Source organism: Mesocricetus auratus, unplaced genomic scaffold (genome assembly GCF_017639785.1).
Source record: "Mesocricetus auratus isolate SY011 unplaced genomic scaffold, BCM_Maur_2.0 Super-Scaffold_100023, whole genome shotgun sequence".
Classification (NCBI taxonomy): Eukaryota; Metazoa; Chordata; class Mammalia; order Rodentia; family Cricetidae; genus Mesocricetus; species Mesocricetus auratus.
Window position 1 is genome coordinate 31,747,423 of NW_024429204.1, and position 72,089 is coordinate 31,819,511.

The following is a 72,089-nucleotide window of genomic DNA, read 5'->3' on the forward strand; positions in this document are numbered from 1 at the left end:
GGTTCAGATGAGAGAATTTTTATTCAGTTTTCCTCAATTAACTAATTCATATGTAGAAATCACAACCATGACATGATCATGAAACCAAAATTTGGTTTTGCCAGTCAAATTCCAAAATAAGTACCTAGAAATTTTCATTTTCTTTTGCAAATATAATTCTGAAAACTATCTATTTGCTTGTGAATTCTTCTTCCAAAGTGTTAATGTACTTTTAAGTAAATAGCACAGAGTACACAAGGGAAAGTACAAGGTTTTGGATATACTCAACCCCAAGAGTTCCTTTGTCTTTAGGCAGTCCAACATTTTATCCTATGTCTTCTTATATCATCTATAGCCCATTGCTGGCCTTCTGTCACTTTAAGTAACTATTCATTTATACGTTCTTTTTAAAAAGAGATATGAAATTGATGCATCATGTGTCAACAGCTATCATAGAGATATTACCTCCTTCAAATCCATTATATAAGTCACAAAAGGCCTGCTGGAACCATCAGAGCATCAACAGTAGAAAGATGAAGGCAGCAAAATAAAGGGCTAGATTTGTGATGATAGTACACTATCAAATTCTTTAAGAAAAGAGGCATCAAAAATATTTTCATGGGCCACATATGGACATCATGTTCAGAAATACTTATTTTCCAGGGGTTCCCATGGAAGAAGTGTGACCCTGATCACAAAAGCTGGAAAAGGATTTTGCTTGTCTTCCAAAGAGAAACGAGTAACAACCAACCTGATTAAGAATGGCTTATCTTGCCAAGACTAAATTAGGGGCATGATACATGGGGTTTCTTTCTAAGGGGAGATTGCATCTAAAATACTTGCCATACATCGAGACTTGCCAAGATGTAGATCACAATTTCATTGCCAGCCAATGAAGAATTGTCAGGCCACTGAAGCACTACCCTGTTTTCCTCCATTAATGCTGGAGAGTTCTGGCCCCTTTTCTTGGTGAAACCAAGAACTACTAATTTAGTAATTTCAAACATTATGCAACTAATTACTTTAGGTTCCAGGAGACGTCATTTGAAATAGTACTCTCCAAATTTGATGAAGCTGTTAATTCTTTCAGAATTTCCAAAGAGAGTATGTTTCCTTGTCCAGAAACAATGGTTCACTTTCAGTTCATTGCTTGGCTTTGCTCTCCATCCTGCAGCCCATAATGTCAGGCCAAGTTTTCCTCAAGCTTTCTATCTATTCTTTCTCATTCTGCTTGCAATTGTTACAACTCACAAAACTATGTGAATACATTAAGCTGTCAGGGAATTCAACATAAATAAATGTAATTTTATGGGCATAATTAGCATATTCAAATCACCTGGGACGTTTTAGTCAAGGTTCTCTAGAGGAACAGAACCAATAGGACAAATGCCTGAGGGTTGGGAATCTAGTACTTTCACTAGCTACAGTGCTGATTACCTCAGCAGTTGCAATCAGGCACTGGAATTCTGGAAGATTCCTGGAAAGCTGCTCCTCCTCAGTCAAGAATAGAATATTAGAAATTCTGTTTCTTATATCAGTGTAGAAATCAGCATCAATAGGGAGGGGCAAGGGCAAACCAGCAAAAGGCAAAGCATCTTCCGTTGCAATGTCCCTTTTTATATGGGCGGCCACAAGAGAGTGTACCATATATGTGGTAGGTCATATCAAATAATTCAATCAAGATGATTCCTCAGTTAAGGCTACCACCTCATGTGGTTCTAATCTGTGGCAATTTAACACTACATCAGACTAACCTGTTTTCAGAGTCTGATCATCCGAACATGGTCATGTTGGAAAATAGGATACTGTCTACTGTAGTATCAGTCAATAATATGACCATTGTGTGGAAAAGTGAGTCACAATATTATATTAGAGTGGAAGATGCTAGTGTATTCACTATGCTAATGATAGTCTTCCCACCAAAAGTAGGCATCATTGTGGGTGAATATGTTTGAACTGAGTGACAACTTATTTTAGTGTAAGGCTAAGTATGGACATAAGTATTTTAATTTTAATTTCTATGTGTGTGTCTTGTTCTAATAATTACTACAATAATCAACAATGCTTCATTTGAAGATATAACACATAAAATTACTTATTTTAAATGTCTCTGACAAAATTTTAAAATTTGAGATTTCATTTTCAAATGGTGTCCCTCCTGCCATCCTGTTCAATGTTTTCTCAGGGAAAAAGTCCAGCAGTTTTATAAGTGCCATATTTCCTGGTTGGAGGCCTTATTTTAGAAAACAAGTGAAGTAACCATTCCAAAAGTTGAATTTATATTTGTAGTTTTTTGGTCAGGAAAAAAACAATGGAGCCTGATGCCCACAGTGCCTCTATTAAAGAGGTCCACAGTGGCTATCCTTGATGGCTCATCTGTGCCATGTGGCTCGTCTCCTGTGACTTGACAGGCATTTCATACTGTCCTATCCACAGACTAATATATCATTTGGTATATATTAGTTTGCCAACACATTTTGTATTTGATGAATTTATTTACAAATTCAGAGATTTGATGAGTTAAGATACTTACAACACATCCTTGTTTGATGGCTTACAACCTTATGAAATTATGCAAATAAACATGTCCCTTGAAGCTTAAAAATTAATCATATATTAATTGAGAAAATAATGTCTTCCCAGTGGGTTGCAGTGGAAATTAAGAAAACAGAGTCATATAAATCTTATGGCATATGACAGGCACATTAATGACTTCACGTTCAATAGAAAGGTGACTTTACCAGTCCCTTGGATTTTTAATACATTGTCTAATATTTTAAAGATAACTGGCAAAACAATGCTATATTTATAAAATAAACATATATGCCCTTTCCACTAAGAAATGTCAAGTCCAGACTGTCATGAAACTAAAAAAATACTTCAGTGCCTCTAGCATCACTTATTTATTTCATAGACAGAAGCCAGAGGTTTTTATAGACAACATACCCATGTAAATCAAGGTAAGAGATGTATGTGGAATTTATCATATCTACTCTTCTGTTTACTACAGTGCCAAGAAAAGCGATCTGGAAATTCATATTCACAGTGATTATCATAGTAAATTATCAAAATCAAGGCCCAAGGAGGAAGTGAGATCTTGAATTCAAAATAAATATTATTTGTCTTTAGTGTTCAACTAAGCCTAGCTTTGCCTGTCCCTTATTGTGTTATAGTCCTGCCTACTGCTATGATTCACTAAAAAAATACCCCACAACCTTCTGAGTTTAGAAAGATAGTTTACATATATGACCTCATTTGATTCTCAATAATACTGTGAGGTTCACTTTATTTTGATGATGGGAACTGAAAGCTGAGAACATAAAGGAATTATGGTAATGCATACCTCACTTTACTTTTTAGGAAATAATATTGGACAATTGGATGGATTGATTTTGAAGATGGGAATTGAACAGGTTCAAGAAACAGAATGCCGCTGAGCTCCAGGGAATCCCCTTTGCCCAGTTCCCATCCCTGAATCACACTCCATACCAATATTTGCTGGCACTAGTTTCATCAATAGATCCATTTGACAACAGTCAAAATTGTGGCAGAAATATATTCATTATTCAGAGAGTATTTACCACTGGCTGGTTATTATCCTTGGCATGTGTCATCTTTGTGACCCACAATTGAACTTGTGATATGAAAGTGTAATAATTTTATATTATAGAAATAAAATAAAGGATAACATATAAATACAATATAAAATATAAATAAAATAAATTTTAGAAATATATACATTATAAATTTGGTTGCAGAACGAGGATCTGCCTCAAACCTGTATAATAGTAAGTCAGTTACCTGATTTTGTGCTAAATTTCCTCTAAAGAAAAAATATTCGTTAACTCCCTACAAGCAAATATTTAGGGCAACTTTATAGATGTTCTTCAACAGAGGTGATTTATCAGATTTTTTTAAAGAGAAAGTCTTTATCAACAGTGCATCATAGTTAATATGTCAGTGATCCTCAAAGAACACTCCCTGTTTTCTAAAACAGATACTTCAGTTATCCACTGTTGTCAAAAGTATATTCTTTTGGTAGCTCGGAGAAAAGTCACTCTGAGCTTAGCCCTCTGATGAAGAGAGCAGTCTTACCCAGCATGTTCTTTCCACAGCAAAAGCTAGAGTCAATCCCTTGTTGAAGGAGGGATACTATAGCCTGGACTCTACATATAAGTCAGGGATATCTAAAGGGTCATTCTACTACAGATCTCCTCCAGGGCATCTGCCAAAGTCCCACATCATAGTCACATCACACTGTAACTCGTCTGACAAAATTGATTTTCTCACTTGGGGCATCATTCCAAAGAACAGTTCCTGACAAATTTCTTCCACAAAAAATCCTTAATTTTTTCTTCCCACAAAGGAATATCCTGATCCAGAGGAATTATGATTGAGAACATATCAGAGGTACAAAACTGAAAATTAGGTTTTTGCATTTTCTCTTGGTCTCCCTCTTGCTTCCTTTCTTCCTCTGTATTCCCCCTATAATTTATTCATAGATATTTCTCTTGATAGTTGGGAAAAAGCTAAGTTTTCACGACAGGCAAGTAGTAAAGTCCCAGGCTAAGAGGAAGCCAGTAGCTAATAGCTCAGAATCTCAGGAAAATGTACTACATATAGAACAGTGAGGCATAACCAAACCAGAGGAATGCCTGCTGCCAAGGAAAGGCTGAACAGAATAGAAAATCTCATATTAGGGCAGTTGTGGGAGCAACCAAGAAAGTTCAATAGAAGAAATTAATGAAAGGATGCATTGCATTTGTGAGCAGGAAAAATATGCCATACAGGATAGAATAAATATTGCAGGAAGTCCATGAGATTAGGTCAGCGACTTCTTTCTGGATAGAATTGCTATTTTCCTGGAAGTTTGTTGGCAATAAGGCTCTCCTACATTTCTTTCACAGCCCAGTTTTCATAATGCTGAGTCTTATTTGCAAGCCAGTACTGAAATCTAACCTGGCTACTTGTTCACCCATTATTATTAAAGATCTTTAGAGGTTGATCTTTGCAATGGACACACTATGTAAGGCCTGCCTGACACAAGATTTGTCTCACTAGTAACTGTTAATGCTCAAAGTGCACTCATTGTGTTGTAGGTTCTGTAATAAGGGCATTGTTTATTGTCACTTAGTTCTTGCAAGACACCCTTATCTCAGAAATAAGGTGAACATGATGTAGAGAAAAACATAAGAAGTAGCATTAAAATTAACAGCTGTACATAGGATGGAACCAGGCCCCCTTAATGTGGGTGTCAGTTAGGAGACCTGGGCAGTTTAATGGGCTTCTGGTAGTAGCACAGTATTAATCCCTAGTGTGAGAAAGGACATTGGGAGTCCATTCCCCATAGAGGGATATTCACTCAGCCAAGACACATGAGGAGGGCCTAGGCACTGACCCAAATGACGTGACAGACTTTGATGATCCCCCATGGAAGGCCTCACCCTTTCTAAGGAGCAGAGGAGGGATGGGATGGGGTCGGTGGGGGGCATGGAAGGATGGGAAAGAGAGAGAACTGGGATTGATACATAAAATGAGATTGTTTCTAATTTAAATTTAAAAAGGAAGAAAATAGCAGCAGTTAATAAGCTACAACATCTTTGCTGTTACACAGACTCTAATCTATAATGACTTGCTTAATTCTTATGGCTACCTATGACTCTTAGATCATGTATAATTGTCTTAGAGGTGAGCAAATTATGTTCCAAAATGTGAACAGGGTTTTACAAGTTCTCTGCATGGAAACTGATAAATAACATTAAAATTCATAAAATAGGATACAAAGTTGGGTCAGGTGGATCTGGAAAGACTCAATGCAGGCAAAGGAATATGATTAAGATTCATTGTGTGAAATTCTCTAAGAACGAACTTCAAAGAAAACAAACAGCAACAGCAATAAAAACCTCCAAGGCCCATATAGATTCTAAGAATCTTCCATGATTTGGGAAAACCTTTATTTTTACTTGTATGGGGATGTGTATTCCTATATGAATGCATGTGAATGCCTGAGAGGCCAGACCAGGACAGCAGATTTGTTGTAACTGCACTTACAGATCTATGTGTGTTACCTTATGTGAGTCCTAGGACCTGAACTCCTGTCCTCATGATTAAGAAGCAAGTGTTCCTGTGCTGGTGAGGCCTGTACAATCTATGGGGCCTCTGATAGTGGATCTGTATTTATCCCTAGTATCTGAAAGGATTTTGGGGGCCCATTCCACATAGAGGGATACTCTCTCAGCCTTGACACATGGGGGAGGGCCAAGGCACTGCTCCAAATAATATGACAGACATTGAAGATCCCCCATGGAAGGCCTCACACTCCCTGAAGAGCAAAAAAGGGATGGGCTAGGGAGTCAGTGGGGCCAAGGGAGGATGGAAGGGAAAGGAACTGGGATTGACATGTAAAACAAGCTTGTTTCTAATTTTAAAATAAGAAACAAGTGCTCTTAACTACTGAGTCATCTCACAAGCCCCATCTAACCAGTTTTGACCTGCCGGTTTCCATAGAAACATTATTGCACACACTCAATAATCCTTCACTTCCAGTTTTCACTCACATCAAACACAATGGCAAACGTATATTGATTGAGGGTGCTCTGGCAAATATGAGAGAAAAAAATTAAAAAGATCACCCCACATGCTCCTGAAATGGAGTGTTACTTGTGATTCAGAGTAATTTTTTCTTTAGAACTCACAAAGGTTGGTTTTCTTATTTTACTGACACCATTGATTAATGAATATGACTTGCTTTTAAACCTACTGAGGAGAAGCATTTAGTGAAGGAGTGGGGTAAACTCATAATTAAGCTTCAGGTAAATTGTCTTCCTCTGGTACAAAATGGCAGAGTTTTACTCCATTTTCAAAACAATGCATCCCCAGCAGCCTTCAAGAAGGTAAAATACCTCCCTCCAGGGATGCACCCCAACTCTCACCACCCACTGAACACTCTCTCACCAAGACCCACTCCACCATCCAAGCCCATATACCTCAACATCCTCTCTGTGGACAACCTTTCCCTACAACTCCAAGCATAGGTGCAAACTACACCAGTTGGAAAATCATGGCCTCTTAGCTGGACAGTCCCAAATTCAGACCCTAACTAAATCAAAGGGCACAACCTATGCTACTCCCTTTCCCATCCCAGCACCAGCAAGGCAGCTGGGTCCTGCCCCCACAGCTGGTTAAAATCCACTGCTGTGTTGATGTATTTATGATTTATTAAAACTTGCATGAGGGTACAAAAATCAAAGCTATCTATTTTAGAAAGTTAATGTCATTATGATGACTGCCTCTTGGGTTTATGCTTTGCAGCAGCTTTGTATGCTTGGGATAGAATTGCACAAATAGAAAAGAAAATTGAGTGATTCACAAAGGTGATACGGGGCCCAAAGGAAGCCTTCACAGATTTCTTAACAAAGACTGTCATCAACAGTAAATAGAATGATATCAGACATGGAAGCCACAAAAATAATAATTGAAACTATGGCTTTTGAAAATGCTAATTCCTGCCGGGCGGTGGTGGCGCACGCCTTTAATCCCAGCACTCGGGAGGCAGAGGCAGGCGGATCTCTGTGAGTTCCAGGCCGGGCTGTACCGATAGCCTCCAAAACAATACTGAGAAACCCTGTCTCGAAAAACCAAAAAAAAAAAAATGCTAATTCCCTGTGGGAAGCCTTACACTCTCTGAGGAGTAGATGAGGGTAGGTTGGGGGGAAGGCAGAAGGAGAGGGAAGAGAGGAGGAAGGGGAATTGATATGTAAAGCGAGAAAAGATTGTTTTAAAGTAAAAAAATGATAAAAATAAAGCCAAAATCGCAATCTTACCAAAAGCAATCTAGAGATTCAATGGAATCCACAACAAAATCTCAACACAATTCTTCACAGACCTGGAAAGAACAATAATCAGTTTCATATGGAAAAACAAGAAACTCAGGATAGCTAAAACAATTCTGTACAACAACAGAACTTCTGGAGGTATCCCCATCCCTGACTTCCAACTTTACTATAATGATATAGTAATACAAACAGTTTGATATTAGCATAAAAACAAGGGTATGGGGGGATGAAACATGAGGGATCAGAATGGTTGAGTTTCTGGCAGGAATGAGGGGATAGTACTAAAAAAAATATCTTGATAGAGGGGACCATTATGGGGTTACGGACAAACCTAACGCCAGGGAAACTCCCAAGAACCCACAAGGATGATCCCATCTACGATTACTAGCAATAGGGGAGAGGGTAACTGACCTTCCCCTGTAGTAAGATTGGTGATTACCGTAGTAGTCAACGGAGTTTTTCAACATATTGTGTATCTTTTCTTTATAACACACAATTCTTCTCTCCATATAAAAGATGAAAAGAATTGGAAAATTTGACTAGCCAATAAAAAGTAATTCAGCATGTAAAAACTAGTACTAGGGTAAAACATATCCATTTAACCTCCATACACCTTCGACTTCCTCCATGGATTTTCTTAATTTCCAACTTCCCTCTGAGAGATGAATGTAATGGAAAGAATACGAGGATTTTTTTGGGGGGGGGGTTTCTCTGTGTTGTTTTGGAGGCTGTCCTGGAATTTGCTCTGTAGACTAGGCTGGCCTCTAACTCACAGAGATCTGTGTGCCTCTGCCTCCCAAGGAGGAATTTTTTAATGTGACTTTCTTTTACTTCTTAAAAAGGAAGACTCAGGATGATACCTGTTGTCTATGGCTACAAAATTAGAGTGTGATTAAGGACAATTGATATGTGATTAAAACACATCTCAGAACATTATGCTTTCCTAAACTGACACAGCTTCTCAAGAGCACAATATCCAATAGGCTGTAGAATTAGGTATTTTTTAAGAAGTATGCAGTATAGACCTGTACACATGTTCCTGTCATATCTGACACTCAAACAGTGGGGCATTAATTTTGAACTCTCTGTTTATGAATAATACCACTATCCTTGAAGTAAATAGTAATTCATGTTAAGCTGTTCTCTTTCTCTTTTTCCTTTACCTATCACTAGTTTTTCAGTAGTGGTAATCTTTTGTAAAGCCTATATACAAAGCTGTTTTTTCTTGAGGGCAATTGGGCGTTTAATCACCTGCAATATTTCTCTGTGTCTGAGTAGAGCCTGTTGACTCTGCTACTCTACCTGATAGCTTTATTTAGTACTATATCATATTAACTGTAAAAGACAGTCAATAAGGCAGGTCAATATTTATCATGTAATTTATGAGATAGACATAGACTGAAAGCAGAAAATCTTTACGCTGGGAATTGGGTACTAGGTGCCTAAGAAAGATAGAGTTCTACTATGATGTATTTTTGAAATTCATCTATGCTACTATTTGAAACATTGCTAGAATATTTACCATGCCTGGCTATACAAGTCTACATCAATTTTGTCCTAAATATAAATATAGAATACTGTATATGGAAAATATTTATGGTCTTTAAAGATCCTTTTAAAAAATCTAAATCATTTTAAAATTTATTTTTAAGTTTTCTTAGTTTCAAAGTCTCCATTATTGTTGCTTTGCTCTACCAAATAAAATATAAAATGGAATATTATTTATTACCCTATTTTTAAATTGGGTTCATTCATCTATTTTTCCCAGGCAAAGCTTACAACAAATGCCAATTTCTAGTGTTGTTCATAATCTTGCTGTAGTTTGGATAAGTGTCACACCTTTAAATTAAAGTTAGAAACCCATGGAAACCTATATTAATGGTTATGACATTTGATTTTTATGACTTAAATATATGTTTGTGTTGACTACTTTGAAACTACATCATAGTCATTGATTTCACTTAAAAAAACTTCTGCTTCCTTTCCTTAATTTCCAAGGATGCTGAAATTTTTACATCCCATTTTGGTTGATATACCATTTGGCTGAAATGAAGAGTCTTGAAAATGTAATCTCTGTAATGGACCTGCCTTCCTTTTGTTATTCTTGTTTGTTTTCTGAAAACTGGGTCTTATGCTATAACCATAGCTATCCTGGACATATAGCTATAGTGTTCTCAAACTCATGATAATTCTCCTATCTCAGTTTGCAAATGCTGCTGCATTCACTTAAACTCTTGTGAGCACTTGTTTGCCCAGTAATAGTATTACCTTTTAATTACCACACCATTGTCTAGAACAGTGTTTTCAACCTTCCTAATGCTGTGAACCTTTAACAAAGTTCCATGTTGTGGTGACTCCAACCAAAAAAGTTATTTCTTTGCTACTTCATAGCTGTAATTTTGTTACCATTATGAACCACAATGGAAATATCTGATATGCAGGATATCTGATATGTGACCCCTGTGAAAGATCATTCAACACCTCAAAGAGGTCATAACCCACAGATTAGGAACCACTGATCTAGAATTATATATCCTATATGAAATCAGTATGTTATAGCTTATTTTCTGCTGCTTTAAAACATTCCATGACTTAAAGAAACTTGAGGAGGATTGAGTTTGCTTGGCTTACACTTTCATGTCATAATGTGTCATTGAGTGAAACCAGAACCAAAAGTCTCATGTAGTAACCTAACCAGAAAATATGGGGGTGAGGATATGGCTCACTGGTTGTTCTTTAGCTTGTTCCCAGGATGATGGTCACATAGTATTTTTATAAAGCTAAGGAAAAGCATCCCAGTGGTGGTGCACTGCCAACGGGGAGTACATAGTTTGAGGTCAAAATATTTGTTTCCCACTTCTCTCTTGCTGGAAATTTGAGGGGTTGTATGTATATAATCATAGAAAAAAACAGAAAGTTGAAATGATGAATACCTTTCTTTTTATATTGAAAATGTATTTGGAAGAAAACAATTATTGTTACTGAGGTTAGACTCCAATCTGTGCCTAAGAAATCTTCTAACTTCTACCTTCCAAGTATCCATGGCTACAGACCTGTGCTACCACACTTATTGGGAGCAAATATTTCTTTAAAAACAATGGACTGAGGCTGCAGGTCAGGGTTATAATACTTTCCATGTCTAAAACTCTGGAGTCAATACCTAGAACCTAACAAGTAATTAAAAAAAATTACACTATTGGTCATTTTTACCCAATTTCAGTGTTATTTCATCCCTGAATTAAACTAGACTAAGCCAATAGGTTATACTATACATAAGTTCTGAGTCATACACTTCATGATATTTGTCTCTATTAGACAATAGTGTTGTTCATTTAGTCAACAACACTTTAAATATTTGATATATATGTATATGTATACATATGTGTGTGTGATAGCATGTTTAGACTAAAGAAGAGTGTAGCTTCTATAATTCGAAAATCATGAGGCATATGGAGAAATGATACAATTTTGCATTTTTAAGAGATTAGAACAGGTGAGAATATTATTCTCAGATAAGTAGTAATGAACACTAATAAGAAAAAATAGCACTCTATATCTATAGAGGGGAATGGAGCATATTCCAGAACACTCTCAAACCTTCCACTACATTGTATCTACCCCCATCTCCACTATCACATTATTTTTAATTTTCCCTCTTGCAATAGAGTATGTGAGCATTTATAGTATTTTTGCCAAATGGATCTTATTGACTTGACAATGATATGATGCATTCAAGTGAAAACAAACAAACAAACATATGCTGAATTCTGTCTAAAATGGAAAGAGGTAGCTGTTAGGCTGCAAAAACTGTTCTGCTTTTATGGCATTTCCCAGAAATAACTCTTCATGCTGACATTCATTCACTGGAAAACATAATTAGCTCTTTCTGGGATCCATCCACTGCACTGTTCAAAGTGCCATTTCACAGAAAAATAAACTCCAAGTCCTGACTGTGTGAACTGCACACAGAGATAAAAAAGCAGAAAGCAGTGTTTGAGTCTTCCTACTCATAACTTTACATGTGTCCATTTATTGGGATGTTTTGTTCCTGAGGCACTATGCAATACATGCATGAGATTAGAGGGCTGCTTTCTATTGGATTCTTCTCCTTAACTACTAAACATGGTGCCTAAATATAGATGTTACCAATACTCAGTAAATAAATAGAGACAATTATTAATTTAGATAATTATTCCCCTAGGCATTGGTAATGTTGCTTTAGTGATGTCTTTAACAGATATACAGTTGGTCAATACTTGGAAGTTGGTAGGCAGATATTCCTGACTGAGCTAGTAGTTTGCACTGAAGGCTTCAGTAAGCATGGGTCTCCTCTCATCAATATCCTCTCTAATACTACAATGGGCCCTTGGAACTGAATATTAAGTACACAATCATATCATCTTCTATCTTCAAAGGCAACTGTGTAAGATATGCTTTCTGGAACATCCTTGGGCTCTGATGGCCTCATGAGATAATATCATTGAATAGCTTCATTAGTTGATATAGGTCAAATATGTACTTGGCTGAGAGGAGAGTTGAGAGAACATCTTCATCCTGTTTAGATGAGACCTTCTGTATTAGGTGAATCTCCTTTTCTAAGACTGTTGCTAGGAAACAAAAGAGGAAAGATGTGTTCACCTACCCCTGGTAGCAATTTTTAAATGGAAATAAGTAGAATAATGGTGTTAATGATAATAGCAAAGTCAGATGAATGTGTAAGAGATTGCAACTTCATCATCTCTGCAATTTCCAAGCTATTGGTCTCAATGGTTGAATGGTATAAAAACACAAAGCATTTTTAAATATTGTTATACTTAATCCCTATTTGTACCATTGATTAATATTATAATGTGTAAATTAAAATAACAATTGGAGATTTATCCAGAATAAATTTTTTTAAAATCAGGTTTAATTATAACCTAAACATCATCTCACTCAACCATTATCCCCTGGAATTCAGCCTTATCATTAAAGAAATTATCCATCTTTTATCTTTCATAGGAATATCCACAGGGGTGTGTATGATTATTTTCATTTGACTGTCCTCTACATGCTGCAAAATCAACAGCAACAACAGCAAAGGAAAATGTTACCACAGTGGTTCCAACAGCCCCACTTTCACCCCTTCCCATATTTTTTTAATTAATGAGAAAGTCAATATATTAAAGGTACATTAGAAAAAGATATACAAACCTCAAAATTACATATCATTGAAGATTTTGGGGATTAATTTGTGAAATACATAGTGAGAATTTATCTATCTAAGTATTTGTATGGGCATTTTCTCTGTATATCTCTTCACTACGTGTATGCTTGCTACATATAGAAGTTAGAAGAGGGTGTCAGACCTCCTGGAATTGGAATTAATGATATTTATGAGCCATGATGTGCATTCTGGAAATCAAATTTGGGTCTTCTGAAAGAGCAGCCCATGCACTGAGTCATCTAACCAGATCCTGGTGGCAGACTTTAAATAGAGAGATAGGAGTAGACACAAGAGAGAAAATCAAGGTGTTCTAAGAATAGGGAGAAACCCAGAATTAGACAGTCTGTGGAAAGGGGATATAACCTTAGAAATTTCAGGGCTATGAATTTGAGTTTGTTTTGTTAAAGGCACCCACAGCAATGGGGCCTGAGGAGTATTTTTCCCAGTGACGCACAAACACCCAATTCTTTTTATTATTAAAACAAACTTTATTTTTTATTTTACATACTTATCCCAGTTACTCCTTCCCTATTCATACTCCTTCCACCTCCCTCCCACCCCCACAGCCACTCCTCAGAGAGTGTTGAGGCGTCCCAGGGCACTCCCCAATTCTAATAGAAGTATTTGAGCTACTTTTGTCTTAAATAAGGCTATGACTCATAAATTAGTGCCATTGTAAGACTCAAAAGACGATTCTGGAGACTGTGTGAGTTAGAAGTCAATGTGCTCAAATGCCTTATGACTGGACTGTCTCAGGAGTATGTTCTGTTTCCTAGACTAGAAACCAATGCTGAAATTCATGTACAGTGTGCCATATTCTTTCTGCAGTGATCATGGAGGGAGTATCCATTCTTACAGGCACATTAGGAGGCTAGTTATAGTGAAGATCAGATTTTCTGATTTGGTAGTTTATAAAACTTTACAATAAGCTCATGAGTTGTAGGTATTCCCTGCATGATAGAATACTCTAGTCCAATAATTGTATAGCCTGGCTTAATCATGTCATAAAAATCATGTGAAGTCCACAAGAACTTGAATTTTGCATGTGGATCCTAGTAATTACTCTGGTTGTAAGCAAATGCACAAGTCACCAAATACAACACATGTCTTATTTTCTGGATAAGGAATTACAGCATAAATAATAAAAAACCCAGAGATGGATATTTGGGTTCAATCTGAAGGTTAGAGAAGCAAAGCATCCAGCCTCTAGCTCTTACCTCTACCTCAGACTGAAAGGGCGATTGTTTCCTCTGATTGCATCCCTGAACTGCACTTCTCCTCAAACTGCAATGCATTCCTGTCCTCTCCTGCCTTATACCCTCTTTCCCCCAGCCATATCACTCCTGTCTCCATCTCCCAATGCTGGAATTAAATTGTGTGAGCTCTGTTTCTCTTTTAGACTGATTCACACTCATGTACCCCAGGGTGGACTTTAACTCACAGAGATCCACCTGCCTCTGTCTCCTGAGTGCTGTGATTAAAGGCTTGCCCCACTGCAGGCAAGTTTCTCTGGCTAACTAGTGTTGCTGCTGGGATTAAAGGTGTGTACCACCACATCGTGGTCTTATGGCTGACTACTGTGGGTAGCTTTGCACTCTGGTCTTCAATCAAGCTTTATTTTTTAGATCATAAACAAAATATCACCACAACTAATGAATAATATTTCTTCTGACAAGGTAATTATGACAGCTTCAATAGTTTTTAGTTGCAAAAAACATTTTGGGGTAAGTGAGGTATCCTTGTTCATTCATTGAGGTTGCTATCATAAATTCATGCTTTCCCAGTTCATTGACTGCAAGAAAGAATGAGAAGAATTGAATTAAAAACCATTACCATGTGATTATACTTCCAAAATAAAACCTGAAACTCAACTTTCCAACAAAAGAGAAAACCTGGTAATTTCTATTTCTATGAGCTATGGCTACAAGAGAAAATTGACTTGTCATTGTTAATAAAGCATCTTTACAATCCTATGCCCCATATTAGATTGTACATATCTGTGTGGATCCACACATGCTTACATATTGCACATGTACAGGCATAAAGATAAAATTTTATTTCTAGATATTTACAAATGAATGCATGTGCTTATCCATGCCCACAAATAAGTGTGTGCACATTGTTAATTCATACAAATTCACATTGGATTCCATCTATATTGTTTTATGAACACACAAGTCATATTCTTTTTTTCTTCCTACTTTAATAAGGTTGAATGCTTGAGTTTGAAGTGTAATTGACATTTGATGAGGAGTGGTTATGACAAAGCCTCCTGCAAATGGAAAGACATCAAGGAGGGCATGATTGGAAACACGGAGAGCTGATATTGATATATGATGTGTTGGGGAAAATGGTTTATATTTTGAAAGTTAAACAATAATTTACCTCCTTGTGAAAACTGGGAATAGTATAACAAGATATTCTATAAAGCAAGAATATATTAAAATATATGTAGAGAAGTAGCAAGTCCATGACTTTTCTTACACTTTACATATGCTGGTAACTGTGGTGACAAGTTTGCTTCACTGAAATGATGGAAAACCCAACATGACTATGAATTCATCCAAGTGTAGAGATTAGTTGGGTAACTAACAGCTGACAAGCAGTTCTGTGGTCTCAAAGATGTGGGTTACTTTAGTATTCAAAAGTCATTTTGCATTTCACTATCATCACCGGGAACTCATTCATTCCCAGCCTGCAGGAAGGGGGAAGGAGAGCAGAACAGTGAAGTCATTGCTCCTTGTGATGCTATCTGCTCAGAAGAAGGAGTTTAGTTTGTTCCCAAATGACACTCCACCTGTATCTTATTGAATACACCTCATTATCAGGTAGGTATATGTGATTTGAACTGAGTATTTTGTGATTCTGGATAAAACTAAGAAATTGCACTGAGGTCCACTACTTGGGGACCAAGCACTTAAATATTTGAGCCTAGAGGACCATTCTCAATAAAATCGTCATACAGAGCCAGGCAGTGGTGGCTCATACCTTTAATTACAGCACTCAAGAGTCAGAGGCAGGTGGATCTCTGCGAGTTCGAGGCCTGCCTCATCTCCAAAGCTACACAGAGAAACCCTGACTGGTAAAACCAATAATAATAATAATAATAAATCACACAGGGAAACTGGGATAACTGATACAGTGTTACCTTTCAGAACTTCTGGACACTGAATTGACACAGTACTTGACAGGGGCATCTTAGTCTGGAACAGAACCATCCACAATGCCAGATGCTATGTTTTTCCCAGGTGTAATTTCATGGAGAGGAAACTACTTTCAATTTTTATTAAAAATATTCTTGAGATCCAATTCTCCTTTTATTTGTACCCTGCACATAACTAATGTAATTAGAGGGGTAGTAGCTGTATTGGCTAGTTTTTTTGTGTCAACTTGACACAAGCTAGAGTCATCAGAGAGTAAGGAGCCTCCCCATTTGAGCAAATGCCTTGAGATCCAATTTTAATGCATTTTCTCAATTAATGATCAATGTAGAAAGGGCTCAGCTCATGGTGGTTAGTGCCATCCCTGGGCTAGTGGTCCTGGGTTGTACAAAAAAGGCAGGCTGAACAAGCTAAGGGAAGCAAGCTTGTAAGAAGCACCCATCCATGGCCTCTGCATAAACTCCTGCCTCCAGGTCCCTGCTCTGCTGGAGATCCTGTCTTGGCTTCCTCCAATGATGGATGATGATCTGGAAGTATAAGTCAAATAAACCCTTTTCCCCAAACTTCCTTTTTGGGCATAGCGTTTCTTACAACAACAGAAACATTAAGACAGTAGCTTTTACAGAGAAATACATCTTTTTCATCTATTTCATTACGATTTCATTTTCAACCTTCCTAGGAACAATGATGTTCTCTCTGTGTGTGACATTGAGCCCTCCTCTATAATTTTCACTTCTTGTTATCTTCAATGTTCTTAGTCCCTGCCAGTTAAACCACAGCTACCCCATATTGTCTTGACCTCATATATTCCTGTACCTAGAATAGTTCTCTCCCAGCTTCCAGCTCAATGTTGTGCTCTGTGGTTTGAGGTGTGTATGTCTGTGTGTGTGTGTTTGTGTTTGTGTTTATAGAGTATATATGCATATTCTCATGCATAAGGAGCAGCAAAGCACATGTGTGAGTGCCTGCGGACACTAGAGTTTCACATCAATTGTCTTCTTTGATGACTCCCCCATTTTATTTATTGAGGAAAGGCACACACTTGAACCCAGAACTTGCCTACTTAGATAGTTGTATGCCTTTTTGGCATTTACATGGATTCTAGGGATCAAATATTGGTTCCTCACATTTAAATAGTAAGTTCTTAATTCACAGAGTAATTTTCCCAGCATCTATCACTTTATTTCACTTTTCTACATTCTCATCTTCCATCTCATACCACCAGTCTGACTCAGAGTTCTTCCCCACAGCTCATATAAACATCTCTTTGAATTTACCAATGGTTACTGTGTTATCACATCAAAACCCTACGTTATTCAGTCCTCAGATTTGTTGGCATCCAAAGCCCCCCATTCACCCAATTGATTACTTCCACTTGTTGAAATGCTTTGGCTACTATAAATCCCCTACTTTTTGTTTTTGTTTTGTTGTTGTTGTTTTGTCCAGTACTCTAGTCCTGCTTACCTCAACCATATCTGTTACCAATCATTTATTATTTGCTTCTCCCTCTCAGGTTTTCTTCTCCCATAGGTCATCTTGACCACATCACAACTATAGTCACCACTGCTTATAAGTGGAAGACATGTTTTTACATATGCCAATATTTCCTACATGTGCCCTCCAAATCTGATTTTCTTTTGTCTTAAGTCATGAAAAATTTAGGATATTTAAAAGAAACTCACTATTTCCAACGAATGTTTTCAGTATTTACTGAATAGTATTTCTATACACTTACTTAAGCAAATAGAGAAACCAATATTCCCTGTTTCCCACTTCCACTCAATCTCTGAAACAGCTTTACTGAGTTCACTCCTTAAATACTTCCCATATTTTTTTCAAAGCTAAGGCACCCTGGTTTACATTATCATTTTCTCTCATCTGGATGCTGCAATTTTCTGCTAATTAGAGTATTCACATTTCCTTCTCTAATTTGCTAGTCTTCCCTCCTCCTCACCCTTACCCTATTTCCATCTGTTCCACAAAAGGCAGGAAAGAGGTTGTAATCACATGCACACTGACTTAAGACATAGAAATGGCTTTACACTGCCCTGAGGGTGAAAATGAAACTCCACAAGGCAGCTATGATTATCCTCCTCCTGAACTCTTTCTCTTGATGCACAGCACACCAGCATCCTCACAAAGAGGGGAAATTTCTGAATTTAGACTGTAAAATCCAGGTTTCAAAGTTTCTGAGTCACAGGACATTTACTCAGTATGTGTTTACCTTACCTCCAATTCCACTTCGTCCATCCCTTCTGCTTTAACTGGATAGACCTTTGCTAGCATTGCCACGTTTCACTGGAGCTCTGCATTGAACCAGGTACGCCATTACACACAGACATAGTAAGCATCACTACTACTGTAAATAAAGAAAATGTCTTTGCTTTGTTGATAGGTGTGCATTTTAGAGGTATCAAAATGTCAGAGAAGTCCCATCCTATCGAAAAGCATAATCCAGGCATCTTTTTTCTGCTCTATATTTTGTGAGGGCGTATCAACCTATCATTCTCAATTACTTTATTAAATTCTGAATGATATGACTTCTTGGAATTCACAGATTTTCTAAAGGGAAGGGAATGCATTCCTTCATGTCAGACACATGTCCTGGCTGTAACTGGTTCCAATCAGTAGTCTCTGTTTTTTCTCAATCCAGAACTGATAGGACAGAAATCAGATTATATTTAACTATAGCTTCTAAAGTAGGTAAATATTTTCTCTATTTAGTAAAAGTTTGTATTGAATTAGGAGAAAAATAAGCCTCATTTTAGAATACATAAAGGTTAGAGTATAAAAATGAAGATATAGTCTATCAATTTCTGTGGCTTAAATTTGTTCCCCAAAACCGTGTGTTGGGAAAAACCAACAAATTCATATATGAATAGTATTCTAAGGTTAAACTTTTGATAATTAGCTAAAATTATATAATATCAGCAGAGTAGTAGCCCCATGAGAACCTGGGTGATTTTATGACAGCTTAGAGACGTGATATAGCTTGCTTGCTTTGTTGAATGACATGGTGCCCTCCAGCATGCTACGAGTCATCAAGAGAGCCTTTCACAGATTTTAACAAGATGCAGGTGCTCTGCTTTGGACAGTCTCCAGAACGATGAGCTCAATAAACTTGTATCATTTATATATTACCCAGTTTGGTATTTTGTTATAACAACAGAAAATGAAGTAAGACATCTGTGATATTAAAGTTTCATGTGGTGGGAGAAGTGTCTAAGGAAAATGATGGCTACAAAGTGTCCTTAAGGGGAAACTATTGAAACATAAGTTTGCAAAACCCTTTTATGTCCTCTAAACACCTTCATACAATCCCATTTCCTTATCCTTAGAAAAGAATGCAGTTACTCCTTGGGAAACAGCTTGCCAAGTCTGGGCACACATGAAATTCTATGTGAATTAAACATCATCTGATACATTCTCTTTTTTGATCCATTTGGGAACCCTTTGTGAAGGTCACTGACAATGTCCATCCACATCAGAGGTTTTCAATCTTGCTGAGTCCAAACACTAAAATTCAAGTTTGCCTTTGTTGTGTTGTGCCTATTGATAAATTCTTGCCAGGACAAACATGTTGAGACCGTGTGTCTTAAATGATATTGGTAGATGTATGGGACCCTTAAACGACAGAGCTTTAATAAAGAGATGGGACTTAATAGAAGATTATTAGTCTCTGGGGGTGTCTTGCTAGACTGGAGCATGTGATCCTTGTCTCTCCATATTTCTCTTTATTCTGAGTCATTATGTGGGCAGTCTGCTATAGCATCCATTTTGATAAGCCTTGCCTTGAGTACATTAACCCAAGGTACAACTAGAGAGCCACTAAACCATGTACAGGAACCCCCATTACTGTGTGTTAAACATATTATTTCTCTTGTATTTTGTTGTAGTAAAATTAAATATAGCTGACTTAATTTTATATTGTTTTTATCTGACACCAACTGGAAGATAAATGCTTGGTAATAAATAAAATAGTAGCTACAATTGATTTAATGACTACAGACACTAGTATTTACAGACACTAGGATTTAACTTTAATCATGTGGCCATGAAATAACTCTTTTGTCTTGTTGTTCATATTACCACAATGTCTATGGGACAAAGGAGAAACGTGGTTTGATCTAGGTCATGCACATGAAATATGGCATGTCCTACTACTATGGTCTATTTGTTCTCATGTCTACTTAGTTTATATTTGAGGGTCAAATATATCCACCTTAGAAATGTAGTAATTCCACTGTATTATATTAAACACAGTCATATCATATCTCTTTGGGCAGTTGCTTCAGCACATTGACATACATAAAATCACCAGCATGGCCCACTGCTACCAAAAACAAATACCTACAATGTGATTGATTTCATGAAGGCAAAAACTGTTCATCTGATGGACCAGTGGTCAGTTTGTAGTATTCTGTAATTTCGAAAACCAAAATCCAGTGAAACTCTCATAAGTTAGCTACTGTTATTGTCGAGGCTTAATATAGAAGGTGTTGGCATATTAGCTGGACATAAGAGTTAGATGTTGGTATGAAATAAGAACGGTACAGGAACTTTGGGAAAGTCTGCCATATCCTCCTGGAATTATCTGTAGATCATAACATAGAAGTGGATATAAACTCAGCAAGATATTTCGATGCCCTCCACTCTCTTGGAAATCCTAGAAGGTACAGGATCAATAAGTCCCCATCCGTATTAAAGCCAATGCATTCCACTTCAGTACATTCAAGACAGATTCCCAATGAGAAATCCAGTCTGCACAACTCTATTTCAGCTTTTAGGGCAAAATCCTGCTAGTCTGCTTGCTGTGATCCAGACAATATCATAGTGATGACTGTGTTTATGTGTGTACTTGCCTGGGCCAAAATGTCATATGTCCTCACTGTTCCTGTCAAGGTGTTTGCAGACAAAAATAATACATAAATCAGCAAAATGAACAAAAGTAGGTGTCTTTTGTTTCTTTTTTCTTTTATCACTTTTTATTTTAATTTTAAATAGCTTGTTTTACATGGCAATCCCAGTTCCCTCTCCCTCCCCTCCTCCCGTGCTCCCCTTCCCCCCCAGCCTCCCACACTATTGCCAATGCCTTCCACATAGGGGATATCTAGAGTCTGTAATTTCACTCAAGGTAGGGTCCAGGCACTCCCCTAAGAGTCCAGGCTGAGAGAGCATCCCTCTTTGTGCTATGGGTACACGATGACTGTTTGTATTCCAGGGATAGACACTGATCCACTGCTCAGGGCCCCATAGGTTGCCCAGGCCTTCTCACTGACACTCACATTTGGGGGGTCCAGATCAGTCCCATGCTGGCCTCCCCGCTGTCAGTCTGGGGTCCAAGAGCTCTCCCCTGTTCAGATCAGCTGTCATTGCTGGTTTTGCCAGCCCATTCTTTGCCAATTTGCTCATCACTCCTCTCTCTCTGTCACTGGGTTCCTTGGGTTCAGTTCAGTGCTTAATTGTGTGTTTGCCTCTGCTTCCATCAATCACTGGATGAAGCCTCCCAGATGGTTATAGACAAAAAGTTCATTATCAGGAATGGGCATTCGAGGTGGTCTCTCCACTATTGCTTAGCTTGCCAATTGGTGTTATCCCTTTAGATCACTAGAGATCACTCTGGTGCCTGATCTGTCTTCTAACCTATGATTCCCTCTTCCCCATATTCTACCCCCACCCACTCAACTTCCTGTTCCCCCATGACCTACTCTCTCTTCCTCTTCTCCCCCTCTCTTCTTCCCAGCTCCCACTCCCCCCCACCGCTAAGTGTCTTTAATAGGTGTGAGTGAAACTCATATAATAAAGTTCTGAGAGAGGAAAAGTGCTTACAATTTCCAGAAAAAGGCAAGATTCATCGTTCCTGATGGCCTTTGACCTGGGATGTTAGCTTACTTCCTAGATTGTTTTGAACAAAAAGAAGAATGGTGTCCTACGTGTCCATCATTCTCAGTTATATGTATCTTGTGATGGGTCCTTTTCTATAATCACATAAAAGATTATTTAGAATGTGTCTTTTGGGTATATGCATGTGTGTGTGCATAAATTAACATGATTCATATGTATCAGTATCAAATATAGATCATAAACTCAATCTATTATCTTTTCTATTCATGTCTATTGGCCAGTCTATCAACTTACTATTTATTATCAATCAACTCATTGAATCTGTCTTTCTACACACACACACACACACACACACACACACGTATCTAGACTCATAGATAGATACATTGAAAGATATACATTTTAAAATTTTTCTTCCTTAATAATAAAATTTTTACTTTTGTGATTCTATTTGTGGTGACAATCCTTAGTGATCAGCTTGAATATGTCTGAAATGAATTAAAACCCTAGCAGCTAGGAGCATCTATGAGGGGATTTTCCTTAAATCATTTGAAGTGGAAAGGACACCTTTCACCCAGATTTTCAATCTGGGCCACAACTTCTGGTGTCAGTATGTAGAAAGAACATGAAGAAGGAAAGTTTGTCTCTTTGCCTGATTATTCTCACTGTAGCTGGCAAGATCATTCCTTCTCTTGCATTAGAATTTGCTTCTTCAGGAATCTTCAGGTATATACTGAAGACCATTTGATACATCTAGTCAAGGAAATTTGAGGTTAAGTGTCACTCTACACTCTGGGAAATGGATCACATCCAAACAACCACAGTTTGCTTCTGATGATTTGATTATGTACAAAATATGGTCAAAATGAATAAAAATCTGCTACTAAAGAGAGGATGGCAAAGTATATCATAATTAACTATAGCAAAGTACCTAAGGAACACTTTTTTTAGACAGACTATTCACTGAGGAAGAATGGGTATTATGTCTAGGTTCAACCTCTACATTGACTTTTGCTAAGACTTATGAATTATTACACCTAAATTTTGGCATTTCTGAGTTCACACAGCTGGACCAGGTACTCGTATGTTTTCTAGGTAGGGGGATGTGTGGTTATATTTAAAAAGCAGTGGTACTTCATCAGTGACTATATTGTATCCGCTCAAGGTTTAAATGCCTTGCTTTGGAAATTGTCTCCTCCACTATTCTGTAAGCAACAGACAATTATAAGGGACATTGCTTCAGAATGATTGGCATACATAGAAAACCAGGTGTCTGCCGGACTCTTTTGCTTCCTAAATTTATTTCTAGCTTATGACAGTGTATAGGCAAGATCCTTTCCCTCATCATAGTTAACATGCTAAAACACTGCACCATTAAAACAAATTTTATCTGATACTTCATCGTCTATATTTTATTTCAGAATTGTGTTAGGAATCCTCTTGAGGCATTGGCTTGCTTGAAAAATGTTATTTCAATTAGTTGAATATCATTCTTTACAAGATTTAGGTCAAATGAGGGGCAGTGCTAAATCCAAACCAAACAATATGTGTCTGCAATAAATTTTCGTTCCTGAATTATTCATGCACAATGGCATAGGTGACTCCTGAAGCATTCTGAATTAAGTAGAATTGATTTCTCACTTTTTTATGCTCTGTTGTACAAGCCTTTTTGTACTTTTACTTCTGCTAACAAATAAAGTATTGATTCATCTCCGCAGAACATGTTTTATTTAAACTTTGGTCTTTGTCAGCAACTTTGTCCTTCCTTGGTACCCACAATTCTCTATTTCAACTTCCCAATTGTCTTTTGATCTTGAAGGTGAAGTTCTTTAACATGGCTTTTTAGCATGAAGTAACAGTAGACTTGGTGAAAAATACACTTAGAGCTATGTCCCAGTGACATTTGGCATTCATTTGGAGATTCTAACTCCATTAGACATCCAAAAACAGTATCCTAAAAAATGTTGTTTCTTTGAGGGAACTTAGAAATTAACAAGGGACATTTTGCATTTTTTTCTTAACACTATCACATCTTTCCATCTTAGAACCATGAAAATTCAAATATGCCCATAGGTAGACTGGGAAGAAACTGAGTACAGACACAATCTTAACATGAGGCACATGGCCTGAATAAATGTTACACTTAAACAAATACTGGTCTAGCAAATTAATGAATCAATTGTGTATTGTGGTTTGCTTTAGCTCTCTAAAATTGTTGACAGAATTTGAGTACAAACCCCAGGCACACGGCTTGTGGTTTCTGACTCACATATAAATATAGATAGTATAGTGCATACCTATTTGATATACGGTATATAAATATGATATATATATACATGTATCATATAATATCAACCATATTCACCACCTACTTCTCTCTTTCAATTCTTACCAGATTCTACAAGTTCCCAACTTCAGGATCTATGAATTTTCAAGTGTAGTCAGTTAGTGCATAACCAAATAGCTCTGTTACCACTGCCCATATATACAAGGTTGTGGGGTCATCCTCAGAACCATAGTCAACCTATCACAAACCATATGCTAAAAGAAAATGGATGCTCTCTCCTATGGAAGCTACAAACTGTCAATAATTTTATATAAAAAGAAAATATGCTACAATTGAATGAAATAAGAAATAATTTGTTTCAGGAGACCTGACTTCCAACCTTAGACCTAAATTTGGCAGTCTTAACTTCTGGCTAGGTTTTCCACTTGGGTTAAGATACTAGTGTTTTAGACATCTTCTTTCGACCTCCATTTGCCAGCTTATGCACACAGAGTAAAGCAAACATGCTTATTGTGGTTTACCATTGCGTGGTTGGAGTCAGGGTTTCTGTTCTCTTCTCATCAAGGGTCCATATGGACTGCAAGTGGCCCCCAGCTAAGTTTCTGTACACTCATCCACAAATTTATCGTGAACTAGCCACTCGGTGTAGCCTTAAAACAAGCTGTCCTCCACTTGCAGACTTGCTGCTGAAAATATCTAGTTTCACTCCCAGGCACACAGCATCTGTCTACCTAACATCTCCTTTGTCGTTCTTTGGCAAAGCGTAGTTTCTGATATCAATTCTGTGCCCTTTGGAATGACTGAAGACATCCACTGTTCAACATGTGGGAATAGTTTTCCCTTGGGATGATATGTGGCTCTCCAGGTCTTCTGTTGCACACAGTTATGCAGCACATTCCCTGGGCTCAGTGTGACTCTGCACTGCGTTGAATCCCCACAGCTTGCTACCCCCCCCCGTGAGCATGTTGTACCCTTGGCGAGTATTTTATGTATCTGGGTGATGTTCTTATGAAAAGCGTTTGCAGGTACCTTTCCTCCTGAGGTTTGGGCATACCTCTTTTATTCCTTTTGTTGACAGGATGATGGTTTTAATATGTCATAATAGATGTATTGTATATTCTCTCTGTTCTTGGCAAAAACTATTTTCCCTTCAACATGGCTTTTGGGAGTCAGTTTTCTTAGAGCTCCCTGACCCCGCATGTCCTCCAATCACTGACACAGGAAAAGTGGCTTTCTGAACTTCAGTTTCTTTAGTATGGTCTACTTTCTGTAAAAGAAAACGACCAACAAGCAAGCAAAAACACTAAAAATGTATTTCCAAATATATGCTTCTATTCTTCCCCAAGTGCATCATTTACCAATAAATAATTCAAACATCCTATGTCATGCCTTAGAAGGAATGATGTTCTGGCCCACCATGCTTGTGCTTAAATCTCTTGCGGAACACATGTGCTCATCAGTTTTTATGGACTTCCTCTGCATTTGGGTTTGGATTCTGAGAACAGACCTGGAAAACTGACTCAGAACTCCAAATGATTGAGCAGTGGTCCACGGGCAAATCAATTGCTCCCTCAAGAGGTGAGAGCTGTGAATGAGAAAACTGATAAAATAAAGTAAAATAAAATAAAATAAAAATTGGCAGCCTGTCATGATTTACAGTTACTGTCTTTAGTGTAGTAAACCTAATCACACTGGTTACTACTTCACTACATTCGCTGCCGGAGTCCATTAGAAGAGTCTAATTTACACTGCAGTGTAATTCATCTGTTTTATTAAGGTTACGCTTGTATTTATGTTAGAAGTGAAAGCGGCCTCTGGCTCAGTGTTATACAGTGATTCTGTGAAAATGCCACAGGGCACAACAGTTAATAAACCTAGAACTAGATTACAGGACCCATATTGTTGACATCTGACAACTTTAAAGTGAGTGTCATTGCATTGATGTAGGATCTTATAAAAATAGACATTAGCATCATCATTACTAGCCCATTCCAAATAATTACGGATCCCATTTACGGAAGCAGATAAAGGGTCTTTGCATACACTTTATTGAAGATGTTGACTTTTAATGCTTACTTTAACTCCTTCCCAGTAAAACTTAACTTCATTTGAGCTTGTGTTGAGAGTAAGAAAATCACCTCATCAAAGAACAGTGACAACTTAAAGATGAAGATTCCCTGATTAAGGTATATCATAATTCCAGAAAGATTAGAAATTTCCATCAAAATATGTTTTAGCTACTCAGATATTTTTAGGAGTTCTGTGGATTTCTGAGAGCCAGCTTACATCTACTATAAATTACCAGTAGTACTAGCTGACAGGGCACTGTCCATGCAGCTCCCTTAGTGATGCTCACAGATCAGAATTCCTGTATTGAATAATGCTAGTCACTCCCTGAATGTCTTCCAAGAACTTTGTTTCAAGAGTTCATTAGTTGCCCTGGGATATGGACAGAAAAATATTTTCTGGAAGAGAAAATTGAGGACTGAATGAGAGAATGATTTGTTACAAATTATAATTCATAACACATAGAAGAGGCTGAAGGAATAAGTAAACAACATATTACTGAAAAGACAAAGGCAGTTTTCAGTTTATTAATTTTACCTCATGGACATAACATCAATTTGACACAAGATAGACTTTCACTTGAATCTGGGTATTAAAACTAACATTCAATAAGAAAATTGCTTTGTATAATGTCTGACTTATATAAGGTGAAACCATGAAAACTTTGATCAATACCATTAAAGACAACAAGGGCAATATCAAGAACTAATACAGTGCTTTCTATCTTATAGAAAATTATCAATATTTATAGGATGTGTGAGTAAATTTTTCCTGATTTGTTTTTAGTAGGACATTTCAAGGAACATCAGAGAATAGCATGCATAGAAAGAAAGTGTCAGAGTCTGAGGACTCCTGAGAGTGTGAGCCAGCCATTTTCAGGTAGTGGGGATTCCTAACAGTGGCATGATATGGGGAAGAAAAGGCAGCTCAAATATGGACACTATGGACAGTAGTTCAGTCATCAACTCTGTCTTTATCTATTCTTTTGCTTCACATTGCAATTCACCTGCTTGGGTTTCTGTATCTTCATTTTAAAATTAAGATCTAAGAAATGGACACCTGTGAGTTTATTGCAATATTAAAATTCCATAATTTATCATTCATGAAAACATTCACACTTCAGATGTGGAAGAATCATACTTTGGAGGAATTCAGGAAAGTACCTTCATTATTTAAGTCAGCTGAATGTTTTTAAAGAATGATTCACTTTTATAAGCTCTGCCTTCCCAATCCAGTCAAATGCTGATTCTTATATCCAATGCACCTAAGAATTACTCAAAACCATAAACGTGAGCCGGGCGTTGGTGGCGCACGCCTTTAATGCCAGCACTTGCGAGGCAGAGGCAGGCAGATCTCTGTGAGTTCGAGGCCATCCTGGTGTACAGAGCAAGTTCTAGGACAGCCTCCAAAACAATTCAGAGAAACCCTGTCTTGAAAAAAAACACAAATATTTCTCAATTATTATAACAACTCAATTATTAATACTTTAATGATATATCAGTTCTAGTCAGGATTCATGGGATTCCTGAATGTATCCCCTTAACTCCAGTGAATTTTCTATATTTACTAAAATCTAGGTGACTCAAGCTTTATTCACTTGATATTTGTCCCTTATAGTTTATTAGTGATAAAACATTAGCAAAGAAAAGAATCTGCTTTTTCATAGATATTCCAAATAATAGCTATATGATATTTCATATATAGTATTAGTCTCACAACTCAGATAGTCATATCAAAAAAAATGTTACAATATTTTATGCTTCCTACGCTTGCCTGCAAGTATCTATGTGTGTATGCCATGTGCACACATGGCGCCTTTACATGACTGATAAGGGCAGCAGATTTCCATGTGATGCTTGGAAACAAAGCCAGGTCCTCTGAATGAACGGTGAACTATTGGATCATCTCTCCATCCCTTAAATCGGCAGTTTATCAAAATAACTACTTCTTGTGAGGATGGATAGGCAGTGGTCTCCTGAACAGTATCTAGAGTAGTAAAGTTGTTGAAGTCCATTGGGTTTCACTTGCCCCTGATTCCCTTTTGATACTGCCTATAAGTTCACAGTTGTTGGGAATAAAACTCTTAATAACCCAAGCTTTTATGTGTATTTCGAGTTTGACATAAAATCGCATCAAGTTGAACAGTTTCTCATTCCCCACCAGCTGTCAGATCCTGTGACAGTTGGAACCATTATCTTTTCCAAACCCCCTTTCTCCAGGGACTTTCTACCATGTATTCTGCCCCACTATATATCCAGGAAAGATCTCTCTCTCTCTCTCTCTCTCTCTCTCTCTCTCTCTCTCTCTCTCTCTCTCTCTCTCTCTCTCTCTCTGCTTCACTTTCACTACTCTACGTATATATATTCAAATATTCAAATTTAACTTTTTTTTGATTCTTTGTGGATTTCACATAAGGCATCTCAATCCCTCTCATCTCTCTGTCCCTCCCATCATCCCTCCACCCTTGCAACTCAAAAATTCAAAAGAAAAGAAAAAATAGAAAAAAAATCTTGTTGTGGAACTGTAGTGTGACTCAGTGAGTCACACAGTCCTTTAGTCTATATATTGTTGCTTGCAAGTGTTCACTGCATTGAGTCGTTGGTCAGGTTTAAGGTCTCTTGCTTTTGCTACATCATCAGTATCAGCTTTCATTGGGCTCCTCTTGGATACCCTGTTGTTGTCCTGTCTCACAGAGATCCTGTACCTTTGGAACTTCAGATCATCAATAGGGTGGATGATGGGATGGGCCAACTTAAGCTTCTACACCATCACAAGCAGGGTCATCTCTGTAAGTTGCCCAGGTGTAGGGAGAGATCACGTACCTGCAGTTGACCATGCCTGGGTGTGGTCATGGGTATGCGGAAGGATTCAGAGATAAGAGATGGTAGAGGAGAGGGCGCTCTCTCTCACTCTCTTTCTTGGCCCAGGCGAGTTTCAGGGACCATAGAGCACTGACCGTGTTCTCAGCTTTCATGTAAGTTACTTATATCAATCTTAATAAATATATAACTGCCTTTTTCCTGGCATCCTTAGTGTGACTCTCTTTCCGGTCTCATTTTGGTGTCATAATGGGGCGTGGTAAGCTGCAGGTACGTGATCTCTCCCTACAACCCAGGTGAGGTACGGGCCTGTTTTCCTAAGTGCTAGAGTTGGTAAGAGGCTGGATCAGCTCACGGGTTCTCCTGTCCTCAGGGTCAGCTATCCCACCTGCCAAAGGTATGAGGAGTGGAGGAGGGGAGGGCATCTCCCCTTTTTTACACCACCATAGGCAGATGAGGGAAACAGCCATATCGCTCATGCTCACGTTCTGGGGGCCAACTGGCACTATCACTGGCAATAGAGTCAGCTCCACTGTGCTGCCTAAGAGGTGCAAGGCCTGCTTTCTCTAGTGCTGCAGTTGGTGAGGGGCTAGGTCAGTTCTCCTACCTGCTACAGGCGGCAAGGGGGAAGTGGGACAGGGCATCTTTCCCTCGTTGTCATCAATGCCACATGATAGATGGGACCCAGTACCAGGTCCTCAGAGCCAGCCTACCCACACCCCGACCAATAAGAGCCAGCTCTGTCATGATGCCCAGGTAAGGTACAGGACCTCCTTGCTCCCTCAAGGGCTGCTTCAGTGAAGGGTAGGACATGTCCTCATTAGTGTTCCAGCTAGAGAGGGGGAGGGGCAGATGCAACTCTGTGCAGCCCTATCCTCTCCTCTTTCAGTAGTAACAGGAGCCATGGAGATCAACACAGATGAGGCCACACCAGGGCCATGCCTGGAGATATGGCCCTTGGACACAGCTAAGGCCTGAACAGCAGCCTCCTTCTCACTGCCTTCACCTCTTCAGAACTGCCTCTCTCCACAAGACATGAACCATTCTATCTCTCTGTCTTCCATACCCCACCTTTTATTTGCTGGCAATAATAGAACCAATTAGGTGCTGGTTAGGCCTGTATTCTCTTCCAGATCCAGGGCAGAGAGTCCTGGACCAGCATGTGAATCTTTGTCTCCCACTTACTCTTACTGCCTCTGTGGAGGTTCCTATCTGCTCTTTAGGGCCATGTTGTGCAGCTTCAAAAAAAAAAGGTCATTTATCCAGATATCTGGACTGGTGAGGTGATTCTGCTTAGAGAGCAAAATGGTGCCTGACAGTCTGGCGCCAGGAAGGGCTCACTGGTGAATTCTTCTCATTCTGAGTCTAGGGACCTGGGGCATAGCTCTGTTGTTCCTCCAGAGCCTGCCACGCCTAGAAACCAGGAAAAGACTTCTCTGAGCACACGGAGATGTGGAAGTGGGACGTGGTGCACATAAGTTATTGAGTACATTTTAGAAACTCTAGCCAAGCACGCAAGACGAGAGGAGCAAGAGTCCACACTGTGGAAAGGAAGAAGTAAATCTGTTTCATTTTCAGCTAAAATATTGCAGACATTCAAATAAATGTGTAAAACGTGACTTTAATTTTAAAACAAGTTAAAGGAAATAGATACATAAAATCAACATGCCAACATTAATTATTATTTTCCTGAATGATGGAGGTGTCATAAACCCTGGTAAGAGATCATTTGAATAAATAAGTACACAGCATGAAATAAACTTACATATATAGTAGTTCAAAATCACAGTATAGAGATAATTTTATCTGTGAGCCAGTAACACAATCAACTAGTAAATGTAATATGCTTCTGAAATTATTTAGCTGAACACACAAAAAGACGTTGTTATTGTGGGCTGCAAGAGTCAGCACACAGACTCTGAGACACAGAAACATATGTTAAATGTGATAGAAATAATTATTAATATGACAATAGATATCAAAAATGGGTGTTTCTATGATTTTTTTAATTTTCGGGAATACTTAAATTCTTTTGGAAATAGGAGTTCCTGCTGTCTCACTCGCCTCTGCCTCCTTGAGTAGGAACTTTTTCAGAGGCATTCCTTTCTAGCCTTGTGCTATGTGCCAGTCTGTTTCCTTGTCTTTCTTTGCTCTAATATGACCAACTCATCTTTCTTCACTTATTTCAGATCTACGACGTCCCAAAGCAGTACTCTGATCTTCACATAAGAAATAACTTATATCATTCAGTGTCCTCTTTGGCCTGTTTGACATTTCTTTATTGAATTCAAAGATAACTAGGGTTACAGTACTCTCATTTTCTCTTTATTATTAACCTGACTTGGAATGTGTGATCAGAAGATATGATGTTAATATCCATGCAATCCGATTGCACAGAATCAGCTGGCTCATATTAATACCTAGGTGAGTAAGTGTTGGGAGAATAAATTGATGAATATATAAAATGCAGACATTGTTATTTGGTGGCTGGTATGGTGAATGTACAAGAGAGAAAATAAGATAAACCTCGTTGCTTTACTAAAGCTCAAGACTGAGCAAAGTTCACTGAGCATTTGTTTTTTATACTTAGGTACAGTCAGAGAACCTGTGCATTAGCTACAGTGTCCTGTCCACAAGTCCCGCTCAAGCGTAGGTTGCCTCATAGAAGCAATGATCGCTATATGACTGTATTCACTACATTTCCTTATATACCCTTGCTAAGTTCTCAGAACTTCAAATTTTACTTTACAACTTGGCCTAATCTTTAGGATTCTCTTTAATCCACTTGCTACCCTTAATCTTTTCTCATTGTGCCTTATTACTCTTATGATTTTAGGAACACAACTATATTTTGTTAGTTGAAGAGATGGGCAGGATCTTCTACTTATCAAAAATTACCCCCAAATAATGGAGCCAAGTGATCACCACACCTTTGAAACATGAATGGAATCCAAGTGGACCCCCCAAAAATTGGAAAACAGTGTACTATTATGCTGTTCAGTGATTGTTACAAAAACCATGGTTAATACAATGAATAATGATTAATATACTAATGACAAATGAAGGTTCATCACTGTGTGTTAAATGTGTTCCATACTGAGATTCAGTGGGCCAGTAGGTCACTCAGTGTTAATTGTGGATGTCAGAATTGGTTTTGGGTTATGCAGGCTGTCACCCCCTCCAAAGCCTTCAGCTTGGGCAGGTTATTCTCTCCTGAAGTGTGTTCAAACTTAGAGCAAAACAAAAGAGCTTCAACTAGAGGAAGGGTAGACATCATTTCCAGAGCAACAAGTCACAACTCCAGGTTGGTTAATCCCTTACCAATACACCAATTTAAACAATGATTAAAAACTAAAAGCAAACAAAAGTGCATTTTAGTACTTATATAACTTTAAGAAAAAATATGATGTTATATCTCAATGGGAATGAGGACAACCTTGCCATAGGATGGTGTACTTTTATGAGGCATGAGTACCTTTACTGGGATTCCCAGCTTTGCAAAGTATCTAAGTCTAATTAAATCCCTTTGTGAAAACTTTAAATACACTTAATTAAAATAGGTAGACTCGGAATGATTAATTCAAAAAGTAAGTAGGTTAAAGTGCAGGCTCATTTCTTCTGCTAATTAGTTGAAGGATGATCTTCCTTGCCAAGGGGCCAAATGGCAGGAGATTCATTTCTTCATTTCAAATCTGTTTTTAAATGTCTTTTTGAAGCCTTTAGGCTTTGGAATTTAAATTCTATAAAAATTGAATGCCGAGGATTATTTCTTCTTATTTTATACTTAGTTAAACCCAAGACAGGGCTCAGTAAGATTCAAGGATTATAGAGTGCCCAATGGCTGTTGAATCTGTACACTTGGTCAGCAAAACTGGCCACATGGCAGTTTTATGTGCTTTTCAATACTCTTGAGAGACTAGCCTAGCTTCATCTCTTATGATCATTTTCAAAAACTGTGACTTATTCATTTAAGTTTTGATACTTCAAAATACTAAACTTGTTATTGACATGGCAGATTCTCCCTGATGACAGCCATAAATATCCTTATGAACTTTATTCTCCTTTGTCTATAAGGTTGATAGGATGACATGAATAATTTGTGTGGAAAGAAGAGTCTTCTCAGTATGGGTCCTGTAATTACTTTGAATTCTGTTTCTATAATAATAAATAATATTGCCCTGTTACAAAAAATTACACCTTTATGGTATATGCCTTCTAGAAACTGCATTTGTTGATATCTTGTCCAGATTTATATCAGACAGTTTCTGTTTCCTTCTATTTTCTCTTCATAATGTGACAGAAGGCCCAGTAACATGATGAAATCTCTGGAAACTCTCTTAAAATGAGACTCTGTACAATAATATAAAATTTTCTTCATGAAATTTTATCACACTGCATTCATACTAACTGTAAATCTGAAAGAAGATATCTGGTACAGCTGATGACATCTGCACTCATAAAAGGCTGAGTTCCAAGCAGTACTTTCTTACCAGATGAGGTATATTCAACTGGTCTCACATTCATTCTAATGTCATCATTTTGTAGGTCTATGTTCATTGTCAGTATTAATTAGGGTTGTGTTTCTGTCTTTCAGGGAGAGGATACAAGTATGAGTATGGCACACATTTATGTTTCATATACGATATATGGCATATAAATATAATCTAGACATAAATCAATATTGTATACTAACAACCTGAAAGAATAACCAGGTAGAGATGTGTGTGTCTCTGTGTGTGTGTGTGTGTGTGTGTGTTCATGTATGTGAAAGATAACCTATCTACCATTCCTTACTGTCAATCACCTTGGTATGTCTTGTTTCACTCTTTTTTGTTTGTTTGTTTAATATGTTGAGACAGGTACTTTGATGGGCATAGCATTATTCATATAACCTAGTCTGGCTGACTGGTGAGCCACAAGGATCTGGCTTCTTCCAATAGGATTATAAACATATGTCACCATGCCCAGATTCTGTTACAAGAGGTCTGGGGAATCAATCAATGGTTCTTAGAATTGCATAGCAAGTGTTTTCCTAACTGAAATGCTTCCAGAGACTCTAAAAGTTTTTTTTCATTTATTTCGAAATATTTATTAAAGTCCCTATTCTAGACTCTAAAACAAACTTTAGTTCTGCTTGGTGGCTTATATTTTTTCCTTTTTAAAATTTTAATTAGGAACCATCTTGTTTTACATGTCAATCCCAGTTCCCTCTCCCTACCTTCCCCTACCCCTTCCCCCCAACATCCCCCTATCTTTTCCCCTTTCTGCTTCCCAGGGAGGGTTAGGCCTTCCACATGGGGAAAGTTGTAATCTGTCATATCATTCGGAGAGGGCCTTGACCCTCTCCTGTGAGTCTAGGCTGAGAGAGTACCCCTTTATATGGAATGGGATGCCAAATTCCATTCATGTGCTAGGGATAAATACTGATCCACTACTAGAGGCCCCATAGATTAACCAGACCACAATATTGATATCTATATTCAGGGTGTATAGAACAGTCCTATGCTGGTTTCCCAGATAACAATATGGGTTCCTTGAGCTCTATTTGTTCAGGTCAACTGTTTCTGTGGGTTTCTCCAGCCTGGTATTGCCACTTTGCTCATCATTCCTCCCTCTTTACTACTGGATTCCAGGAGTTCAGCTCAGTGTTTAGCTGTGGGTGTTTTCTTCTGAGTCCATCAGCTATTAGATGAAGGCTCTAGGATGGCATATAAGGTAGTCATAAATCTTATGGTGAAGGACATTTAAGGTAGCCTCTCCTTTATTGCTTACATTGTTAGTTGGGGTCAACCTTGTAGATCTCTGGACATTTTCCTAGTGCCATATTTCTCTTTAAACATATGGCTCCCTCTATTATGGCATCTCTTTTCTTGCACTCCTCTATTTTTCTGCCAACTCCGAACTTCCTGCTCCTCATTTCCTCCTCTCTCCTCCTCTTCTCCCCTTCTCTTTCTTCTAACTCCATCTCCCCTCCCTCCATGCTACCAGTTAGGTCAGGAGTTTTTGTCCCTTTCCTATTATCTGAGAGACAATGTATCTATCTTTCTTAGGGTCCTCCTTGTTTCCTAGCTTCTCTGGCAGTGTAGATTGTAAGCTAGTACTTCTTTGATCTGTGTCTAAAATCCCTATATGAGATAGTACATACCATGTTTGACTTGGTTACCTCACTCAGGATGGTTCCTTCTAGTTCCATCCATTTTTTTCCCACTGAGTGAAATATACCACATTGTCTCCATCCATTCTTCAGCTGAGGGGTATCTAGGTTGCTTCCAGGTTCTGGCTATTACAAATAATGGTGCAATGAATATAGTTGAACAGATGTCCTTGTTGTATGAATCTGTATCTTTTGGGTATATGACTAAGAGTGGAATTGCTGAATCTTGTGATAGACTAATTCCTGTTTTCCTGAGGAGCTGCCATACTGATTTCCAAAGTGGCTGTATGAGTTTGCATTCTTACCATCAGTAGAGGAATGTTCCCTTTTCCCACATCCTCTCCAGCATAAACTCTCACTGGTGTTTTTTATTTTAGACACTTTGACAGGAGCAAGATGGTATCTTAGAGTTGTTTTGATTTGCATTTCCCTGATGGCTAAGGATGTTGAGCACTTTCTTATGTGTCTTTCAGCCATTTTAGATTCCTTTATTGAGAATTCTCTACTTAGCTCTATATCCCAACTTTTAATTGGATTATTTGGTTTTTAGGTGACTTGCATCTTGAGTTCTTTGCAAATTTTGGAGATCAGCCCTCTGTCAGATTTGGGGTTGATGCATATCTTTTCCCATTCTGTGGGCTCCCTTTTGTCTTTTAACTGTGTCCTTTGCCTTATAGAAGCTTTCCAGTTTCAGGAGGTGCCATTTATTAATTGTCATCTCAGCATTTCTGCTACTGGTGTTATGTTCAGGAAGCGGTCTCCTGTACCAATTCATTCCAGAGTACCTCCTACTTTCTCTTCTCAGAGGTTCAGTGTGGCTGCATTTACCTTGAGGTCTTTGATTGATTAGGATTTAAGTTTTGTGCATGGCGATAGACATGGATCTATCTGCAGTCTTCTACACACCAGCATTCAGTTATGCCAACACCATTTGTTGAAGATGCTTTTTTTCCATTGTATAACTTAGGTTCTTTGTCAAAAATCAGGTGTTGTTAGGTTTGTGGGTCCATATCAGGGTTTTAAATATGATTCCATTGGTCTACCTGTCTATTTTTGTGCCAATGCCAAGCTGTTTTCATGACTATAGTTCTATAATAGAGCTTGGCATCAGAAATGTTGATGCCTCTGGAAGTTCCTTTATTTTACAGGGTTGTTTTGGCTATCCTGGGTCTTTGTTTTTCCGTATAAAATTGAGAATTGTTCTTTCAAAGTCTGTGAAGAATTGGACTGGGATTTTGATGGGGATTTCATTGAATCTGTAGATTGCTTTTAGCGAGTTTGGGTGGTTTACTTTTAAATGATAAAATTATATTTAAAAGCACAAAGCTGAGTATAGCTCTTGAATAACTTACATTATCTTTTTTAGTTTTTAAATTATTTTTAATTATGTGCATATGCATGTGTTTGAGTATGGGGTTTTAACTTGTGAGTACAGTGCAAGGGGAGGCTAGAAAGGTGCTTAGTATCCTCTACACTCCAGGGTAAGGAGCTTGAGCTATCAGTGATTGTCAACTGACTAATATGGGAACAAGGAGTCAAAGTTGAGTCCTCTGAAAGAACACTATACCTTTTGAACTGCTGGTCCATGTATCCAGTCTCTCAACTAACATACTTTTAAATAAACTTTATTTTATAAAAGCTTTAGGCTTATAACAAAAAATAGCAGAAATCTATAGAAATGTTTTTTTGTCTTAACTATATGCATTATCTCCTTCAATATCAGTCTCCTCTAGCAGTATATTATGCTTGTTATAGTTGGTGATCTCAATTGAATGCTTCTCTGCCACTCAAGGTCCACAGGGACTAGTCTTGATATTGTGCATTATAAAGACTGATGTGACTGTAAAATGACATATGTCTGTCATATAGCATTGGAACATTATTTTCAGTGCCTACAAATCTTTCACTTCCTTCCTGCTCACATATCCATTCTGATGCCCATTCCCTTCCACTTAAAGTTGTGACAACTGAAATTGTACCTTTGGAAATTAAGGATCTGATCTGATACATTTCTGCATACACTGAACCAGGTCTAAAATTGACTTGTCGTAACTTATTAAGTATGAGATACTTAAGTAGATAATATTCCCCTAATACATGCAAATATGCAAATAAGTCACTAACTTCCAGATGATTGTCTTTATTTTCCATGGGGTGCCCTATACTCATAAATGGTGGTTATTTGTAACTCAGCTGAAAGTATGAAAATGTTTCAGTTCAATAACTAGTTGGATTTGTGTCCCCAAATTCATTATCCACTCTTCCTGCCTTGACTGTTATCTTGCCCTTCCTTCATCATCTTGTCAAGTAGAGATTAAGAGCATCCCTTCTTTGTCTGACACCTCAGGAACGTATTCTCCAGAGAGAATACCATAACACAGTACAAGTCTCCAGGCCATCAAGAATATGAAGACATTTGAAGAGATATCTCTCGCCAGTGCTTCTAGAGATATATAACAGTAGCTTCATCCAAGGAGAACTTAACTTCTCTAAATGTGAAAACTACATATTGAGCTAGAGGTTAAAATCGTGGTCTGGAAACCTTTGTTAATCTGCCCAAGGTGTTTCTTCAAAATATAAAATTGTGTTGCTGTTGTGTTTTAATCTGGTTTTATCTCTTCATTTACACAACTGCTTTGACATATCTTTTTAATTTTATGTATTACTGGAATTACATAAAAAGGAATAAAGAGAAAGGTGGAAGGAAAGAAAGTGAGCTTTTGAGCTTAGGTATCATATGTTCAAAAAATGATATGAAGTATAAAATAATGCATCTTTGTAAAGAGAAACCTTCCTGCCAGCCTGGTTCCAGAGCCGCATCAGTCCCAAATAAAGACACAGGAGGCTATATTAATTATGAAGCTGTTGGCCTTGCTTGTTTCTTACTGGCTAGCTCTGACTTAAGTATTTATCCCATAATTGTTAATCTAAGTATTTCTCTTACTGGAGAAGTTTCGGGGCTTCCTATCCCAAGGTGGTTACATCTCGACTTACTGTGTTTCTCCTACCCAGAGTCCTCCTCGACTCCTAGTCCCACCTATCTTGCTTACCTATTGGCCAACAGTGCTTTATTGACATATACACAGGACTTCCCCGATCACATCTTAATTACTTTATAAATATTTAAATAAGTATTCTGAGCTGCCAACTTGAATACAAGCTGTTAGGGTCCAAGAGAAGCCTCCTACCCTGCCCCCGAAGACTAACTGTCACATATATAATAAACAAGAATTCTTTATTTTTCCAAGGTTGGGTGGCAAATAGCAACCTGAAAAGGAAGTCACAACTCTTTTTAAGAAAAGTTAGGGGAATTCTAGGGAGAATGGATTAATCTGGGGCTGACTGATGGAGGAAAAATAAGACTGGGGGCTGATGGTGAAAGCTGATTGTTGGGAATCCTAGTGGTTACAGGCTTTGGGTAGCAGAGTAGGGAAAGCTACCTTTAGCTAGGAGAAGGCTGGAGGGTGCCTGATGAGCCAGCAAAGGGGCTTTAGAGGCCTGCTGAGGCAACAGAAGGGGCCATGTGTTGCCTTCAGAGCTAGCAGAAGGTGGTGGGGCTCCTGCTATTTGGTTGACCCCATGTTGTGGTTTTCCTGAGAGCTGTTGGCTCAGCTCTTATGATTTCCTGTTGGGCCATCAGGAGAGCCTGTCTTGGCTCTGATTTTCCCCCTCCTCCCCAAGCTCTCTCATAAGCCATAGTCAATTAGTTACACTCTCTATGTGCAAACAGTTGCCCAGTTCTAGAAGTTACTAAAAAAAGACTATCATCATGATTCTACAGTTATTGATGACTTACAGACTCTATAGGTTCACTCATATAAGCATGAATTTAAGAGGAAAAGCAAAAATACACATTAAAATCAGTATGTAGAACTTGAGGCCCTCCTGACAATTCTGTCCAAAATTCAAAGATGCAATAAAATACAATCTCTTTTACAAGCAATCATTAAACTGCATCTCTTATCAGCCCAGTAACTTTGATTAGACCTCCTTAGATATGTGTCTTAAAAATTAAATCTAACTCTACTTTCTCAGCTGACACTCTAATAGCTGCAACTAACTCACCCTCTGCTTCCTCTTTTTATATTCTATTCCATTAGGAACAAGGATTATGTTTTCCAAGCTTATGATATTAAACTCACCCATATTTTCTCAGTCATCATAAATTCTATGGAGGGCACATTTAATCAGTCTTTGGCAAAATAATGAGATAATTCTACTGGTAAGCTGTTGAGGTGAAATAACCATGCTGTTGAATTAGAGATGCTTAAGTTGGTTGTGCTAAAATTTAGGTTGGCATTTTTTTTCTCATTCTTCTAACCCTTAAATACCTGTTTTACAAGGTTGGCATTTAATTCACATAAATGTTTCTCTCAGTGCAGAAAAGAAATCTCATTTTGCAAGCATTTTCAATCAGAAATTATATATAGGAATTGAATTTGTAAGTAATATAAAGGTTGCCACTTCATACAATGAAGCTGTTTTAACATATACAATTCCAAATGTGACACGTGAGCACGTGTAACCTTCATCACACAACCTAAGACTTTCCTGTGGTTTCTGATGCCCCAGATGCAACTACAAAAATTAAGGGATTGCTATCTCTGTAGGAACCATGTAAGTGTTAACAAGTGTAATAGAAGCACACAAAGCACAGTATCAGATTGTCTAGACTTACATCCCATTAAGAAAAATAGGCTTATGTGAAGACAACCCACTCTACCATATGATATTGGATAAAATCCAAAGAACGATTACCAGTAAGACCATTCTGGGACCGTTCAGATTCAAACTGTCTGTGTATACTTTAGTCAAAAGAAACATTTAAAGAACTAAACAAATGAAAAAGTAATCACCATCTTAGAAATAAGGGCCTGTATTGGGGATGGTGGCAGAGTAAATTCTGATTTGTTATACAACTCAGGCAAAGGAACTATTGAAGGCTTTCCTATAACCTAGTTACAGGATACCTATGGAAGCTAAGTAGATACACAAAGAGGAATACTTTACAGAAAATAAATAATACTGCCATATCTCATGAGTTACCAATGACAAGGGATCAAGAAAGGAAGATAAAACTTAGTAGACAAAGTTAACAAGAGTCTGAATAATAACCAGAACGAAGAACCCATGGGCAAAAACCTGTGTGTTCAAACAAGAAATTGCACATTAATTTTTAAAGTTGTTTACTTGTTTGACAATAATGTGTGATAGTGTTCTTGTTCACTGTAAAGATTTGCCACTCATACTGGTTTAATAAAACACTGGTTGATCAATAGCCAAGAAGGGAGTATGGGTGGAGCTACCAGAAAAAGAGAAGTCTGAGAGGAAGAAAGGCAGAGAGAAGTCCCCAGCTAGACACAGAGGAAACAAGATGAGAATGCCTTACTGAGAAAAGATACCAAGCCACATAGGTAAAACTAGATAAGAATTATGGGTTAATTTAAGTTGTAAGTGTTTGTTAGTAACAAACCTTAGCAATAGGCAAGATTATAATTAATATAAGCCTCTGTGTGTTTATTTGGGACTGAATGGCTACAGGACTTGGCGGGACAGAAATTTCCTTCTATAAGACAAAGCAACTCATATTTGAAAGACAAGTGAGCCTAAGAGAAAAGGAAATTCTATAAGGGTTACAGAACCATGTCAAAGCAAGAGGATAAAGATGCTCATGATTCATTTGGCTTCCAAGGAGATTTTCCTGATAACATCACTTAAGCAGGTAATAATTTATTGCCATTTTTAGAGAAACTTCCTTCTAGACAACACATAACTTTATCTGAAGATGAAGGGGTTGAAAAAGACACATGTTTATGGAACTTAGAATATAAGAAGAAAAAATATCCCTGACGGAACTCTGTTGTGATGTCATCCTGCTAGCACTGCTGTGTGATATGAAGACCATAGATTTGTCTAATTAAAGTCAGGGAATCAAATAGCTCAAGACATGTTGACCAAAGGACACAGTTGTTTTGAGCATCCCATGGGGAATGCTATATGTAGATCTGAGAAGTAGGTGAGATTCAGATAGCAAAGGACTGATAATATTTTTTCTTATATCAAGTGATAGTAGATGTTTTTAACCTGTGATGCAAATAAAGCTTTAATATAATCTGACCAGTGTGAATAAAATAACCTAAAAAGGATCAGTTAGGTTTGGCTATGGACCAGCTAGGAAGTTCAGGTAGAGAAAGAAAAAAATGAACCAAACCTTGATGTTGAAGATTAATGGAGAAAATGATGAGAAATCAATTGCTTAAAAATAATATTTTTTAATTATGTAGAAATGTGTTCTGAGAAAGGACAAGTTTCTAAAAATAATTTCCTATATTTTATCTTGTATGACTAAAGCGTATGTGTAGACTTTAATTATGTATAGACCTTAATTGTATCTAGTTTATAAAATACAGGAACATATATATGAGAAAAATAGCCTAGATTATCAAGACAAACCTATTTCTAGACATAATCATGCAGCTTTGTAAAATAGTATCTTATTAGAAATACAATTTTATATACTATTTTAACTTACATTAGAGGGCTTTTTCAAATATAGGAAGTACCAAAAAAAGCATAATTTTAGTGGATTATACTATTTTGTCTTAGAAAATTATCATAATTTACTAAAATAGTGACTTTTTATGAGGCAATTAGATTTTTTCTCTACTTTTCATACTTAAAATATTGCTATTGTAAGGAATTTTTCTTAAACAATTTGCAAATATTTCTGAACAGTTTTTTGTTTTAAATCATAGAAAGTACAGGAATAAAAGCATATGTCTTCACTATAGTTCTTGTTATGGTACAAATTTTTCTTCTAGAAATTTTGTTACAAATTATAATTCCACCACGCATACGCTCATATGAGACCATTCTTCACCATTGACTCTTGGTTTTCTTATATATCAGCTCAAAGGTATGATGTAAATTGATACAGAAGATTCTCAAATTATTTTATCCATGGACTAAACACACAGACCTGATTGTGGTGGCCAACCCCAGTAGATAAACCAACCTCTAGAGAAGAGAAAAAATGGAAGTTATTCATAAAACTCTACAAAGCTTCCACATGGTGTATGCAACAGAGAAGTAAAAATATGGATTGTTAGGAAAAGTTGTATAGCCATAAAACAATATAAAATACTTCTGTAAGTAAATAATATAAAGGATAAACATAACCATGGTCTTTGGGCCTATGGGTGAGTTCAATAGTAGAGAATTTCCAAAAAGTTGCAAGGTCTTGAACATTGTAGCAAGCAATGAATAAATAATTAAATAAAAATATCAGAGATTTTGAATTTTTTCATCTTTTAGAAACTGCTTATAGATTATCAATTTATCTTGGTAGTAATATCCACTTTTCTGGATTAATGTCATTCTTTTCTTTAAAATTGGGAAGACAGACTCAGAATACTTTAGTGACCAACTCAAAGCATTGCAGTTAACAGGGAACTATAGGGAATTGATTAAAATCTTGATACATTTTTGTACTGAAATCAAATATTTTTCTTTAAATATCTATGCCTAAGCCCATGTATAATGTACTTATAATGAACAATGTGAACTTTTATGTGGTAGGTCATACATTTTTCTCTACTTTTAAATACAGAGAAAATTAAATTTAATTCATTAGCTTTAATTAAATTAAAAATGAAATTAAATTTCATAAATTAACTGATGAAAACATGTATTTAATTTGCTATCCTAACCATAAAATATCACTCACATATTTTCTAAGTACAAATATTGTTGAAGCTACATTACTGTATGTTTTTATAAAGTACAGTGTAAAACAAGTAATGTTGGTCCCCAACCCAAGGTAAACGATAGTCTAAGACAATGTCTGTTTCTGATCAGGACTGACATGTCATTTTACTTCTTTTTTTTGCCTTACTTTGGCAATTTTAAGTTATTTCTGTAGCTACTTTAGAAATTCAGATCTCTACATTAAGGCTATTGAGACACTCTCCTGGTTCCCCAAATTTGATGTCTAAAATAAAAGTGAAAAATCAAGACATAGAGGGAAAGACATGGAGTCCTGGTACCAATTCTGTACATGAGGATAATGTAATTATGTTTGACAGCCCCAGAAAATTATAATGATGTTAATTTAGCATGCCCAGGGACAAGTTACAGGGAATATAAACAAAGCATCAGGTATAGTCTTGCAACAGTAGAAGAACTTCAAAGTCAAGTTTGAGTTCAGGTGTACCTGAATTTGTGGTTATAGTCCATTCAGCCCTCAGGATCCAGTCGATGGAAATTTTCTAAAATTTGTTTTCAATTATCTCAGCAGCCATCACTCCACTTCAGAGTATGCAATGAAGATAAGCTGTCATGTGTCATGTCTCCTTCAGGACAATTTGATATTCACTGTGTTGGTGTTAACAGAGCATATATGCAAAGATGTTCATCTTGGAATGAAGAAATGTATATATTGAAATATGACACAAACTAATTAGAAACTTGTCCTTCCACCAGCCACTGTGACCTTGACACTTAGATTTTTCAATGTGTCAGATATGCAAAATAACTGAAACTTCTGTTTTAGTAAAGACATTGTAAAAGACAGAAAGATCAATGTGCCCGTTATTTTAAACCCCTGGGATTTCCCTTTGTAAAGACTGTGTCTCTGAGGAAATAACAGCTAATAAGAAGATACTTCAGGAACTTCTGAGATTGACTGTGTTCATGTGAGGTACACCCTTGTCCATATCCCTTGGGCTTTTTCACCTTATCCATAAAATAAAACAAAAGGAAAAATTTAATAATCCACACAGTGAACACCTGCTCCACTACAATGGCTTTCCAAGACATGTTCATTATTTTATTAATGTAGGCGACGTATAATCTGTTAACATTTCCACCATTTTCTTCTAAATGATTATTCCCCAGTTATTTCACACCTTACATCCATATTTTTTACTCTATTTTCCTCCATCATATTTTCTGGAGGTAACCTACATTACAAGCATCTTCGATTTCTTTCAGTATTTATTCAATACTCTTCTCTATTTTTCCCTTTCTATCCATACCCCTTCAAATTTAAGCAGCATTTGCTCATTTAAATTAGTAGGCACCTACTTTATTCTCGGTGGCATGCCACATGAAGGGAGTTAGAACACATGAGATATCAAAGTAAGAATAAATAGCCTGTTAATGCACTTGGCAAATTATACTAAATTGTAAGATGCAGCAAGGACAGAGGGAACAGAGTTATAATGCAGATGGACTTTGAGGGAGAGATCACAGTAAAATTAGACTTGGTGAGAAATAAATTTACTAAGAAGAAATTATTCTGAGAATAATTGCTGAAAATGGTGATGAGTGGAAAGGTGGAGTAAGAGGAATACAGTGTCAGCCAGTAATAGATTAAATAACCCTAAAGGCATGGACTAACAACTGGAACATGTGGCTGTACTTTCCTCATGGTATGTAGGAAATGTATTTACTAGTGAGTCTTCCAAACTGTGACTGTGAAAGCCCATGCTAAATGTAGCATGATGGTTATTCTAAGACCTGGAAGCAGGGGGTAACTAGGACGTAAATCGGACACAGTTCTTCCTGTCCTAAGAAAACCCACAGTCTACAAAGGCCTATATGCAGGTGCACACTTAATTTTATATCAAGTGGGGAAAGCAAAGCAGATACACCTCTACCATCTAGGAAAACCTTGAAAGGTTTTATGGATCTTTGACATCTAGAGATTGAGTTGAAATTGGCCAGATTCAAAATAATAATAAAATAAAAAAGAAAAATTATTTCAGTGAGACATGCCTATAGGAAACCCGGCCCCTTCTCTTCTGTTATAGTCCTTTCCTTTGAAATTGCCCTACACAATGAACCCCATTAAACTGTACCTCTGCTTCTGAAGTACAAGTGTTCATCCTTCCTCCAAGATGAGGCACTTTTATTTTCCAGTGTGCCACGTGTTCCCATTCTTCTTTTTAATTTAAGGTATCATCCCAACAAAATTTCCACATTGGCCTGTGAATCTACTCACAGCAATTCCTCCCATGGACTGGGCTTAGTCTCTCTTTTCCACTTCTGAAAATATTCACCTCTTTTCCAATGTAGTAATCATTACAATTCTACTTTTCCAGATAGTTTAGAAATAGTGCTTGGAGTTACTTTAAAACATAATTAGACATGTAATCCTGGTTAGGATTTTAACCAATGTTTGTTGAATAAGTGATTAAGGAATAGGTCTGTTGCTTCTAGAAAAAAAATCAGATGTGCTGAGGGATGTTGTGTCAGAAGCACTTTGGGCATCTGTGCTTGTGGGACTACATGAATCAGGAACAACTGAGACCCAGTTCTGCCATTCTGCGTGGATCTAATCTGTTCACGTTGTCCCAATGATTGATGATAAAACAAACATCCCTCAGACTTAAAGATAAAATGGGATGCAAGGTGTCAAAACGACTAATGCAATGTCTGATATGCCCAGGTATCTAAATTTTATCTCCTTTCCTCTATTTATCTTGACCCTGAAAGTTGTGTCCAAAGGTCTGTGACTGAGCACCAGCTTGTCCACAAGCACCATGTGGAAACAATTGTCCATTTGTTAACAAGCAAAAGTAACATGGTGAACCAAGATGTAGTGAGCATCATGTAACTCACAAAGGATCGTAGTTAGAAAGCTACACTGAATGAGAAAACATTTGGGAAACAATTAATTAGTACACTTATTTTTATAACACTATATCTTATACTCTCTCAGCATTTCTTCGGAAAATGTCAATGCATTGTAGCCACTATGAGTAGAACAAAGGGAGGTGTCTTTGTAGGCATCCATTAGATGAGCCCAGAGTACCATATTTCAGCTAAATGAATTCATGTCTGTAGGTAGCTGAATCTTGCTTCTCCTCTTCCCGACTTGAGAAAGAAGCATTTGGGTGGAGGCTCAGAAATAAATAAAATATAATGAAAATCACTTTCCAGAGCCCAATATATAACATTCAAATTGAGCCTGTTTTCACTTAATTACCAGCTATATAAACAAGCAAAGAATTCCTAATGGTTGCCATTGTGTTATCAGATATAAGAAGGAAAATAAATAGCATATATTTTGTAGACCTATCTAAATGGATTAAGTGTCTCCACTGAGAAACTAAGAGCTTAGAAGAATGGAAATAATGTGTGTTATGGGTTCCTTTATTTTATTATGATTATTTTAATTAAAAAGCATTAGCACTTCTTGTATGAGTGATAGATGTCAAATAAATGGAGTTAGGGTTATTATTAAGGCTTCAGTATGTCAAGCAATTTCAGTCATTTATGCTCTTTCTAAACCTGGCATACTAATTAAAAAGAAGTGTTAATACTTAAAATTCATCTGAGAACAAGAACAAAATAAGGACAACCACACAGAAGTGTTGTGGCACTTAAACATGAAAAAACATGTAAAACTTTCACCACAATTAGAGAACACCTGTTGTCAGACATTCTGATACAGTATGGGAATGAAGAATGTGAAGCAAAACAGTATTGACCAGCAGTGCAGACACATTGTGAAGCATAGTCAGTTCCACAGCGTGTGTCTTTCTTCACACTCTACACATATATTCAGGCTCTCATTCCCTTTTGGTTCTTTTCTTCCACTCTCTTGGCCTGAGTCGTAAAGCCTAGGGATTACATTTATTTTACCAGATAATCAGAAGTTTGTCTTCCTTTCTAGAGTGTCTTACTTTCAAGCAGTTGATGAAATATATTTATTGAGATTTGACCTATAGGTCCACTTCTTTTATTCAAGTTTGGATAGAATGTCCCAGTGACTTAGTTTCTTTTCTACTGCTGTGTTAAGACAACATGACAAAGGCAATTAGTAAAATAAACCATTTCCTTTGGTTTGGGGATTCATGAGGCAGAAGAGAGATAACTGGGAGTAAGGGAGACTTTTGAAACCTCAAATATATAATGTATCAATACTACCTTCTGAGTCCACTTTCTATAGCTCATACTTACATGTTAAAGGCTGACTACTTGGTGTTAGATAACCAATTATGGTACTCATCCCTTGGTAGGTCCATCCTCTTTTCCCTCAAAAGCCATTAATGCCTGTAGCTCTTGCCCCAAGGTTAGGGTCTTGGGAAATGTCCCCTATCTGCATTTGCATGTAAACTGGTATTATCATTGTGCAATTGTATTTAAGAATAGGATGATTTTGAGATTTCATTGATACAGTTGTCCTATATAGAAGATACCTGGTCTTCTGCCTCTTACAATCTTTCTCCCCAGATTTTGCTGTTCCCTGAAACATAGTGTAGGCAATTGTATTGTAAATGTGTCACTTGGTGTTGAGCACCCCAGAGTGCTGAACATTGCATATCCAGGTGTCAAAATGTTATTGGGGAGCTTTTTTCTATTCTATCTGCACATTGTTGTTTTGTATAATATTGAGTACTTTCCAACTAGACTTTGCTTTGGAGAATATATCAGCTGATTTTTTTTAGGAATAATACCATTATTTCTTTTTCATAAACACATATTTGCATTATTTTTTTTGGTTTTACGAGACAGTGTTTCTCTTTATTGTTTTGGAGGCTGTCGGTCCAGCCCGGCCTCGAACTCACAGAGATCCGCCTGCCTCTGCCTCCCGAGTGCTGGGATTAAAGGCGTGTGCCACCACCGTCCAGCTGCATTATTTTTATATACTAAAATTATTAATTTTCATTTATTCTCTGAAACTTATAAGTCCATCTCTGGACTAGAAAAATGAAGGAAATAGTTTTCTTTCTAGAAACTATCACCCATTCTCTTAGATCCTCTGCACACTTTATTGTTATGCCATGCAACGTAAGTCTAACATCCTTCATATCAATGACAGATTGACAAGGAAGATGTAAACCTTCCCTTTGCTTCCTTTATTTTCCCTGAAAACACCTCATGTCCAAGAAGAATTAAAGCATTTCAAAAATGATGTGAACTATTGAGTGCAGTAAAAGTAAGTGGATTAATTTTAATTAATAAACCTTGAATTATCAATGAAAAAAATTCACCTCATCCAATTATTTAACTTCTACCCACTTCAGACTCTCTGAGTTACTGAGACTGTACCTCATGCCATTTCTTGTTGTGAACTGTGCTCTATGAATGGTGATATGCTGTCTTTTATCATGTCTCTCCAATATGTTTCATTTTTTCCTGCTTATACACACTATAGTTTTCTTTATATACAGTCCAAGTACCATCTCAGTTGGTCAAAGCCCCCTTTGCTTTCTTACAATGATGTGTCTCTGCATCTCCACCAAGTATCTTCACTTTATTGTGTTCCCATCACAGACTCCTTATGTTTTAGCTGTTACTTTCTACTTCATAAGAGATTCTTTTGGTAACATGGTGCAATAAAGTTCTCCCGTCTTCATCTGCCCCACCAACCCCAGACACTCTTCTAGAACATGCCTCCCTGTCAGTCACTCTGTTTTCTTCATTGCACCCATTACCACTTATATCGTGTCTTTATGCGTGTTCTTGTCATTTCACTGCTTCTTCTACCCTGAAAACATATTCTTACCATAAGAATAAAAGTACCAACTGATTGTAGCAGTACCTAGAGAACAACTGTCCCAGTGACAGTCTCAGTAATACTTGTTGCACAGTGTCATTCAAAGTAACCCAAGAGAAATCATCCATCCTAGAGACTGGAAGAAATCTTCAACCCTTCAGTCTTTCTCTTCCTTGATATTCCCTGTCCACGTTGGGACCATAGACATGTTTCAGGATCTGCAGAGTTATTTTCAACACTCAGAGAAGATAATCTGCTATTGTTCCTCATTTGATTGTGCCTGATTCTTTTAGAAATGGATCTAATTAGAATATGGCTCATTTTACAGACTGAGTTAGAGTGAAATATTATTAGCTATATTTAAGTGATGTATATTTTCATTTGCTGGCATACCCCTGTAATGTCAGCATTGAGGAGGTGGAGGCAGGTGGATACAAAATTATAAGTGTCCTTAAATAAATCCTTGGTTAATTCAAAGTCAACCAGAGATACATTTTTCACTATATTTCAAAAATTAGACATATGTTACTGTACAAGTATAATTTATGTGGCTTTGCAAACTATGTAAACTTCAGAAAGTATACTTAAGTGGTATTAGGCAAGTCCAAATACTCAGTCTAACTTTAACAGTTGTAGAAGAATATTATGTAGAATAATATTGACCAGTTTAGTATTTTATTACGCTAATGGGACAACACTCATGATTTCCCTCCAAATTAAAGAACATTCACCAAAAGCAGAGTGCTATCATTTAAATGATGGTCAAGTGGTCCTCACCCATCAAATTCTAACTAGAACAGCATGAGTATTACCTTACCCATAGGACTGTGTTCTCAGGTGGAAATTTTGCATATTTGGCATGTTATTTCACTGGATTTGTTTGAACAGCTCATTCAAATCTGATCCAGTAGAAGACCAGCATTGGAATGAGTAGGATTATGCTTCAAATTAGTAAACTACAAAGGAATTAGAAAGATTGCACATTAAGTACTTTCCTGTAAAGAGTCTGAAAATCAAAATGCAGAATAACAAAACTAAGCAGCAAGTAATTCCAGCCCCCAGTGTTTCAGGCACTCAACCCCTTGAAATACACAACTCACACTCCAAGCTCAAAACTCCTCTACACTTCTTTTTAAGTATGCACATTTTATAATAAGCAGACTTAGATCATAGAAAATGAATTGAAGAAACAAAATAATTTTTAACCTCTTGATTTCATGAACTAGATTAAAGAACAAGTAACTCAATATATTACAGAGCCAGAAAGAAAGACAGACAGAGGCAAAAACACACAAAACAGTAGATATTGAGACAGAAAAAGACTAAGACAGAGAGATAGGAACAAAACTCATTACAAGATGATGCACATTAGGGTAAATAAAATAATCAGAGCCAAGAAAGAAAAATCTGAAGATCTCACTTTCATGTGAAATTTTAAAAACTGACTTTAACAGAAAGTCAGACATCCACAACCCTCTGGCCACATAAGACCCTTGTTGTCTCTGCTGAGAAAGCCTACATGAACAGATTTCTGTAACAGAGATCACAAATGCCTGTTTTGAGACAGTCAGATATGTATTTTCATTTAATAGTTCTTTTCCTTTAGAGACCTCTGACTAACACAAAACTCAAAGGATGGAATTGGTGTGTAACTACTGGACTAAAGCAAGAGTGCATTCCAGTAAGAAAAAAAGAAAACACTATAACACCACATCCAGAGTCTATGACTATAGTTTTAAAGGAATTAAATGGTTCCAGCTTTACAATCTTCAATATATACATATGGCTGATTTTATGCCCTTATTACATCTCTCCTTTGCAGATGTCTCATAGATCTGGTTATCTCCAACATCTTTGTGTTTCCAGTTTAACCCAAGATGCATTTTCAGTTTCACACTACAGCCACTCAGGATGACACCCTGCAGGGATTTCGTTGCCACATGTTACCTGGACACAGTGGTTTTCTGAATCCCTAAGAACAGCCTGTTCTTCATTCATGCTTCTAAACTCAGGAGTGCTCATAGACAATACTATCAGATTTTCAGCTGCCAGTTTCAGCTGGGCCTTAAATCACATTAGTAGCAGCCTTTGTATGCAGTTTGCTTTGTAAGAGTATTAAATGCTCTACAATCTCTTTCACAGATTGGAAGACTTGTTGGTTAGGATCTTGTCTTTGGGGAATCTTAACTCCATTATAGGGTAGAGAAGGTAGTCTCTACTTAAGCACACTAATCTTAACAATTACAGCCTTTATTTTAGCACAAGCCTTGGCTGTAACATTAAGCTCCCTCATGCTCTTTTCCTCTTAAAACTTTCCTTTTTTAATTTCTTTCGAACATATTTTTCATTGTAAACCTGCATAAGTACAGTCAATAACAACTACATAATAGATTCAACTTTATGCTGTCTTGAAATTTCCTCCAACGAAGAAATTAGCTCATTATTTTTAAATTTAGGCTCAGGCAACTTCATAGAATATGGGAAGATGATATTCAGAGCCCTGCCTACATAACACACAAAAGACCTCTAGCAGAGTTTCTAATATTTTCCCCTCTTAAAACCATAACATGGGCCCCTGTAATCTTCATTCCTCTCAGTATTACAATCATCCACCCTTCTAGAATGTCCTTAAGACTCTGATTAAATCAATTAAGTTGTCCAAATTTCCAGTGTCTCCCACATACTAGACACAAACATGCCCATGCTCTTCATAGCAGCAGCCCATCCTCTGATATAAATTCTGCATTATTTACCTGTCTGCTGCTATGATAAAACAGCAGGACCAATAGCAACTTACAGAAGAACGAGACTGTTTTGACTTAGGGTGTCCATTGTGACCAGGAGACATGGCAGCAAGCAGCAAGCACACAGACAGGAGCAGGATGCTGAGCAAACACATCTTTCTTTAAGCATAAAACAGAACAAACTAGAAGTGAAGTGAAGCTATGAACTCTTAAAGCATGCTTCCAGTGATGCACTTTCTCAAAAAAAATCCCCAAATAGTGCCAGGAACCGAAGACCAAATGTTTAGCAACCAGAGCCTAAGGGAGGCATTTCTTATTTAAACCAGTATGCTGCACTATGCTGTCTTTACACAAACAACAGTTAAAGAAGCATAACCACACAGCATAGTAAAGTAAATGTTGAAAGAGAGGAAAGCACACTGCAAATTGAAAGATTCATTGTGAAAATAAGTACAAACATCTATATGTCTTTATACCCTCCAACTGTGTGTCTTGGGACAGTATTAAATATCAAAAAGGCTTTGTTAAATATATGGTCTCTAACCAGAAGCTGACAGTACAAGGCTTTAATTTCCAGAGGTAAAGGCAGGTGAACCTCTGTAAGTTCAAGACAAGCCTGGTCCATAGAGAGAGACCCAGGACAGCCAAGGCTACACAGGCTGTCTCAAAAAATCAAAAATTTTAAAGAAAAATGTGATATCTAAATTGGTATAAAATAGAATGATGAATAAAATAAACTTCAGATTAGCAGTCATGAGCTATGTAGACAAAGATATTTATGTATGAAAAATTGAGCCATTATAGGTTTGAAGAGAAATCTGGATCTAGGGAAATGTTCAGAGATCCACAAAGATGACCACAGTTAATAATCTAGGCAGTAGTGGAGAGGGCGCCTTTGATGTCCTTCCCCTATAATGAGATTGATGACTACCTTAATTGCCATCCCAGAGTCTTCATCCAGTACCTGATGGAAGCAGAAGCAGGCACCCACAGGTAAACACTGACCCATACTCCTGGAATTCAGTTGTAGAGAGAGAGGACGGATGAGCAAAGGAGTCAAAACCATGCTGAAGAAACCTACAGAACAAGCTGACCTGACCTAGTGAGAGCACACAGACCCAGTCGTAAAGCTGGGGAACCAGCAATGGACTGAACCAAACCCTCTGAATGTGAGTGCCAATTAGGAGGCCTGGACAGCCTATGCAAACTCTAACAGTGGAACTAGTATTTATCCCTAGTGCACAAATGGACTCCAAGAGTCCATTCCCTATGGAGGGATACTATTTCAGCCCAGATACATGGAGGAGGTCCTATGCCCTCCCCCAAATGATGTAACAGACTTTGATGATTTCCCCCATGGAAGGGCTCACCATCCTTTGGTAGCAGGTGAGGGGTAAGTGGAGGATTGGTAGGGGGCATGGGAAGATGGGAGGAAGAGGGAACGGGCATTGATATGTAAAATAATTGTTTCTTTAAAAAAAGATAAAAAACCTAAACATAAGAAAAAGATTAATAACAATGATCTACACTGTGCAAAAATGAACCCCAATGCATATATGGATCTGGGGTAATAACAGTAAGTTAACATAAATCCATTGTTTCTAATGTTCAATCATGTAAAAATGTTTATAAAAAGACAGTGTGTTGAGATCAGAAGTGTGAATTGGAAGTAGGAACAGTTTATTTTCTGTTCTTTTTTGTGTAAATCTAAAGGCATACTACTAAGTAGATACCATTATTTTTTTTTGCTACCATGTATGTACTCTACACTGAGAGGCACTCCAGATCTGAAGGTAATGACTTTTTAACAAGCTTACAGAGGTAATTCTACTGAGACAACACAAAATAGGAATGTCTGCTTATAATGTATAATATTTATGGGATGGATGAAGAAAAGGGAACCTGAGAAGTCAGTAGAAGATGAACCATGAAGACTCAGACAGGGTGCTCAAAGTATGAGAGCCAAAGACAATGAGATACTAAATTAATTCATCTCTGTATATGATGTGTTCATGTTTGTTTGGATTTTTCTTTCTTCTGACATCCTTTGAGGAACTCTGAGAAATGCAAAGAGAATACTGAAGATTGAAGGATGAGTCAACTTTAAGAAAGTCCAGACGGGTCAGACCCTGGAGGTTAGCTAGAGCTGCATAATCCAAACAGAAAAGGAACATCTTGCTACCTGGAAGAGCTAAGGACATCCTCTCTGTACTAGTCATTTTCCTCTGCAATGTGACAAAAATAAAATAAAATAAACAATTTAGGAGAAGGGTTTGTGTTAGCTCACTGTTTTGTGGCAGGAAAAGGGTTGCCTCTGAGCCTGTGTCTAAGCTGTGGTGGAAGAGATTGTAGCACCACTTAATACATCTCTAAAGGGTTGAAAGCATAGGCTGAGACTAGATCAGTCATGGCATGTAAGTGCCATTCCATAACACATAAGGTTATCCAGAGGGTACTACATACCCAAGTCAGACTTCACCTTACAGTTCTTCAACCTGCTAATGGAGAGTAGGCAGCTAATGACTGTGATAAAACTTAGACAAAAACCATAAGCTTATAGTGCACACTTCTCACTCAAAGCATAGTATTTTGTAAAGCACCTATGTGTATTTTTGGACATGCTTGGTAGAAGAGAACAGATGTACACATCTGAGACTGTAAATCTGTGCCCATATCTGTCTTTCTCTCTGTGGACATTCAAAATAGAGGCCTCTATCCCCACTATTTCAATGTTGTGTGGACACTGGGAAGTAGCTGTCTCAAATTACTTGTAGTCATGCAAGTCTGTCCCAGACCTATTCAAGAATTTATTCAAATATTCAACAGAAATTAGTTCCCATGGGCTATGCTGAGGACGCCAAGATAAATACCAGAAACTCAATTTAGACATACACCATCTGGAGAAAGTGCAAACATATAAGCAAGAAATTGTGCTCTATTAATGGAAAACTAGACTGTGGTAATTTAAATGAAATGCCCACATATGTTCATGTATTTGAACATTTGGTGGCACTGTTTGAGGGATACTTTGGAATCATTGGAGGTGTGGTCTTGCTGAAGGAAGCATATCATTGAGAGTGGGCTTGAAGTGTTTGTACATGGAATAGGTGCCCTGGGCACCTATTCCTATCCTTCCCTCATTATTATGGATTCATCATTCCTCTAGAATGATAATCCAAAATAAACTCTTCTCTAAGTCACATTTGGTAATTGTGTTTTATCACAGCAACAGAAACTTAACTAAACACAGATGGAGTAAAATTCTGAGAAATTTTATCTGTTCTTGTGACAAAGAGAAGGATTCATGAAGTAACCCACAGAGCCTAAGATTGAAAATATGATTTAAAGTACCTCAGAGGAGGAATGGGTATTCAAGTAGAGAGCAGAAAAGAGATTCCTGAGACCTCATGTGTGGGCTGGTGAAAGATAGAAAAAATAGACTTAAGCCATTTGGAAACTGAATGAGAAAAGTTCCATCCTAGTTTTAGGGTCACAGAACCATTGTTAAACAAAACATCGTGGGTGTGCCTGAGTGTAGGAAGGCAGTGTGCAATGAAAGATTAAATAAAAGGAAATAACAGCTACCTCGTGACAGAAATTTTCAGAATAACTACAGGAAGACTGGAAGACAGGTCGTGTTAACATTCCATTTGGGAAGATTAAACAAGACTGAGGGATAATGAGCATGCTAGATGATGAGTCAAAAAGTACATAGCTCTATGTGTGTCTGCCTACCAAGGTGGCTGGTGATGTGTTGAGCAACATTCACAGCACTGACAGTCAATTGATTCTATAACCTTCATGTACAGTTTGACTTCAATCACATCAATGAACCTCAAATGTTTTTATCTTTTTTGATATTAAAAGGTAACATATTATATTGTCATACACGATATAATATGGGTATTCCAAAAATGCCTATATTCACAATGGAGAGACTGAGAACATAGTAGCTGCTCATTCTATGAGGATGTAGGCTTAAGCAGTCCCATCCTAATTATAAATGCCTGGAGGATTCCCAGAGAGCCAGGAGTATTCAGTCTATGTTAAATGGATGAAGATATGTTAAATGGATGATGTCACCAAAGAATTGCAGCAATAGATGAACAGGACAGATGAACTCAACAGCAAGGCATGAGTGAAGTGTAAATAACTTGACAAAGCTTTTGTCAATAGACCTCTTTTTATTGGCTGAGAATAACATATAGCTCATATTTGATGTGGATTTTTCGACACATAACCTGATCCAAAAAAAAAACATAGGTATGACCTGGGTCTTATCTCTTAGTTGACTCCAAGTCAGGTCAAGTTGACAACCAAGATTCACCATCACAGGAGGAATGTTTTTTGTCTTAAAGTTCAGTTAGTAGAACCTGGTTTACAGGTTGTATAAATTAAACAACAACAACAACAACAAAAACTAAAGTTAAAATTTTACTGAGTGAGAAACATGTCTGATCCAAATCAGTTTCTATATTTCTCAAAGTACTCAATGTCCTCAATCTTTTTGTTAAAAATAATCTTCTGTTTATGGGAGAGGCCAGAATACAAAGTCAGGCACAATATATAATTGTAGAATGAATGAATAAATGAATTATCTAGGAGTCATCTAGCCAATGTCCTCATCTCAACCTTGAACTTATGTCTGATTCCTCAGGTGCAAGCTTATTTACCCTGTTGATTTACTAGAGTCATATCTCCTTGTGAAGAATTCTGGCAAAGTTGTTACTGCTAGACAACCAGTTTGTACTTTTTGTCCTTTGATTGCAATTAATGAGATTAATTGTTTATCTGCCTCCCTATTATGCTTTGATGAGGCCCACATAAGTGCATTTCCAGGAATATAAGTATTTAGTATTAGTGTGTTGTCTTACTGGGAGAACAATGTTATTATTCTGCTTCATTAATGCCAGTACATGTGGTTCAATTAAGATTTACAAATTAAGTTTAATTAAGGTTTATAAGCTGTGAAGTGAACTCCTAGCTGTGTTCACCCTGCTGATTTCTTCCCTGTCTTCTTTTTTTCTCATATATATTCCTATTTGTGATTATAAAAATCAAGTAGGTACTGGAGCTGGGACAAGAAAGGTATTCTCTGGGTATCTGATTCCACGCACTGTCCTGGTATTTCCTGTCTAAATTATATTTAGGCCTAAGCACCAGAATTTATACCACATCTGGGAAATACCAAATAAATAATGAAAAACAAACAATAAAACAACACAAGCAAACAAAAAACAAACAAACCCACAGACATTGGTGCCAACTGCTTACAACAGCTATGTTACTTTGTGTCAAAATTTTAATGTCTCTCTATAAAGAAAAGAAGGAAGAGGGGTGAGGGAAAGCAGAAAGAGGGACAGGCAGAGAAAACATTCCAATACATTAGCGGAATAAGAACATTACTTTAAAACAGTGAGGCAGTAGCAGAATTTTTAAGTTTAAGAAATGACAGCTCTCATTAATAAGAGGAGAAAGTTTATTTTGGTTTACTGTTCCATAAGGATGAGAATCCATCACAGTAGCGAGTCATGGCCCACAAGCTGCAGGCACAGCTACAATAGCAAGAAGCTGAGAGATCACATCTTCAACTGCAAATACAAAACAAGGAAAGAGAGCAGGAAGTGGGGTTGAACTTGAACCTGCCCTTCCCCCAGTGATATGTTTACTACAGCAAGGCTTCATCTCCCCATACCTCCATAGACAGAGGCGCAAGTCTGGGATGAAGAGTCCAAATACCTGAGCAAACAATGGACATTTCTCATTGAAAGCACCACATGTTACACATAATTAAACTTTGCTACATATGTACTTAACTTTTTTAAAAAAGACAGTCTTGCTACATATCTGTGGTTGTCAGGAACTAATAACTACCTACCTATCTAAGGATTATAAAAAGACAAGGTTAAAGATTTATGTTATTGAACCTGGCTTGGTTTGTCTTAAATTTGTGTCATTAACTTATCCTCCTCCCTTAAGTTCAAAGGAATGTGGTTCATATCACCAAAATGAACACGACAACAGGAAGATGCCCAGCCATGCCCATCTAAGTGCATATCTAAGTGCTGTCCCTATCACACTAGTCTAGCGTCACAAAGACTACATACTTACATCTTGATATGAGACTACTTGGGCACACCCCTACAAAAGTTTCTTGGTGCATACATAGTGTACGGAGATGGAATTATGTATTTGATTTATATGCATTGTTTTGTCTAAATAAATGAGAATATAGTTTGAATGATACTATACTGTAGATGTTCGTCAGCATGAAAACAATAGTGAGAAAAGAAAGTACGGTTGATGAATTGTACTAAATGACAAGCAAAACAACACTGGGAATGGAATTGATTGGAAAGTACCTGGACATGGTGCTGCTATTTCATAACCTTGTGGCCTGAGAGTGCCTGTCTGTGACTCATAAATTTCTTAACTTAATAAAAAGAAATGTGGGGCTCTCTCAGTTCCCCTGGCTTGGGGACTAAAGCCAGGTCGACTTGCCACCAGGCAGACAACTTACCAACCAGGAGCCTGCAGAGAGAGCTGGTCCACTTCCATCCACCTTCAGGGCACAGGGCAGAGGTGATCACCGGGTCCCCATTTTAGACCTGAATTCCTCCTACTCACCTTCTCTCGGATCCCCTGGCTTGGGGAATGCAGCCAGGTTGACTCCCACCCAGACAGATGACCAAGCCACCAGAAGCCTGAGAGAGAGCTAGTCTACTTCCTCCCACACTCAGGGCAGAGGGCAGAGGACAGAGAGCAGAGGCCAGAGAATATTGGATTTGCTTGCACCCACCGAAAGGGAGCCCTGGATGCCTACCCACAAGGAAAGGAAGAGACTCTTTCTACACCCACTGGAAGAAGTGATGGGAAATAGGCAATATAAGAACACACTCAGCAACAGAATATCAACTATGACACAACCAGAGTCTAGAGATTCTACCCCAGTAAGACTAGAACACCCCAGTGCGGATGAAGCAGAAGGGAATGACCTTAAAAACACCTTTATGAAAATGATAGAGGCTCTCAAAGAGGATGTGAGAAAATCCCTTAAAGAAATGGAAGAAATACCAAATCAAAAAATGCAAGTAATAGAAGAAAAAAACAACAAAAAAATCCAACAAAGGCAAGAAAGGGAGGAAAACACAAAGCAAAAATTACAAAAAACAATTCAAACAGCACAAGGGTGGAAAGCTGACATGGAAATAATAAAAAGAAGTTTAAAGGAATTCTGGAAATAGAAAAACTGGGGAAATAATCAGGTACTACAGATGCAAGCATAACCAACAGAATACAAGAGATGGAAGATAGAATCTCAGGTATTGAAGACACACTAGGAAAAATAGATTCTTCAACCAAAGAAAATCTTAAGTCCAAAGAAATCCCTAACACAAAATATCCAGGAAATATGGAACACAGTGAGAAGAGCAAACCTAAGAAGATTAGGTATAGAAGAAATTGAAGAAACCCGACTAAAAGGGACAGAAAACATATTCAACAAAATCATAGAAGAAAACTTTCCCAACCTAAAGAAAGACAAGCCAATGAAGGTACAAGAAGCTTACAGAACACCAAATAGAGTGGACCACAAAAAGAAGTTCCCTCACGACATAATTATCAAAAGACCAACCATACAGAATAAAGAAAGAATATGAACAACAGCAAAGGAAAAAGCCCAAGTAACATATAAAGGCAAACCTATAAGAATTATAACTGACTTCTCCATGGAAACTCTGAAGGCCAGAAGGTCCTGAATAGACATTCAATCAACACTAAGTGAACACAGATGCCATACCCACCAAAGATTTCAATAACTATAGATGGAGAAAAAAGATATCCCATGAAAAAAAACAGATTTAAACAATACATATCCCCTAACCCAGCCCTACATAAAGTCCTGAAAGGAAAACACTAGTCCAAGGAAGTTAACTAGAACTAGAAAAACATAGGAAATAGATAATACCAATTCACCTACACCCAAAAGAGAAAAGGGGTGGAAATCCACATACAATTCCACCAAGAAAAACCATTCCAAAACAAACAAGAACAAACAATCAAAGGTCTTTGATATCCCTCAATATTAATGGTCTTAATTCACCCATAAAAAGGCACAGGCTAATAGAATGGATTTGAAGACATTCTATTGTATGCAGACCCATCCTTCTGCATACAAGAAACACACCTCAGCCTCAAAGACAATTATTACCTCAGTTAAGGGTTGGGAGAAGATTTTCCAATCAAACAGTCCCAAGAAACAAGCAGGGATAGCAATTCTAATATCTAACAAACTAGACTTTAAACTGAAATCAATCAAAAGAGATGAAGGAGGTCATTTCATATTCATTACAGGAAAAATCCACCATGATGAAGTTTCAAGTCTGAACATCTATGCCCCAAATACAAAGGCATCCGCATTCGTAAAAGAAACATTAATAAAACTCAAACCACACATAAAACCTCACACACCTATATAGAGGGAGACTTCAACAACCCACTGTCACCACTAGACAGGACTACCAGACAGAATCGTAAGAAAGAAACAAAGGAACTAACAGTAATTGTGACCCATTTGGGTTTGACAGACATCTATGGAATATTCCATCCAAACACACAAAAAAATACCTTCTTCTCAGCACCACATAGAACCCTCGTGAAAATTGACCACATATTTGGCAACATAGCAAACCTCAACAGGTACAAAAAATTGGAATAACTCCATCTATCTTATCAGACCACCATGCTTTAAAGTTAGAGTTCAACAACAACACAAATTGTAGAAACCCTAAAAAGACATAGAAATTGAATAATGCACAATTGCACCACTCCTGGGTCAAAGAAGAAATTAAAATAGAAATTAAAGACTTCCCAGAATTCAAGGAGAATGAAGACACAACATATCCAAACTCATGAGACACTTAGAAAGCAGTGCTAAGAGGAAAGTTCATAGAATTAAGTGTGCCCACATGAAGAAATTGGAGAATAGTTACAATAGAAAATTAAAAGCACAGCTGAAAGCTCTAGAACACAAAGAAGCAAACTCAACCAGGAGGATTATGTGCCAGGAAATAATCAAATTGAGGGCTGAAATAAATAAAGCAGAAACTAGGAAAACGATACAAAGAATCAATGTAACCAAGAGTTGGTTCTTTGAGAAAATCAACAAGATAGACAAACCTTTATCCAAGCTCACCAAACCGATGAATGTGAACATGCAAATTAACAAAATCAGAAATGAAAAGGACATAACAACAGACACTGAGGAAATCCAGAGAAACATCAGGTTATACTTTGAAAACCTGTACTCCACAAAAGCCAAAAATTTAAAGAAAATGGATACCTTCCTGGATAGATATCACCTGCCAATATTAAATCAAGAACAGATAAGCAATTTAAATAGACCTATAACACCTAAGGAAGTAGGAGCAGTAATTAAAAGTCTCTCAAAAAAAAAAAAAGCCCAGGGCCAGATGGCTTCAGTGCAGAATTTTAATTCAGAGAACAGCTTATACAAATTCTCCTCAAAGCATTCCATGCAATAGAAGTGTAAGGGTCTTTGCCAAACTCGTTTTACAAGGCTTCAATAACATTGATACCCAAGCCACACAAAGAAACAACTAAGAAAAAGAATTTCAGACCAATTTCCCTCATGGACACTGATGCAAAATTACTCAACAAAATGCTGGCAAACTGGATCAAAGAATATATCAGAAAACTCATCCAACATGATCAAGTAGGCTTCATTCCAGGCATGCAGGGATGGTTCAACATACAAAAATCCTTCAATGTAATCCACCATATAAACAAGCTGGGAAACAAATCACATGATCATCTCACTAGATGCTGAAAAAGCCTTTGACAAAATCCAACACCCCTTCATGATAAAGGTCTTGGAAAGATCTGGGATAACAAAAACATACCTAAACATAATAAAAACTATGTACAGCAAACCAACATCCAACATCAAAGTGAGTGGAGTGAAACTCAAGGAAATTCCTCTAAAATCAGGAACAAGAAAAGGTTGTCCCCTCTCCCTATACCTTTTCAATATTGTACTCGAAGTTCAAGCTAGATCAATAAGACAACAAAAGGAGATCAAGGGGATAAAAATTGGAAAGGAAGAGTTCAAACTTTCACTCTTTGCAGATGATATGATAGTTTACATAAGTGACCCAAAGAACTCTACCAGGGAACTCTTACAGCTGATTCAAACCTTCAGCAATGTGGCAAGATACAAGATAAACTCAAGAAAATCAGTGGCCCTACTACATACAGAAAATAAGAAGGCTGAGAAAGAAATCATAGGAACATCTCCCTTTACAATTGCCACACACAAGATAAAATACCTTGGGATAATGCTAACCAAACAAGAGAAAGGTCTGTATTGCAAGAACTTTGAGTTTGTAAAGAAAGAAATTAAAGAAGATACCAGAAAATGGAAAGAACTCTCATGCTCTTGGATAGGTAGGATCAATGTAGTAAAAATGGCCTGCTAAAAGCAATCTACAGACTCAATGCAATGCCCATCAAAATCCCAGCAACTTGAAAGAACAATTCTCAACTTTATATGGAAAAACAAAAAACTCAGGATAGCCATGATAACCCTGCTCAACTAAGCAACATCTGGAGGCATCACTATTCCTGACTTCAAGCTCCATTATAGAGCTATAGTCCTGAAAACAGCTTGGTATTGGCACAAAAAATAGACGGTAGACCAAGGGAATCGAATTGAACACTCTGAGATTAATCCATAAACCTATGAACAACTGATTTTCGACAAAGAAGCTAAAATTATTAAATGGAAAAAGATAGCATCTTCAACAAATGGTGCTGGCATAACTGGATGCTGGCATGTAGAAAAATATGGATAGATCCATGTCTATCACCATGCACAAAACTGAAGTCTAAATGGATCAAAGACCTCAACATAAATCCAGCCACACTGAACCTCTTGGAAGAGAGAGTGGAAGGTACCCTTGAATAAATTGGTACAGGAGGCTGCTTCAGTAGCACAAACACTGAGAACGACAATAAATGGGACCTCCTAAAACTGAGTAGTTTCTGTAAGGCAAAGGACACAGTCAGCAAGACAAAAAGGAAACACACAGATTGGGAAAAGATATTCACTAACCCCACATGTGACAGAGGGCTGATCTCCAAAATGTACAAAGAACACAAGAAGCTCCTCTCCAAAAATACCAAAGGACCCAATCAAAAAGTGGGGTACAGAACTAAATAGAGAATTCTCTATAGACGAGTCTAAAATGGCTGAGAGACACTTAAGTAAGTGTTCAACATCCTTAACCATCCGGGAAATGCAAATTAAAACAACCCTGAGATATCATATTACTCCTGTAAGAATGACTAAATTCAAAAACACCAATGACAGCTTATGCTGGACAGGATGTGGAGAATGGGGAACACCCCTCCATTGTAGGTGGGAGTGCCAACTTGTACAGCCACTTTGGAAATCAGTATGGAGATTCCTCAGGAAAATGGGAATCACTCTACCACAAGGCCCAGCAATTCCACTCTTAGGCATATACCCAGAAGATGCCCATTCATACAACAAGGATGTCTGTTCCACTATGTTCATAGCAGCATTATTTGTAATAGCTAGATCCTGGAAGCAACCTAGATGTCCCGCAACTGAAGAGTAGAGAAAATGTAGTACATTTACATAATGGAGTACTACTCAGCAGAAAAAAACAATGGAATCTTGAAATTTGCCGGCAAATGGATGGCACTAGAAGAAACCATCTTGAGTGAGGTAACCCAGTCACAAAAAGACAAACATGGTATGTACTCACTCATATATGGACTGGGACATGGATTAGGGGAGTGTCAGCCTACAATCCCAGGGCCACTGAGTCTGGAAAACAGGGAGGTTCCAAGTAGATATGCATTACACCCCATAGAATTGGAAAGAGGCAAGATCTCCTGAGCAGATTAGGAACATGGGGGGAGGGGAGAGGGAACCAGGAAAAAGAGAAGGGGATAAGTGGAGGGTAGAAGAAGACATGGGGGAACAAAAAGGTTGAGCCGGGGTAAGAATAGAGGAGACCAGGATAAGAGATACCATAATAGTTGGAGTCATTATAGCTTTGAGGAGAGAGCTGACACTAGTGAGATTTCCAGAGATCTGCAAAGATAACACCAATTGGAAAACTAAGTAATAATGGAGCCCCTACCTGATGATAAGATTGATGACTGCTTTATATGCCATCCTAGAACCTTCATCAAGTGACTGATGGAAGCAGAGACAGATGCTCACAGCTGAACCCTGAACTGACCCCCTGTAACCCAGTGACAGACATGGAGGAGTGATGAGCAAAGGGGTCAAGCCCGTGCTAGTGAAACCCACAAAGACAGCTGACTGGACAAGGGGGAGCTCTTGAACCCCAGACTTATTGCTAAGTGGCTAACCGGGGACTGATCCAGACTCCATGAATGTAGTGTCAGTGAGGAGGCCTCAGAAATCTCTGGGGCCTTGGGTAGTAGTAGATTAGTGTTCACCATGGCATACAAATGAACTTTGGAAGCCCCTTCCACACAGAAGGATGCTCTCAGCCTGGACACATGGGGAAGGTCCTAGGTCCTGCCCTGGATGAAATGACAGACTCTGGAGATCCCCCAAGGAGGGCCTCACCCTCCCTAGGGAATGGTGTGGGGATTGGGCTGGCGGTGGGGGGGTTGGGGGTGGGAGTGAGGCTGGTGGAGGGACAAGGTGGGGAACCTGGGATTGTCATTTGAAGCATGCATATTTCTAATTTAAATTTTAAAAAAGAAAAAAAAAGAAATGTGGGGACACTGCTTTCTGACTTGACTTCTAAACAACATTAATAAAGTCTAAGGAAACATTGAACATAGACTGTGAAAGATGGAGAAATGCCTTTTAGATTGTATATGGCTGCATAAACATAAGGAGTTATTATTATGTTGATTATCATTGATGACAGTGTGGACAAATGTGATAATTACACTCATAAAATGAAGATGCTTTACTCTGGACATTCTGGAGAGGTTTATTCTTCCAAAAAGAGTGATTATAAGCACAAAATATTCCTTTTTATTAGTGCTGCAATAACTGTTCCATGTAATATTAATAACAATAATAAAACGTTAGCTACTTCCACATTATTTTCAGGAAAAATGAACACAAGAGCTAAAAATTTGAGTGAGCAAAGCTTGTTCATTTTAATGATATCAATAAAAAAGCAAGAGATGTTCAAATGAATCTGTATCCAACACCCCTACTAAGCAATGTTTCTAGGTCATTTGTAACCTCCTTTTGATGCTGGGCACTATGGGTGACTACAATTAATGTCTTAGTAAGGATTTCTATGAAGAGCCCTGAAGCTGAAATGTTCTCTTTTATCCAACAGACAGAACTCTCCCAAATTGTCTCAGGCCTGTCCATTGGTATTTATCACTGCCTTTGGATATCATCCTCAGATAAATAACTTTGCCTGCCTATCATGTATATATCCAGCTAGTGTTGGGAAAAGAATGCTAGGAAAAATATTTGTCAGAGTTCTCTAAAGGAATAGAACTTATGGAATATACATATAAATGCATATATAATTTATATTTTTATTATAGATCATATACATATATGAAATTTATTAGAATGTTCCACAGGCTGTGATCAAGCTAGCCCAACAATGGCTAACTACCAAAAGAATTTCCAGAATCCAGTAGTTCTTAAATCTATGAGGCAGGATGTCTCAGCTGGACTTCAATACACACCAAAGTCCTGAAGCAGGCTGTAAAGCCACTGAAGGGATGAATTTGCTAATAAGAGTGAGAGAACAAGCAAGAGTGAAAAGAGCTTCTTTCTTCCATGCACTTCAAATAGACTATCAGAAGGTATGATGAAGATTAAGGGTGTATATTCCCACCTCAAATATCTGGATTAGAAGTATGTCTTTCCATTAAAATGATTTTAATTAAGAAGTCCCTTAGAGGTATGCCTGTCTGTTTGCATTTTAGTTAATTAATTCCAGATGTCATCAACCTGACAACCAAGAATAGCCATCCCAAAGAGGGAACTTATTCTTGCAGCAACCTGTCTCCAGGCTTCATTTCTGCATAGATTTCATTGAACAGACAGTGGGTTCATGGTTAGATACTATGGTACTACTTTTATTCTACCTGTTGCCTAACACCTGGCATTAACTCTTTCTGGGAGAAAGATTTATTGGGGCTCATGGTTTCACATGTCCTGTCCCTCATGGTATGGAAAACACAGTCAGATAAGATCTCATTATGGTAGGCAGACACCAGAGAGAGAACAAGGAAATGGTGACTCGGATGTGCTTCCTCCATGCCATAAAAGGGTACACTGTCTTCTATAATAGTGGCAAGAACTGAGGACCAAGTGTTCAAAGCACAGCCCTGAGGGTGATAACTCAGATGCCAACCATCAGATTATACAACACTAAAAGGGACGGTATCTCATGAAGTCTAATCAGGCCCTACCATCATTTTATCACAGAGAAAGGCTGCTTTTTTATTATCCTGATAAGAGTCCCCAACAAATCTTGAACATCAGCACCTAGTGTCAACATCCTGTACTTTTCTGTCTGCTCAGTGTTCTCCTCTGTCTGGTATTCATGACTACTTAGACAGCATCACACCTCTGTGTGCTTCTTTCTTTAGAACTTGTAGAACCCATTAACATCAGGTGGGGTTCTGGGATGTTGGCCCCTAACACCTTTGTCAAGGCTGATACTATGGTGACAGAGCAGTGGGAAGAAATGAAACTTGTGTATATGTAAATGACCATGAGTTAAATGACAAGAGGCAACAGAAAGAAAAGGCTATGAAATTTGATTGACCTTTGCTATTTTTAAGGAGAAAGAACAAATAACTTATTGATATTCTTTGCTCTCACCTGTGAGACAAGCACAATTTAATGTGCTTAGGGGATATAGTACTTGGCTTACAATAGGTGTCTATAAAGGTATATAGCAAATGGTGAATCCCAAATAAAAGACATAACTAACACCATCACTATTCATATTACTTTGCTAATATGATAATCCAGGCTTTATGTTGTTTTTTTAAAAGAAGAAATTAAAGTGAAAAGATTATTAAACTAACTCAGTGCAGTTTTCTATTATACTAGACTGAAAGTTTATCAGTCAATGCAAGTTTTTGTTGCTTGGGCTATGAAGAAACAAATCAACACAACATTAATAATTAAGGAGAGATTTTCACTTCTGCAACTACCTTCTTTGGAAAGTAAAAGATTGTAAATTACCTCTAGTTCAGTCCTTCAAGCAGCAAACATGCAGACATATTTCTACATGTGCCGTGGTTTATAAATAAAATTCTGGCTGGTTATCCTCAAGACCAGATTCAGTCCATATCATGCTTCTTCAATATTTCAGAGACTAGCAGAGCTACCTTGCATAAGAAAATTTCAAATCATGCTGAACTTAATTTTCAGCTCATAGAATCATGAAGCAAGATTTAGTCAGACCTACACTTTTAAAAACTTATCACCTCTTTCTAGGAAAGCTACATTTAAATTTTATTACAAGTTCACTTTAATGAAACAGTGTTTAGAATGTTAAAAATGCTAATTTTCAAAAGCTACCTGCCTGTGCAGAACTAAGATAAAGCCTTGAGAAATACTTTGTTCTAATTTCTTTGGGGAGTGGCGACCAATGTTCTTGCAGTTTATGCCATCAAAGTCGCATTAGTAAAATGAATTAACCTGTTTTAGGAAGAGTGTAACTTGTACATGGACAGAGCATTAATTAAAGGAGCACATAAGCTCATTGAGGTGACTTGAAGGAGGATGTTCTCCACACTTGGGTATTTGCACCCTTTGTCTTTAGGCAGTGGCACTGTTGGGAGGTTCTGCAGTCATGCTGAAAGAAGTTCCTTCTCCACTTCTGTGTGCAGTGGAAGACGTGAACTCTTAGCTTCCTGCTCATGACACTAAGCTTGCTCTTTGCTTCCATGCCTCCTTGGTAGTCTTCCAGACTGGTATCTCTCTGGAACTATAAGCCACAATAAACTTTTCTGTGGGTTGTCTTTGACTGCAGTGTTTGATCAAAGTAATAGAAAAATAAGTAAAACACATATTTTTAAAAAAACAGGTTCACTTATTTTTTACATCTATTTTATTATTAAAGTTGGGGTTAAACAAACTACTTAGGCAGTTGATGCTGTTCAGTGGATAAAGTATTTGCCTAGTATATATAATGCTATGGATTCCATGCCCAACACTGCATAAACTTGGGCAGGTACAGTGGCTTGAATCTAACATACCAGTACTTAGAATGAGGAGGGGATAAGGTAGGAAGATCAAGACTTCACGGTTACCTGCTACTAAACAGCTAGGTGAAGGTCAGTTTGTGGCAAGAGATTCTGTCTTAAAAAGTCAGATTAAATGTGATATGATGTTTAAAGACAAATTACATTGAAATTAACTTTCAAGTATATATTCTAACCAGTTGATTGCATCAAAATTGTTCCTCATCCAATTACAAATAATTCCCTTAGGGCTGAAGTTGGGGTTCAGTTTATGATAGAACAGTTGACTAGCATAAGCAAGGGCTTTAAATAATATGTAAAACTAAAACACATGCACAAATAAAATGTATTTTAAGTATGTATTTTCCCTTTTGTTTTTTATTTTATTATTTTAATTTTAAATAGCTTGCTTCACATGTCAATCCCAGTTCCCTCTCCCTCCCCTCCTCCCACACCCTCCTATCATCCCCCCCAGCCTCCCACCCTATCCCCACTTCCTTCCACATAGGGGATATCTAGAGTCTGTCATTTCACTCAGGGCAGGGTCCAGGCACTCCCCTAAGAGTCCAGGCTGAGAGAGCATCCCTCTTTGTGTTATGGACACACGAAGTCCGTTTGTATGCAAGGGATAAACACTGATCCACTGCCCAGGGCCCCATAGGTTGCCCAGGCCTCCTCACTGACTCTCACACTCAGAGTTCTGGATTAGTCTCATGCTGGCCTCCCGGCTGTCAGTCTGGGGTCCAAGAGCTCTCCCATTAAGTGTGTATTTTAACTGTCCACTTTTCATCTTATTCAAATATCTGTCTCTAGAGTTTATTTCTCCAATCACAGTTACACTACTAATTATTTTCTCACACACTAAATGAATAAAATTATTCTGAAAGTCTTTAAATCTACCACAGGTTATATCACTAGTGCTTCACTAAGGAAATCTAAGTAAGTATTCTGAGACAGAGAAACCTTGTCTTTTAGGCTATGGATGCTGGAGTTAAATTTCATTTGATACTATGCCTCATTACTTTTGTCACCTTAATCAAGAAACTAAGTCTTTGTAAATCTCATTTGTTTTCTCATTGGTGAAACTAGTCTTGAGTTGTCCTTCTCTTATTTTTTAATAAAGGATGTGTAAAATAATCCATCCAAAGTATCCAACTATGTTTGCCTGGCATGATGAATCATTAAATTAATATTGACAATTCATGATCTTTTAACTGAAATTACTACTTTGGGATGCTAAATGGAGGAGCACATCTGCTTTACCAGAGCTCTCTGGGCTATGACAGACAAGAAATATCTCAGAGGTACAAATGATACAAGGCCTAATGTAAGGAGATAAATACATACCTGTAGAGCTGAACATATTAGATCTCTCCCTACAGCTTAGAACTCTTGTTTGGATCATATAAATAGAGACTAGGGGCTGATGAGGAGGTTTAGCATTTAAGATAAATCAGCACTTAACTTAAGCCTCTAATGAGCTCTTGAGAGGATGCAGGTTCAGCTTGCAACATACACACACAGCAACTGCATCACAATAATCTGCATCTCCACTTTCCAGGGATCCAACATCCTCTTCTGGTCTCCACAGGGACTGCTCGTATGTTGTGCACATACACGTATGCAAGAAAATACTCGTACACATGAAATAATACTGAATGCTTAGCAAAGGAGGACAGAGACAAAGGAAAAGAACAAAAGCTTTCCTGACTGTTCTTTGCAATTTTCTTAAGTTGATGTGACACAAAAGAGAATGAATGAATGAAATCAACAAAGCTTCTCAAAAGAGAAACTTTGGCATGCTGAAATATATCAAGACAAATTTTATCATTGCCAATTTGTCAAGATTGATTTTATTAACTAATATTTCAAAGCATTTGTTCTATTTAATAAGACAAAGTCAGCACCGCTGCATTTTAATTTTAGTTATAATTAGTGACGGTGTTATGAAATTAATGATTTTTCCATAATCCATATGACATCACCAGTGCTAAAATGCCCTGTTTACTGCTGCGCCTCTGGCGGAAGCTAAGAGAAGCTGAATTTGAAGAGGGAAAAAATACCAGAAAAGATGAATATTTATGCCAGTCAAATTCTTGAAGTGCAGAGAATATTTGGTTCTGAGATGATCAGGCAAGCAATTTTAAACAAGAATCCAGAATTCCTAAAGGTCGGCGATCATTCACTCAGCTAAAATTAAACACTTGACTGATACTGTGTAATGACACTATCTAAATATATCACTCTAGAGTAGTTTTCCACTGGGATATGACTTCTGTTTCAGGGCTCTCATCAAAGGTATAGGGCCTGAGAAGATGAGCAAAGAAAAAAAATTAAGGAACAGTAAGGAGATAAAAATCACGTTTAAGTACTTTAATCACTCACTACCCACTGAGCCCACAAAAATAAAATGAGAAACTTTAATTCGGTACACCAGGATTCTGAGTATACAGACATCCTTCTTGCTGGCATGACAAAAATAACCAAGATTTCTTAGCTGTACACGCCTCTGGGTGTAAAAGAGCATTGAAGGCCGGGCATTGGTGGCACATGCCTTTAATCCTAGCACTCAGGAGGCAGAGGCAGGCCTCTGTGGCTTTGAGGCCTGCCTGGTCTACTGAGCAAGTGCCAGGACAGCCTCCAAAACAATACAGAGAAACCCTATCTTGAAAAACCAAAATAATAAAAAATAAAAAGATCATATGAAGAACCATCAGATAAGGGTGCTTCCTCACAGGAGCAGAATGATAATGACTAGCATTCATGAAAGGGAAAACCACCTAAAAACTGAACAACATTATTTATGCTGGTACTTATTTGAAAGATTTCATATGAATAAATGATAAATGGAGATCTTCCTAATTTGATACTGAATTTAATAAATATGGACAGTATCTTATAAATTCTTCCTCAGGGGACACAACATCAAACAACATAAATATCCCACACATGCTGAAGAATTTGAAGATCAGCATTTGCGTTTATATGCCCAACTTCTAAGGTCATGCCATCTTGTTCCTTACCTTGCTGATGGGCACAGAATATCCTTTAGGAAGACATGAAATGGAAGGAATAAATAACGCCTCAGTATGGCTGCCTCAGAGATAGTCAAATAAAAGATACCTTTAAAGAAAACCAAACAATGTGTCCTCCCTGTTAAGTCACAAACTGAGCTCCCAAGTGGAAGCAAGGGTGCTAATGTTTTAAGATGATGGCCTTGGATGGGGTTTTTCTAGGCAACTGAAACCAAGACCTTTTCCCAGAAAACCCTTAATGGCTAGCTGAATGTTCCGAGCTGTAACTGTCAGAACCACCTGTCTGAGAGAGTTGCCATGCAAGCCACCTGGACATTCCAGCTCCTACCCAGCTAAAACCGAACAAGCTTTTGCAGCTGGTTGGTATTCTCTGCTCTCTGAGGCAGCCCAGGAGTCTGCCCCAATAAACTGCTTTAATCCCTACAGAGTGTCCTTCATCAGTAGCTTTTTGCTGTGCTTGCTTTCACTCCCTTAGGCAGATCATGTTTTTTGCCTGGCGTTTTCTGTTTGTTTTTTGGTTTGGTTTGTTTTTGTTTTTGCCTAGATCCAGGAACTGACTTGATTTATCTTGCTGACATAATAGACACCCCTCCAATCACTACTTTGACTGAGTCAAGTTCTAAATCATACTTTAGTTAGGCCCTTTCAATTGTAAGCACCAAGCAAACATGATTTGCTGAGAAAGAGTGACTGTTCACTTCATTCACATATCACCAGTCACTGGATGTCCCTATTTTACTATAGAGACACTACCATACACGTATAGATGTATAAAAACTACTAAAAATTAGAGTTTTTACTATTCTAAATGATCCCCATGAAGTAAATAAAGTTCTTGAGAACCTTAACTAACTACCAGTACACTGACTTAAAATATCCATGCTTTCAAATAATTCATGATGGCATGTGAAATTTTGCAGAGACCTCCTGCCTAACAAATACAATAAGAGTGATAAAGTCATCACTGTATCCGGATTAGCAGACTATAACCAGAAGTCTGATAAATGAGTTGCATTTTAAGTAATATATCAATTGAGTAATAGAAATTGGGTTATGAGATAAGAAATGTTTGAAGCAATTGTTTTCCGTTCTTCTTATCTAACAGTTTTATACCATTCTGTAATCCATAATAACAGAACTTTACTTTTCTAGTTCATTATCATCTGTATAAGTGGAAGTCTA

At 37.6% G+C, this 72,089-nt stretch overlaps 2 long non-coding RNA genes across 2 annotated transcripts; one reads left to right on the forward strand and one right to left on the reverse strand.

The window, feature by feature from the left end:
* Positions 1 to 14,714: 14,714 nt before the first annotated feature.
* Positions 14,715 to 29,397, reverse strand: LOC121133609. Its single transcript, XR_005870499.1, has 3 exons — positions 29,202 to 29,397; positions 18,411 to 18,487; positions 14,715 to 14,812 (listed from the first exon to the last, which is right to left on the reverse strand). It is a non-coding gene; the product is annotated as an uncharacterized LOC121133609 (long non-coding RNA).
* Positions 29,398 to 29,511: 114 nt separating this feature from the next.
* LOC121133737 lies at positions 29,512 to 43,914 on the forward strand. The gene is made up of 4 exons (XR_005870712.1): positions 29,512 to 29,595; positions 31,557 to 31,622; positions 40,894 to 41,074; positions 43,646 to 43,914. It is a non-coding gene; the product is annotated as an uncharacterized LOC121133737 (long non-coding RNA).
* The last annotated feature ends 28,175 nt before the right edge of the window (positions 43,915 to 72,089 follow it).